The 72,089-nt window shown below is 38.7% G+C and overlaps 1 protein-coding gene across 1 annotated transcript; it reads right to left on the bottom strand.

Moving 5' to 3' along the window:
• Positions 1–32,209: 32,209 nt before the first annotated feature.
• GOLGA5 (golgin A5) lies at positions 32,210–65,254 on the bottom strand. Its single transcript, XM_043980587.1, is given in 18 exon segments — positions 32,210–33,632; positions 35,066–35,129; positions 37,191–37,296; positions 38,178–38,397; positions 40,211–40,272; positions 40,275–40,308; positions 44,466–44,594; positions 52,179–52,349; positions 54,135–54,338; positions 56,770–56,893; positions 57,314–57,533; positions 59,093–59,320; positions 64,500–64,664; positions 64,667–64,717; positions 64,720–64,743; positions 64,746–64,992; positions 64,995–65,062; positions 65,227–65,254. Coding segments are annotated over 18 exon segments (2,226 nt in total). The 3' UTR covers positions 32,210–33,551.
• Between the last annotated feature and the right edge of the window lie 6,835 nt (positions 65,255–72,089).

Below are 72,089 nucleotides of genomic sequence, written 5' to 3'. Positions count from 1 at the left end.
AGGTGGCGCAGTGGATAAAGCACTGGCCTTGGATTCAGGAGGACCTGAGTTCAAATTCAGCCTCAGACACTTGACACTTACTAGCTGTGTGACCCTGGGCAAGTCACTTAACCCTCATTGCCCCTAAAAGATTTGAAAAAAAAAAAAAGGGTTGTATTAGGCAGTCTCTTAGGTCCTGTCCAGCTGCACGTCTCCAATTCTAAGATCTCATGAATTTAGGGTAGTGCAGGATCTGACTAGCACTGTCTCTGTGGTTGTTTACTTCATTCAAGAAAGCAAAACTAGGAGCAGTTGGGTAGGAGTTCAATTTAAGGAAATCTTCCTCGCAGAGTAATCCGAAAGCAGAATGGGCTGACTTGGGAGGAAGTAGTCTCCCCCTCATTTGAGTTCCTTTTTTTTTTCTTAAATTAAATTGATCTGAGTTTAAGTGACTTGCCCAAGGATCACACAGCTAGTAAAAATCTGGGGTCAGATTTGAATTTAGGTCCTCCTGACTCCAGAGCTGGTGCTCTATTCACTGTATCACCTAGGTGCCCCTACTTGAGGTCTTTAAGCAAAGGTTGAGAATCAGAACATCTCAGATTCAAAGCTGGAAGGAACCTTAGAGGTCATCCAGTTCAACCTCCTCATTTTATGAATGAGGAAATTGAGGCTAAACTGAGGTTAAATGACTTACCCAAGGTCGCACAAAGAGTAATTAATTGACAGAGACAGAATTAAAATACAAGTCTTCTTACTCCAGAACCATTAAAGATCAGGATCTTTCCACTTTAACATTATGGTATAGGTGTCAAACTTAAATAAAAACAGGAGGCACTAAACTCCACAGGCTACATATTAATTTGTCTAGAATGTGGCCCATGGGCCAATGTGTCTGATACCTTGTGTAGTGGGAAAACTTTTTCTGGAATAGGTTAGGCTAAGTGGTTTCTGAGATATCTTCCAATTCTGAAATTTATGTAATTCTGAGACAATATTCCAGCATCTATAATATCTTCAGTTCATGAGGAGGAATAGGGACAGGGGAAATACCCTCCCTGAGCATGCCCTCTTTTCACATGGAACAGGTGATGCCACACTCTGCCTTTGGGTGAAGCCAGCCCTGGGTGGAGCTGTATACATATGGGCCACCATATTTGACATTTGACAGGGACCACCTGTCTTTAGTTATGTGGTATAACAGAAAGGACCCTGGACTGGGTTGTCAGATATCCCTAGACAAGGGAAGGGAGGAGTTAGAAGGGACAAATACTGGACCAGAGGGAAAACGCTTAAAAAAAATTAATTAATTAATTAATTAAAGTTTTCAACATTTGTTTAGATAAGATTTCCAATTTCAAATTTTTCTCCTTCCCTCCCCTACCTCCCCCCTCCTCTAGAAATCAGGTAATCTGATATAGGTTATATATATATATATATATATATATATATATATATACACATGTATGTATATATGTATATATATGTGTGTGTGTATATATATATATATGTATAATAACATTAAACGTATTTCTGCATTAGTCATGTTATACAATAAGAATCAGAGCAAAAAGGAAAAACCTCAAAAAAGAAAAACAACAGCACCAAAACCAAAAGAAATAGTATGGTCCAATCAGCGTCCATATTCCACAGTTCCTTTTTTTTTCTTCTGGATTTGGAGAGCCTTTTCCATCATGAGTCCTTTGGAACTTTCTTGCACCATTGGATTGGTGAGAAGAATCTAGTCTATCACAGTTGATCAACACACAATGTTGATGATACTGTGCACAATGTTCTCCTGGTTCTGCTCATCTCACTCCTCATCAGCCCAGGCAAGTCCTTCCTGGTTTCTCTGCACTCCTCCTGCTCATTGTTTCTTATAGCACAATAAAATTCCTTTACATTCATATACCACAACTTGTCCAGCCATTCCCCAATTGATGGGCATCCCATCAACTTCCAATTCCTTGCCACCACAAAAAGAGCAGCTATAAATATTTTTGTACATGTGGGTCCTTTTCCCTTTTCCAAGATCTCTTTGGGGAAAAGACCCAAAAGTGGTATTGCTGGGTCACAAAGGGTATGCACAGCTTTATAGCCCTTTGGGCATAATTCCAAATTGTTCTCCAGAATGGTTGGATCCGTTCACAGTTCCACCAACAATGCATTAGTGTTCCAATTTTTCCACAGCTTCTCCAACATTTATTATTTTCCTTTTTTGTCATTTTAGCCAATCTGATAGGTGTCAGGTGGTACAGAGGGAAAACTCTTAACCAGGGAAAAAGCAGTGGGATTCAACTCATAGTTTAGCAAGCACTAAATGAGAGCCTATGCTGGTCAGGAACCAGAACCCCTCAGAGATGCCAAAACCTGAGAGGCTGAGACAGAGGGGAACCAGGAGCCATTCAATTTTAAGCAGGGAGAGTCTATGTAGAATCAGCTGGCCAAATGGAAGTATTGGTAAAAATGAGATGACTTCTGCAGGGTGCTCTCCTGACTCTGCCTTGTGTTCCTACTAGGCCACAGGAACTTCTTCACCCTGGAAGTTCATTTCACTCCCAGACTCCCCGCTTTGGAAGGACCCTGCCCTCCTGCGGCTCTCCCTTTGATTGACTGTTTCCTCCCAGAATGTTCATTTTCAGGAGGACACCCAGTTCAGCTGCTTCTTCATTCCTCACCAGGCTGCACTCCCCCCCTCTCCAGACTTTCTCTACCAAACTCCCTTTTCAGCTTTCTTCTATATGTGATCCTCTTCTGTGAGTATGTAAGCTCCTTGAAGGCAGGAATTGTTTTTTTCTGCTTATCTTTATATCATGCAGTGTCTGGCAAATAGTAACCCCTTAAATTTAATTCTCATTGCCTTGACTTGACCCTTCCTCCTTGAAGCCCTTTGCTCTGAGGAGCCAGCTGTTGATGGTACCATCAAACATGGGGCAACCCGGGGTGTGGATGGACAGACAGACTTGGAGTCAGGACAGGGCTGAGTTTGAATCATCCCTCAGACTCTTTACAGCATGATCCCAGGCAAGTAAGTGTCTCTGAGACCCAGTTTCCTCTTCTGTAAAATATGTCATAGGGTGGTTGACAGCTACGTAGTGCAATGGATAGAGAGCTGGATTTGGAGTCAGGGCAGTTCCGAGTTCAAATCCTTACTAGCGCTTACTAGCTGTGTGACCTTGGGCAAGTCACTTAGCCACTGCTTGCCTCAGTTTCCTCATCTGGAAAATGAGACTAATAGCACCTTCCAGGATAGTGATAAAGAGATAATATTATACATAATGTTATACATATAATATATTATGCATATAATATTATTATACATATATTATATATTGTGCATATAATAATATTATAATATACATAAAAAGAGATAATATTTGTAAAGCACTTTACAGACCTTAAAACACTGTATAAACATTAGCTATTATTGTTAGGGTCACAGAAGATGGTTATATATATGAAGTTCTTTGCAGACCTCGAAGTAGCTGCATAAATGCTGGTGATGCTATGGGAGTGGACACCATAAATCCCCCCTAATATCCTCTCACCCTTTCTCATCTCCAAACTTAAAGACATGGCTTTAGCAGGATAGGATAGTTAGCAAATCATTCTTGATGGAAAGCCTATGCCAACCGAGGCACGCGCATTGTTTACTGATTTCCATGCCCCTGCCTTGGGCCCATGCCCCTCCCAATCCCCCACACAGTCACCTCTGTAAGCCACATTATCTTCTTTTTTTTTTGTGGGGCAATGGGGATTAAGTGACTTGCCCAGGGTCACACAGCTAGTAAGTATCAAGTGTCTGAGGCCATATTTGAACTCAGGTACTCCTGACTCCAGGGCTGGTGCTTTATCCACTGCGCCACCTAGCCGCCCCCGCCACATTATCTTCTTGTCCCTTCCATGTAAATGCAGTGGGTGAGGGAGGATGGTATGAAGTGAGCTCATTCTAGTAAAGACTGGCAGAAGAAAGAGTGAATTCCTTAGCATATAAGGGTAATGCCAGCTGAAAGGCCACCCAAGGGACCTTTCATCCCCTAAGAGACTCTATTGCTATGGAATTTTCAGAAGGATTGACAAAGGGCTGACACAGGCAGCTGGGTGGCGTAGTGAATAGAGTGCTGGACCTGGAATCAGGAAGACCTGAGTTCAAATTTGACCCCAGACACCGACTAGCTGTGCAGCTCTGGGCAAGTCACTTAACCTCTGTCTACTTCAGTTTCCTCCTTTGTAAGATGAAGAACAGTACCTACCTCCCAGGATTGTCATGAGGATCAAATGAGATAATATTGAAGAGTGCTTAGCACTGTGCAGGGCACATAGTGATCACAATAAATGCCTGTTCCCTTCCCCCCTTTCCTCCCTTGAAATAATGGCCAGAACCTTCTTAGTACACAGCTTTGGCTGATTGTTGGGCATATTGCCGGTACCCTTGACCCACTTCTAAATCCTCCACGTAGTCAGTCATTGGCATTGGAGGCTATAGGGCACAGGGTGAGTACAGGTGGAAAAAAGTGAGGATGGGAGTCATAATTCACATAAGAGGATGTGTTCTGAGTAGATAACTAGACTGATGTAGCCTAAAAAAATTCCACACTATCAAATCCAGCCTCAGACACTTACTAGCTGTGTGACCCTGGGCAAGTCACTTAACCCTTATTGCCCTACAAAACAAAACCAAAAAAATTCCACACTAGTCAATAGAATGACCAAGTTATCTTGATGTTACAAATTTAAGTTAGCCAGGTCTGAGCTTTCAAAGAATACTTTTGTTCTGTTGTGACTGACTCTTCATGACCCCTTGTGGGGTTTCCTTGGCAAAGCTACTGGAGTGGTTTTCCATTGCCTTCTCCAGCTCATTTTACAGATGAGGAAACTGAGGCAGATAGGGTTTAGTGACTTGCCCAGGGTCACACAGCTAGTAAATGTCTGAAGCCTATTTCGAACTTGGGTCTTCCTGACTCTAGAAAGGCTCTATCCTCTGTACCACCTAGTTGCCCTCTTAAATAATTGTTTTGGGGGTGGGGAGAGCACTGGCATATGAAGAGTACAGAGGGGGGCTTGTGTGCATTTAATGCAGTGTTGGTGAACAACAAGGGAGAGGGCTCTGAGGGGTGCTGTTGTTCAGTTGTTTCAGCAGTTTTTATATACCTATAGAATCCCAAACAGCTTCCTCAGCTCAGGCAACTGAAAGATTTTTGGAAAGCTTGCACAAATTTGGGGGTGGGAGGGAGGGTCCAAGTTAGACAAAGGAGAAGATTAGGATGACTTTTTTGCCCCTTGGTTATTCCAATCTGAGTTATTCAAAGGGAGCTGGAGCCTTTTGCTGGAGTCTAGCATAAGCAAACAAACCACAAGTCCCTGGAGTTGACCTAAGTCAGCTAAAACAGAAACACAGAGGTTGGTAGAATTCCTTTGGAAGCAGGGGCTACACTCACAGAAATGCATCCGTCACTTTAGCTATCTCCATCTGCATGTGTCTGGGAGAAAGTCTCTGATGGGACAGCTAGATGGCGCAGTGGATAGAGCACCAGCCCTGGAATCAGGAGGACCTGAGTTCAAATCTGACTCAGACACTTGACACTTACTAGCTGTGTGACCCTGGGCAAGTCACTTGACCCCAATTGCCTTGCAAAAAAAAAAAAGTCTCTGATCTACCTATCTTACATCAGTGAAACATGCCACCAGAAATACCCTCTTAGGATCATGTTCATGCACACTATTTATGCACTGAACTATGGGTAATTAGGTAATTAATATTCCCTGATAAGGTTACCTTCCATCTACTCCTACGTATCATATATGTGCTTATTTATGGGCTCTCTCCCAGTAGAATTCAGTCTTCTCCAGGACAGGGACTGTTTTTGTCTTTCTATTTATCCCAAGAGCTTAGCAAAGTGTCTGGCACATGTAAGGGCTTATTAAATGCTCATTGATTTGTTGATGCCATGGAAAGATGGTAACAGTTTAAGTAAATCCAGAAAAGGAAGCAGGTAGGTAGCACAGTAGAGTGTTGGACTTGGAGTCAGGAAGACATGAATTCAAATACTGCCTCAGACACTTACTTGCTACCTGACCTTAGTTGAGTCATTTAACCTCTGCCTGCCTTTGTTTCTTCATCTGTAAAGTGGGGTAATAATAGCACCAACCTCCCAGAGTTGTTGTCAGGATCAAATCAGACAACATATGTAAAATAGTTTGCAAACCTTAAAGCACTATATAAATGCTAATTATTATTCTGTTATCATTATACCAGAATCCTAGAGGACTCTCAATAGTGCACTTCAGAAATCTGAGATAAATTTGTGACAGCAAAGCAAAGACTAATTGAGAAGAAAGACTATTGGGCCAGAAAATTTCCCTTAGAAATAGACTTTAGGGGCAGCTAGGTGGTGCAGTGGATAAAGCACCGACCCTGGATTCAGGAGGACCTGAGTTCAAATTCGACCTCAGACTCTTGAATGTACTAGCTGTGTGACACTGGACAAGTCACTTAGCCCCAGTTGCCTCACCAAAAAAAAAAAAAAGAAAAGAAAAGCATATTTCTGCATTATTCATGTTGTGAAAGAAGAATCAGAACACAAGGGAAAACCTCAAGAAAGAAAAAAAAAACAACCAAAAAGTAGTAACAGTATGGTTCAATTTACATTCAGAATCCATAGTTCTTTTTTCTGGATGTGGAGAACATTTTCCATCATGAGTTCTTTGGAATTGTCTTGGATCACTGCTAAGAAGAATCAAGTCTATCACAGTTGATCATCACACTATGTTGCTGTTACTGGGTACACTGCTCTTCTGGTTCTTCTCACTTCTTTCAGCATCAGTCCATTTAAGTCTTTCCAGGTTTTTCTGAAATCTACCTGCTCATCATTTCTTACAGCACAATAGTAATTCCATTACATTCATATACCACAACTTGTTCAGCCATTCCCCAATTGATGGGCATTTCCTTGCTTTCCAATTCTTTGCCACTATAAAGAGAGCTGCTATAAATATTTTTTAAGGCAATGGGGGTTAAATGACTTGCCCAGGGTCACACAGCTAGTGTCAAGTGTCTGAGGCCACATTAGAACTCAGGTCTTCCTGAATCCAGGACTGGTGCTTTATCCACTGTGCCACCTAGCTGCCCCCATACATCACCCTTTTCTATGATCTCTTTGGGATACATACCTCGTAGTAGTATTACTAAGTCAAAGGATATGTACAGTCCCATAACCCTGTGGGCATAGTTCCAAATTGCAGTCTTTTTAAAAAAAATTAACTTATTTATTTATTTATTGCAGGGCAATGAGGGTTAAGTGACTTGCCCAAGGTCACACAGCTAGTAAGTGTCAAGTGTCTGAGGCCAGATTTGAACTCAGGTCTTCCTGAATCTAGGGCCGGTGGTTTATCCACTGAGCCACCGAGCTGCCCCTCAAATTGCAGTCTTGAGCAATTGAGAGAAGAAAGTCTTGAACTGAGAAAAATGATACTTCTCTCATATTGATAACCAATTATTAAATTAGGACTAAGGTTTTTCCTCTTTCTATTTCCTCACTCAGAAATGAGATGCTGTAGATTATTCAGGCAGCCTTTGAAGTGCAGAGCTGATAATGAGATGAAATCTTGGGCTAAACTTACCAGCTGGAAAAACTTGGATCCGATCAAAAGGTAAAGAAATTCTAATCTAGGCAAATTGGTGAATTCCCCACCCACTGTGTTTTGGTCAGATAGGTCTGAGCAGAAGTGGATTCTCCCTTTTTTCTAGATTGTCATGGGGTGGGGGTGGGGGTGGGGGTGTCTGGGTAGCCATAAGTCTCTTTGTCCAAAACTGAGTGATCAGAGTCATGGCCCCCAGCCTCTCATTAGAATAAGTCCACCTCTCATTATAATATTCATTCTCTCATCAATTGTTAACCAGTCAAAGTTGATTGCTGCCTGTTGAGGAACACCCACTCTTCCAAGGGCATATGAACTTTGAGAGGCCTGTTATGTTTGATCTTTGGTTTAGGAGAGACTGGCCAAATGACCATCCTTTTATTAATTATTTGCTAGCCATAATTAATTAAATTATTAACCACCCAGAAATTAAATCTCTCAAACTTTCTATATGTCACAGAACAAGCCCCTGTGATTAGGACTGAGCTAGTGAGAGAGCCAGGAGGTACACACATACTGATGTACGAGAAGGTGCATATAGACAAGAGCAGGGGAAGAGGAAACCACCCAAAACTGACCTCTCCTATGGTGAAGGATATCTGGTCAAAGGAAAGGTAACTGGCCCTGAGTATAAATATTTCATGACTGCTACAGGCAATTCCATTCTAGTAGGAACTGTTAAATTTCAGTGTTGCAAAGGTTTATGGGAAGTCTAGGGGGATGACTGATCTCCTCGATACCCTTCAAGTTTTCATGACAGTGCATCTTCCAGAAATATATATATGGATAGTTAAGTTGGAACTATTAAGAAATAATGCTCACTGGAACTGAAAGACTCTTGCATGGATATTAGGACAAGGAGGGAAAGCACTAACTGAAAAATATTTGCAGCAACTATCTCTGATAAGGATTTCAAATCTTGATAGCCAAGATATATGTGTGTGTACATATATATGTATACACACACACAGAGACATATATATATATACACACATATATATATGTACACATTATGTGTATAAGGTCAGTTGTATAAGGTTGAGTCAATCGCCCCACCCCACTTAAATTAACCAACAGAAATCTCTAGCCCTGATACCTTTAACAGACAAGAACAACTCTACTGAATCAATCAATCAATGGCATTAAAATTACATGTGCCCTGTCATCTCTGTGGGTCTTTTATAAATAGCAAACCAGTTCAGAATTCAACATTCAAGTATCAGGCAGCTTAGAGGAGAGAGTAGTTTCAGCCAAGTGCCTGAAAGGTAACTTGAGTAGGGGGCAAGGAGGAGCCTCTGTCTCTTCATTTTCCCTTGACCTTATGAACTTTGGAGCATCCTAATGGCAGCCAAGCAAGAACAGCCAGGTCTTGTGGCAATGTCTTTTTTGGGAGTGGAGGACAAACTGGATACACAAAGGAAAGGTAGCTTCAGAACTCTACAAGGACCCCAGCAGAAAACTATACCATACCCAAGGGGAATGTCTTGATGACTCCAGCAAAGGGACTTTCAGGAGCCTTCTGTCACGTGTGCTTAGGCTTGAGCCCACTTCCCCCTCAAAAACAACAAAAGCTAATTACATCTGGTTGATTAATTGACATCAACCAATAATCAGTGGATGGAGTGAGCACACCAGTTGGGGCTTTTGAACTATATAACTTTAGAAAAACACCAATACCTCTCTCTCTCTCTCACACACACACACACACACACACACACACACAGAGACAGGTGATTAGGATAGCACTCTGAGGCAGAGAGAAACAGCAGTCACTCTGTGGATCCAGTCTGCCATTTTGAATGGGAAGGAGAGGAAGAGAATGAGAATTAAACACCTTCTATGTACTAGATACTGTGCTAGGAACTTTTATCTCCTTTGAGTTGGAAGAGTAAGTCTGGAGCATAAGTCACATATATTACTTAACAAATAACTGGCTAAACAATACAGTTCTCAAACTAAAGAAATACAAACTATTAACAACCATATGAAAGACTGTTCCAAATCACTACCAATAAGAAAAATGCAAATTGAAGCAATTCTGAGGTTTAACCCAAATCCAGCAAATAGGAAAAGGTGCCCAAAGAAAGATAGTTAATAGGGTTGCAGAAAGACAGGTACCCTAAAACACTGTTGGTGAAGTTGTGAGTTGCTCCTACCAATCTAGAGAGCTACCTGGAATTATGCTTTTGTTTTGTTTTGTTTTGTTTGGGGGGCTTTTTTGTGAGGCAATTGGGGTTAAGTGACTTGCCCAGGGTCACACAGATAGTAAGTGTCAAGTGTCTGAGGCCGGATTTGAACTCAGGTCCTCCTGACTCCAGGGCCGGTGCTCTATCCATTGCACCACCTAGCTGCCCCCTGGAATATGCTTTTAAAAATTATTAAAACATCCATACTCTTTGAGATCACAATGCTGGGAATATACCCCAAGGAAGCCAGGACAACCAAAAAGGTCCCAAGTCCACTTTTTTGTTGTGGCAAAGAATTACAAACAAGTCAAAGGACTGTGAAATTTTGGTACATAAATACACTGGAATATTACTGTGCTGTAAGATACAATAGACATAGTGAATAAAGAGAAACATGGAAATATATCATATATATTGCGATCTTGTGGAGGGGGGAGGAAAGGGAGGGAGCGAGGGAGAAAAATTTGGAACTCGAAAACTACCCTTACATGATGATCAACTGGGATAGAATTAGCTCTTCTCAGCAATAAAATGATCCAAAACAATTCCAGGTGGAAAATGCTCTCCACATCCCCAAAATGAACTATGGAGTCTGAATGCAGATCAAAGCATACTATTTTCATTTTTGTTGCTGGTTTTTTGTTTGTTTGTTTCTTCTTTCTCATGTTTTTCCCCTTTTGTTCTGATTCTTCTTTCACAGCATGACTAATGTAAAAATATGTTTAACATTATTGTTAAACAGATTAGAATGTATAACTTATATCATATTACTTGCTGTTTGGGGTGGGGGAAAAGAGAGAGCGATAAAAAATTGGAACTCAAAATCTTATAAAAATGACTGCTCAAAACTATCTTTACATGTAATTGAAAATAATAAAATACTATTAAGAAAAAAAAAGAAAACTACCCTTACATGTAAATGGAAAATAAAATAAATGTTTGTTGCAAAAAAAATAAAATAAAATAAAATGCAGATGTCTATCAGCTAGTTAATAGCCAAGAAAAAAAAGAGAGAAACATGGAAAGACATAAGAACTGATGCAAAGTAAAGCAAACAGAACCTGGAAAACAATATATGTAATTACTATAACAATGCAAATAGAAAGAACCACACAAAATAATCAAAATGGAATGATGCAAAAATCATCTGAAACAAGTTTGGTCTTAAGGAAGATAGGAAAAGAACTCCTATCACTCCATTTGAAAAGCGGGAGACCATGAATGTGGGATACTATATATGACATATGTTATCTTTGATATTTTCTTGAGTTTTGCCGAATTTTTTTCTTCTTTTCTTCATACTTTATTGTAAGGGATGACTCTATGGGAGCAAGTGGGGGGAAGAATAGAGTGGGAAATTTAAGTGATATAAAAACAAAAGATATCAGAAAATTTTCGTAAATACTAATAACAAGAAAAATGCACATCGAAACAACCCAGCAAAATGGCAAAGATGACAAAAGATGGAGATAATGTCAGAGAGAATGCAGAAAAGCAGGCATACAAAATATACTTTGAAGATCTGGGAGATTATGAGTGTGGGATATTGCATATGCTGTCACATATGATTGGTTTGATGATTAGTTTTTTCCTTCTTTTTTATTCTTTGTCCCAAGGGGTAGCTTGCTGGGTAGGGAAGTAAAGATGGATAAATTCAGAAATGAAGATGATGTGAAAATAAGAGATATGGGCGACTAGGTGGCGCTATGGACAGAGTAGCAGGCCTGGAGTCAGGGAGACTTGTGCTCAAATATGACCTCAGATACTTACTAGCTATGTGACTTTGGGCAAGTCACTTGACCTTTGTTTGCTTCAGCCTCTTCACCTATAAAATGAGAATCCTGATAGCACCAAGCTCCCAGGATTGTTGTGAAGCTCAAATGACATAAAAATTATAAAGTGCTTGGCATAGTGCCTGGAACATAGTAATCACTCGATAAATGTTAGTTATCATTGTTATTATTATTATCAAAAAATAACACACACACACAGAGAATGCCTAGTGGATCTAGATCTGACTGAGCTTCCATGTAGTCTGCCAGTACTTTAGGTTCTTGAAAAATGATATGAATGTAAAACAAACCCATATTAATCAGCATTTCTGTATACTACTAAGAAAGCCCAGCAGGCAGAGATAGGTAGAGAAATTCCATATAAAATAAATACAAAATGTATAAAACATCTTGAAATCTACCTATCAAGACACACACAGGAACTGTGAATATAATCACAAAGCATGTTCTATAATAACATAGACTGGGACAGCTAGGTGGCGCAGTGGATAGCACACCAGCCCTGGATTCAGGAGGACCTGAGTTCAAATCTGACCTCAGACACTTGACACTTAGTAGCTGTGTGACCCTGGGCAAGTCACTTAACCCTCATTGCCCCCCCAAAAAATAAACAAATCAATGAATGAATAGATAGATAGGTAGATAGAAAGATAAATAAATAAATAACACAGACCTAAATAACTGGAGAAATGGTAACTGCTTATGAGTAGACTGACCCAGTGTAATAAAAATGATAATATTACATCATTTACTAAATCAATGGCATGCCAATCAATCAACTAAAGGATTACCTTCTAGAACTAGACAAAATTATAACAAAATTCATCTAAAGCAACAAAAAGTTAAGAATTTCAAGGGAAGTAATGAAAAAAAGTGGGAATGAAGGGGCCTAATGATACTGTATTTTAAACAATACTACAAAGCAGTAATCATCAAAATGATTTGGTACCAGTTAACAATAGAGAGGTTGTGGGGAAGCTAGGTGGCAAAGTGGATAAAGCACTGGCCCCAGATTCAGGAGGACCCGAGTTCAAATCTGGCCTCAGACACTTGACACTTAACTAGCTGTGTGACCCTGGGCAAGTCACTTAAAGCCTCATTGCCCTGCAAAAACAAAACAAAAACAAAAACAAAAAAACAATAGAGAGGTTGATCAGTAGAACAGATTAGATATACAACATATAGAAGCAAATGAACTTAGTAGCCTAAAGTTTGGTCAACAAAGATCCCAGCTACTAGGATAAGGACTCACTATATGACAATAACTGCTTGGGAACATTGGGTAGCAATCTGGCAGGAGTTAAATTTAGACCAACAGATCACACCATATTAAGATAAGCTGTAAAAGGTTACATGACAATAAAAAAAAAAAAGGTTACATGACCTAGACATTTATGGATAGGGGAAGCTTTCATTACTGAACAGGGGATAGAGAAAATCATAGAAGGGGAAAAAAAGGATAATTTTGATTGTTTCATAGAAAGTTTTACACAAATCCTATGCCACCAGGATTGGAAGGGAAATGGCTAACGGGAAAAAATCTTTGCAGGAAATTTCTCTGATAAAGGTCTCATTCCAAGATAATTTTATATATGTATATATATACACCTATATGCCTATTTATATCTACATCTCTCTATATAGGTATACACATTATATAAAACACATATATATGGAACTGGTTCAGATGAATAAGAATAAAGGCCTTTCGCCAAGTGATAAATGGTGAGAGGATATGATATGATATCTTCTCAGGAGAAGAGATCCAAACTAACTCTAGCTATATGAACGTAAGCTCCAAATCACAATAATTAGAGAAATGAAAAAGCAGCTCTGAGGTTCCACCTCACATACATCACATTGGCAAAGTCGACAAAAGAGAAAAAGAGAACAAAGTCCAGTGAAGCTACAACCACCCCATTCTTCGAACCATCCTCCTCTTAATGCAGTCCAAGATTGATGAGGGTGTTTTTGGCTGCCATATCCCACTGCTGACTTGTATTGAACGTTCAGTCCATTAAAATCCTCAGATCTTTTTTAGAATAACTACTATTTATGCTTCTCCCATCTCTCAGATCCTTTTCAGAACCACTTCTATTTAACTCTGTCTCCCTTACGCCTGATAGCATTCAGGGTTCTCTAGTTGTAACAGTCATAGTTCTAGGCTCTTAAAAAAAATGACAGGGGCAGCTAGGTGGTGCAGTGGATAGAGCACTAGCCCTGGAGTCAGGAATACCTGAGTTCAAATCCGGCCTTAGACACTTAACACTCACTAGCTGTGTGACCCTGGGCAAGTCACTTAACCCCAATTGCCTCACTAAATAAATTAAAAAAAAAAATTTTTTTAAATGACAGCATAAGCCTGATCTGTGAGGAATCCTCAGACATACACAGGTCCATAAGCGACTCTCACTGGTCTCAGTTACCTCCCCATGAAAGAATATAGGAGGCTCACTGTGCTTCTTTCTGATAGACAATGAGGGTGGCTGTATCCAGTGGCAGGGTCAGCCCTGTGTCCCTTGCAAGGTTGCAAATGCCCCTGGGACTAGATCGTCCTCTTTGATGATCTACTCCAATGTTTTTCTGCTGCTCTCAAGTCTCTACAATCTTGGGGCAGGGAGAGAAGGGAGTGGAGGTGGAAGGTTTCAGGTCAAGAAGCAACTTAGTCAACCTCTGAGCAGCAAGCATGAGGGAAAGGGTTTGAATTGGCAATGGACTCAAAGAAATTTAAAAAAAAAGAATTGGCAATGGACAATACTGTTAGATCCCCTATGAGGTTAATAATCAAGGCAATCACTGAGCCTGAAGGGAAATTCCATCAAGAGGGAGTTGGATGGGGCAGCTAGGTGGCGCAGTGGATAGAGCACCGGCCCTGGAGTCAGGAGTACCTGAGTTCAAATCCGGCCTCAGACACTTAACACTTACTGGCTGTGTGACCCTGGGCAGGTCACTTGACCCCAACTGCCTCACTAAAAAAAAAAAAAAAAAAAAAGGGAGTTGGACAGGATCCAAACTAGGATCCAAGTGTTATTTGTAGTACAGGGAGGAAGAATTCATTCCCAAAAGGGACAAAGATCATTATGGCAACGACAAGGAGACTACTACCATTACTACTACTACTGCTGATGCTGTTGTCCCTGCCGCCTCCACCACCACCACTACTATTTGTGGTTGTTGTTGAGTTGTTTTAGTTATATCTGACTCTGTGACCTCATTGGGGGTTTTCTTGGCAAATATACTGGAGGGGGTTGCCATTTCCTTCTACTGCTCATTTTATAGATGAGAAAGCTGGAGCAAATCGGGTTAAGTGACTTGTCCAGGGTCATACAGCTAATAGGTGTCTGAGGTGAAGTCAGGTCTCCCTGGCTCTAGGCCAGGTGCTCTATCCACTGCACCACCCATCTACCACCACCACCATGACCACTAATAACAATGACTAGCATTTATATAGCATATACTATGTACCAAGTACTATAGTAAACACTTTACAAATATTATTTCATTTGATCCTCAAAACTACCCTGGAGGTAGATGGTATATTATCCCCATTTTACAGATGAAGAAACTGGGGTGGGCAAAGGTTAAGTTACTTGTCCAAGATCAATAGCTAGTAAGCATCTGAGGCTGGATTTGAACTCAGGTTTTCCTGACTTTAGACCCAGTGCTCTATTACCTAGTGTCACCTAGATGCCTCCTTCTTTGTATTTACTTAGACTGTATTCAGTCCTGGAGAGCTTGACCTCTAAAAGAGGGGATCAGATTTTTTCCTGTGCTCTTTAGCTCATTGCCTTTCTCATGGAATTCAAGGGGAAATCTCTCACATAATGCATAGCTATGGCTCCTGTCTAGGATCTCCCCTAAAAGGGATTAAGGACTCCTCTAGAGCAATTTGGAACTATGCCCAAAGGGCTATAAAACTTTGCAGCAATAATACTGCTAGGTCTGTATCCCACAGAGATCATAGAAAAGGGAAAAGTATCCACATGTACAAAGATATTTATAGCTGCTCTTTTTGTGGTGGCAAAGAGTTGGAAATTGAGGGGATGCCCATCAATTGGGGAATGGCTGCACAAATTGTGGTAGATGAATGTGATGATATACTATTGTGCTATAAGAAATGATGAGCAGAGCAGCTAGGTGTTGCAGTGGATAAAGCACCATTCCTGGATTCAAGATCTAGCCTCAGACACTTGACATTTACTAGCTGTGTGACCCTGGGCAAGTCACTTAATCCTCATTGCCCTGCAAAAGAAAGAAAGAAAGAAAGAAAGAAAGAAAGAAAGAAAGAAAGAAAGAAAGAAAGAAAGAAAGAAAGAAAGAAAGAAAGAAAGAAAGAAAGAAAGAAAGAAAGAAATGATGAGCAGTTCCACTTTAAGAAAAAGAACTATGGAGTCTGAATTCAGATTGAAGCATACTATTTTCACCTTTGTTGCAACTTTTTTGTTCTTGTTCTTGTTTATTCTTTCTTCCATTTTTTCCCTTTTGTTCTGATTCTTATCGTACAACAAGACTAATGTGGAAATATGTTTAACATGATTGTAATGTGTAATCTGTATCAAATTGCTTGCTGTCTTCAGGAGGGGGAAGGGAAGGGAGGGTGGGAGAAAAATCTGGAACTCAAAAAAAATCTTTACACGTAATTGAAAAAATAATTAAAATTAATTTTTTAAATAGAAAAAGAAATGATGAGCAGGCAGATTTCAGAAAAAACTTAGAAAGACTTAAATGGACTATGCTGAGTGAAGTGAGCAGAACCAGGAGAACATTATACACAGTAACAGCAACATTATGTGATGATCAACTGTGATAGACTTAGCTCTTCTCAGCAATCCAATGATCCAAGGCAATTACAAAAGACTTACAATGGAAGATGCTCCCCACATCTAGAAAAAGAGCTATGGAGTCTGCATTTAGACAAAAGCATACTATTTTCACTTTATTTTGTTGTTATTTTTTCTCGGGCAGACTATATGTCTTCTGAGGTACATTCTAGGTCTATGATCCTATGTTCCTGCAAGAAGGTGGGGAAGAAGGGATATAGAAGTGTGGGTTTATCTATTTATAGGGTACAGTCTTGTTATATGGCATCCCTCTATAAGGGAGCAAACAACCCTACTCAAGAGCCTTCCCGCCCTCCACTCTCCAGCTGATCTGAAATCTAAAATATTTCCTATCCACTCCTTTGACTACTTTCTGTTTTGGCTTTTCCATTCTTTTCACCAGGAGGCAAGTAATGCTGGGATCACACCATGGAGAGATTGTAGTCTTTAATTGGTAAATCCTCCATCTCTCTCCTAGAAGTCAATGCAATGACACCTCCTGTCTCCTAGGGAAAGCCAGAGAGAATGATTTCTGGTTCATATTCTGCTAACCAAGATGTTCTGTTTACCAATACTTTTGTCCGACTCCAATATAGCTGATGTTTTTCATGAAGAACCTGAGGCAGTTCAAAGAACAGTATGTGCTTTCTGCATTGCCAAAAATGAAGTAAAATCATTTTTCTAGAGCCAAAAGGAGCTTTAGAGCACAGAATGTTAAGGCTGATGTGCCTTAAAATATAGAAGATCTGACCCTAGAACAGTCAATGACAGCTGGGAGAGAACTTAGAAATCATCTCAACCCAAGGTTTATTTCACACAGAAACAGAACCGTAACTAGTAATTCTGGACAAATTCAGTTGGAAAGGAGGAGGGCTGAGAGGAGAGTTATAAGCAAAGACGCTTAAAAGGAAGGAAACAGGGTGGTGTTGTGCATACTAATGCCAGGCAATCATGGGGAGATAATGAGAATGACAAGGAAGAGAAGAGAAGAGGACAGTGTGCCCCAGTGGGATGTAGTTATGCTGAAGAACCTCGAAAGTGTGTGTGGCAGGGGGAGGAATTGCAGAGGACAATCTGCCTGAGTTGGGTGTGCATTCGAGGCAACCCTGGGGAGTAGCTAAGGAGGAGAGGGAGGCAGAATGGGGGAGGGGATAAGCTGAGGACAGCCTGCCCTAGTTAGGTATAATCTTGCCAGGCAGCTTCCAAGGGATGGCATTCATGGTATCCACGGCAAAAGCTGGTAGTAGGAAGGAGTATGAACCACAGCCCACCTTCCACCCAGACAAAGCCCCAGTGACTCTAGCCTAGTTACAACTCAACTCAAAGACTAATATTTGGTAGAATTTGTTTTGTTGGGTATTTTAGATAAGCCACGTGTTATATATGCTAGCCAGAAAATGCCCCATCCTGGGTCATGCTTGACCACCTTTAGTTTCAATGCCTCTTCTACAGGTCAAAGCAGAGAAATATTTGACTTGACTCTCAACATTCTTTGCTTTGGATGTGATAGTTAGGATGCATTTATTTTTAAAATCCACACACAATCCAAAAGAAGCATACATGACTATAGCAAAAAAGTTCAAGTGAAAAATGAGTTTAAAAATAGGCACTTGTCAACAAAACACCCATGCCTACTAACAGGAATTATTTATAGAAACTAAAATTACCCTAGAGACAAAATAACATTTCCTCACAAGTAGAAATGGGCTTCATGTATCCCCAAATGACATCTGCTAAACAATTACCATATGTATAGCTAAGTAATAATAATACAGTAATGGCCAATTTATACTATTATCATTGAGAAAGAAGTCACTCGGGGGCAGCTAGGTGGGTCAGAGGATAGAACACTGACCCTGGATTCAGAAGGACCCGAGTTCAAATCTGACCTCAGACACTTGACACTTACTAGCTGTGTGACCCCCGCCCCCCCCAATTACTATGGAAATGTTATTATTAGGGATAAGGACCTGTGATTTCATTGATACGAATAACTCCCAGATTAGGAAATCCCCTCTTCCAATGCAGGTTTGCATCATCTCTGCAACTCTAGCACTGACAAGTTAAGTGATTTGCCAAGGGTCATACAGCCAGTATGTATCTGAGGCAGAACTTGAACCCTGGTCATTCTGACTTTAAGGCTAAGTCACTAGCAACCACACAAGACCACAGTTGCTTCATTATTTATTAGTAGTAAGAATGAGGGGGGGATAAAAAAATTAAAATTTAATTTAATTTGTTTTAAAAAGAAGAACAGGAGGCAGCTAGGTGGCTCAGTGGATGAAGCACCAGCCCTGGATTCAGGAGGACCTGAGTTCAAATCCGACCTCAGACACTTGACACCATGTGACTGTGGGCACATCACTTAACCCTCATTGCCCTGCCAAAAAAAAAAAAAAAAAAGAACAAATAAGAAGATAAGAAGAGATACTTTACGAAAAATGATTTAAAAAAAGAAAGTTAATTTGGAAAAATAAAATACTTAGATTATCAAGGGAAATGATGTAAAAAAGGTAGGGATAAATGGAGAATAATAGTGCTTCAAGATCTCAAACTGTATTGTAAAGCAGGAATAATAAAAACCACAGGGGACTGATAAAATTAGAATAAATCAACCGAATAGACTAGACAAGAGAGAATCAGAAACAATGAGGCTTAATAATTCAGTATTTGATAAACCAGAAAATATAACTAGGAAAGAACATTCTATTTGCTAAAATGACTAAAATGTCTATACTCTTTAATCTAGAGAACCCACTATTAAGTTTATACCTCAAAGAAGTCATTGATAAGAAGAAAGTACTATTTACTCCAAATATTTATAGCAACACTTTTAAATGATACCAAAGAATTAGAAACAAAGTAAACTACCCATTTACTGAACAAATTGTGGTTTTTGTTATTGTTGTTCAGTCATTTCAGTCCTGTCCAACTCTTTGTGACCCCATTTGTTTTCTTGGCAAAGACACTGGAGTGGTTTGCCATTGCCTTATCCAGCTCATTTGACAGATGAAGAAACCAAGTCAAACAGGGTTAAGTGACTAGTCCAGGATCACCCTGCTAGTAAGTGTCTGAAGCCAGATTTGAACTCAGGAAGAAGAGTCTTTCTAACTCCAGGCCTGGTGTAGACTATCCACTTCGCCACCTAGATGCCCAGAAAAATTGTGGTACATAAATATAATAGAATGTTACTGTGTAGTAGGAAACAATGAATATAAGGAATACAGAGAAGCTTGGAAAGAATTTACATGAAACTCATGAAGTTAATGAAGTATACACAATATACATGATGACTATGACTATATAAATGATAAGAATCACCATAAAACAATCACATACAATGCTGTAAAATTACAAAGAACAAACATGGCTCCAAAGCAGAACTACAAAACAATCCCCACCCTGATTTCACAATGTACTACAATGCAAATATATCGCACATATGTTCAAACTATTCAATGTACCTATCAGTTTTGCTGATTTTTTTTCGTTCCTTTTTTCTTATGTTGAATTTTTTTTTCTTTTTTCTTTTCTTTTCTTTTTTTTTTTGGTGAGACAATTGGGGTTGTGACTTGCCCAGGGTCACACAGCCAGTAAGAGTTAAGTGTCTGAGGTCAGATTTGAACTCAGGTACTCCTGACTCCAGGGCCAGTGCTCTATCCACTGTGCCATCTAGCTGCACCCCCCTCCCCATTCCTTTTTTTCTTAAAAAAATGTAAGGGGTTCCTGTGTGGGGTACTATGTTTTGCCCATTTAAAGTTATATGTGTCCACGTGGGTCTGCCTAAAGATGTGGCTCATAGGGCAGAGAACAACAGATATTTTCTAGCCTCTCCTTCCTCAGTTCTTCTCCAAGGAGGACTGATTCCTGCCAAGAAGGAAACCAGCCTGGAATTAAAGCTGTCCACTCTGCTGTCTTCAGAGAGAAAGAGAGGGTATTGGGCTAGAATCAGACCTGCCCCCCTTAATTATTCTTAGTGGGAAAGGAGGATGCCAAGGTATACATCTAAGACTTGACTTTCTTCCCACCAGATGCCAGTTCTGCAATGAACACACAGAGCTAATAGCAAATAAACTCATTTATCCAAACAGATAGAAAAGTCAGAAGAATTATGCACATGAGACTATATAACTGAAAATACAGAGTGAATGAGTTCTCCTTTAGGGAGTGAGATAACTTAGCTCATTGAAATGAGAGAATTCCAGATCTCACCTAAGGGGAAATTCACTGAAGTTTCTAGTATAGCAAAGCTAGATAGGGACATGTCACATTCTTCCCAGAGTCTTTCTCTTCCTTCAGCAAACTGAAGAGAGGTCATGTAAGGGCTAAAATTCGAGCTAGTCTGTCTAAAATATCTAATGAGTGGTCGCCAATAAATTACAAGCTTTAGCAAGAGTTTAGACTTTTAAGCATTTATTAAGGAGAATAAGAATTTGGTGAAGAGAGAAAGGCCTAGATTCATCTATCTCAGGGAGCTACAGTTCTCCTGCTCTGCTCTCCATGAGTCCTGGTGAAAGAGAGGGAGAGAGTGAGAGCCAGCCTCGCCCCTTCTTCCTCCCACAAGCAAACATCACTTCCTGACACCAAAGAAAAGCCACATGGCTTGCCCTCAGGTACCTTCTCCTCATGGTGGAGCTTTCCTACAGTAGCTCTCCAGCAGGTGGTGTCATTCCAATCGTCACAGTTGGAATGGTATATATCTACTCTCTTAAAGCTGGAAGCCAGAAGGGCCTGGAATTTTCTTCTCTCCAGCTCTCACTAACTCTACTTGCCCTTCACTAATGAGGAGAGAGTGCTATACGATTGGTCCTTTGAACCAAGAATTACAAAAGAAAAATTATTCATCATATGGAATGGTTGAGTGGGGGAAGGGGAAAGATACTGGGAAAAAATTTGGAGATGTCAAAAAGCAAAAGATATCAATAAAAATTTATTTTTAAAAAATAGGCTCTGAGAGCTTGAGGGATTCTCATATGAATAAATTACAGTAGCTTTAGCCTGTGTGCTTTGTGTCAAATACCACGGTTATTCAGGAACTCTTTTTGTTCTTTGCTAGTTCCTAGCTGGATAAAGGTAACTCCAGCTGGAGAATCAGACCTGGATTCTCAGATCTAGATTCTCATTCTTTGTCTTCCATAACTAGCTTCGAAATCTTGAGTTAAGTCACAACCTCTCTTCTGAAAAAATGTGCTATATAGCCTAGATGACTTCTTCCAGTTCTGATGTTTGCCTAGAATTCAGATCTCTCATTTTAAGTGTTTCTCATGCTCACTTCAATAATTCAAAAGATCTGTACATTTATCCATCTAGGTTGTTCTCCTCTGACATAGATTGCAACCTCTCTGTGTATCTCCCCTCCCCTTTGACTGTAGGAATCATTAGGACTCTGTCCCTGGGTTCTGTTCAAGAGCTTTTGCTTCATCTAAGCCAGAACTAGGCCTTAATTCTGAATATAATAAAAATGACAATTCTACCTAAATTAATTTACCTATTCAATGCCATACCAATCAGACTACCTAAAAATTATTTTATGGAGCTAGAAAAAATAATAACAAAATTCATCTGGAAAAACAAAAGGTCAAGAATATCAAGGGAACTAATGAAAAAAAAATGTACCAAATCTGAAGCTCTACTGTAAAGTGGCAGTCATCAAAACTATTTGGTACTGGCTAAGAAATAGAATGGAGGATCAATGGAATAGGTTAGGTACAGGAGACACAGTAGTAAATTACTTTAGTAATATACTGTTTGAAAAAAAAGAAAAGAAAAACAAAGTAATGTACTGTTTGATAAACCCAAAGACTCCGGCTTCTGGGATAGGAACTCAGTATTTGACAAAAACTGTTGGGAAAACTGGAAGATAGTATGGCAGAAACTAGGCATAGACCAACATCTTACACCTTATACAAAATAAGGTCAAGATAGGTACATGATTTAGACATAAAAGGTGATACCATAGGTAAATTAGGAGAGGAAGGAATAATTTACTTTTCAGATCTTTGGAAAGGAGAACAGTTTATGATCAAACAAGAAATAGAGAATATTATGAAATGCAAAATGGATAGTTTTGACTACATTAAATTTTGCACAAACAAAAGCAATGCATCCAAAATTAGAAGAGATACAGAAAGCTGGGAAACAATTTTTATAGCCAGTATTTCTGATAAAGGCCTCATTTCTAAAATATATTGGGAACTAAATCAAATTTATAAGAATCCAAGTCATTCCCCAATTGAGAAATCTCTGAGGTACCACCTGACACCTATCAATATGACAAAAAAGGGAAATAATAAATGTTGGAGAAGTTGTGGAAAAATTGGAACACTAATACATTGTTGGTGGAGCTGTGAACTGATCCAAGCAGTCTGGAGAGCAGTTTGGAACTATGCCCAAAGGGTTATAAAGCTGTGCATACCCTTTGACCCAGAAATACCACTATTAGGTCTTTTTCCCAGGGAAATCATGGAAAAGGGAAAAGGACCCACATGTACAAAAATATTTATTGCTGCTCTTTTTGTGGTGGCAAGGAATTGGAAATTGAGGGGTTGCCCATCAATTGGGGAATGGCTGAACAAGTTGGGGTATATAAATGCAATGGAATACTATTGTGCTGTAAGAAACGATGAGCAGGGGCAGCTAGGTGGCGCAGTGGATAGAGCACTGGCCTTGGAGTCAGGAGTACCTGAGTTCAAATCCGGCCTCAGACACTTAACACACACTTACTTATTAGCTGTGTGACCCTGGGCAAGTCACTTAACCCCAATTGCCTCACTAAAAAACAAACAAACAAACAAACAAAAAAAAGAAACGATGAGCAGGCTGATTTCAGAGAAACCTGGAAGGACTTGCATGAACTGATGAGTGAAATGAGCAGAACCAGGAGAACATTGTACAAAGTATCAACAACATTGTGTGTTGATCAACGGTGATGAACTTGATTCTTCTCAGCAATACAATAGTCCAAGATAGTTCCAAAGGACTCATGATGGAAAATGTTCTCCAAATCCAGAAGAAAACAAAAAAGGAACTGTGAAATCTAGATGCAGATTGAACCATACTATTTCTATTGTTTTTGTTGTTTTTCTTTTTTGAGGTTTTTCCTTTTTGCTCTAATTCTTCTTTCATAACATGACTAATGCAGAAATATGTTTAGTGTGATTGTACATATATAACCTATATCAGATTGCTTGCTGTCTTGGGGAGGGGGGAGAGGGGAAGGAGGGAGAAAATTTTGAAACTAGAAATCTTATGAAAACAAATGTTGAAAACTATCTCTGGAAAAATAATATTTAGATGGAAAAAAAGAACTAGGCCTTCATTTCCAGCTATCTCTAAACTATAGCATCTCTACTCTGGCCACTTGCTTTATCCTCTCCCACAGAAACCCACCTGAACTCTGCCTTTGGGAAACTGATAGGGTGAGCCTTTCTTGCCTTGAATTACCCAGAACTAGGACTCCAAGTCTCTTCCTGGCATTTTCCAGATCATGCCCACGTTCCGAGCGCCTCTCTGCCTTCCTCTATTAGAATGCCCTCCTTGAGGACAGTTTTTCTTGCTTGTCTTTCTATCTCCAATATTTAACATAGGGTCTAACCCATAATCACTTCATAAAGGCTTTTTAAAAAAATCCATTTATTCCCTGCCTTTATAGGTAAATTTATAAATTTCTGTAGCCAAAATAATTCACTTGATGGTCAGCCTTCTATGGTAGTGTTCCTCTATGTACATAACTGGACTGACTGGTCCTCAGTCAGCCTTCTATCAACAGGTCCATTTTCATAGCCTTGCTGGCTTGGTAAGACCTACACATGAGCTTTTGTTCCACAAGCATAGCCTTCAATCACCAAGGAGCACCTTCATGCTGTGGTAAGGCATCAGAAAACTTGAGTGGAGTAAGGAGTCAGAAAGGCAGCTGTGATAGAGTGGCTTGGAGCTAAGTCACTTGGTTTTGGTCCAACAGACAACTCTTTAAAGACTATAAAATGCAAATGAGGTACAGATCTGCCTTGGTGGAGGGAGTTTCTCCAGAGAGCTCTATGCAAATGAAATCACATATCTAATTTTTTAAAAAAGTATTCAGTACTTTCACTTCATGCTGGTTATCCAATTTAACGATTTAAAATGCTCTTATATTCTCTTCATTTGCAAAGCTATCTTTCTTCAAATCTCTCATTTTGGGGTTGAAACTGAAGCTTAACTTGTTTTCACCTTCTGCTAAATCGAGTCAGTTTCCTGCTTGGGTAATTGAGTCTGAGCCCTAAATCACTCAAGAAAAACACATTAGATGCTTATAGTCTAGAAAAGCCTGCTTCCCTCATGTGGACATGCATTCATTTACTGGGATCATAATTCATCTGGATTTCTTCCCCCTCTTCCTCTCCCCAGTGACTAATGAACACTTGAAGGAATATGCAGGGTTTTCTCCAGTGACTAATAGCTACTGGAAAGCTAAGTTTTCCCAGGGAGATGGCAATAATTAAGCTCTTGAAAAGCTTTATTTTAATGCATCAGCTTGTTTCACTGTTCTTGCTGCCAGCCACATTGAAGAACTGCTACCCTGTTATATTACTCACCTGGAATTTACTCCAAAGCAAACAAATCAAAACACATTGTGGCAATCAAGAAAGATAAACTGATTAATTACTGTAACCTTCAGCTTCCAGGTCCACTGCTACAGAAATAGGAAGTGGGGTAGAATAGAAAGACCCCACAACCTAGAGTTACTGATAATATTGTTTCAAGATGCGATTATTAAAAAGTTACACAACTCAGGGCAGCTAGGTGGCACAGTGGATAAAGCACTGGCCTTGGATTCAGGAGGACCTGAGTTCAAATCCGGCCTCAGACACTTAACACTTACTAGCTGTGTGACCCTGGGCAAGTCACTTAACCCCAATTGCCTCACCCCCCCCAAAAAAAAGTTATACAACTTCAACTCTCTAAGACTAGTGGGGAATAAATCATTCTGGGGAGCTGGATTGTACTGATAGTTGAAGGCTTGACCCTTTAAACATCAAAACTTTCATCTTAACTGAGTGGGAAATGTATCCTCTGAGGAAGTTCTCTGCTGATGCCTCATTAAGTTACAGAAGTAGCCCTGACTTCTCCAAGGCTATGTGAGCAGAGGGTAAGCTCTAGTAGGTCCTAGTGAGTGGGAAAGGCTTAGAACATGGATTTAGTGTTGGACTATGTCATCTATCGACCAACACTATGTGGGGACCAATTTTTAATTGGGGAGTGTTAGCTTGGAAGCTTGCCACAATACTGAGGCAAGGAAGGAGACCGGCAGCCTCCCTCAAAACAGAGCAGGATTTATTTAACAAGAATGAACTTAAAAAAAAACAAACCACAAACAGGATCAGTAGGATCAAGGGAAAGGAAATAAAATGGGGAAAGGAAAATGATACAACCTGAATAACACCACCGCCCAGGAACCAACTGAGAATACACAGGAGCGTCCTGTCGCCTTCCAGCTTCCAGCTAGAGTGGCAAATCTCCTCCCTTCTCCCTGCAGACCCCAAACAGCCCCCAGCCAATTGGCTGGCCGCCCTGACAGTCACATGACTGCCCTCACTGGGCTTCCAATCATTATAATTTTGCCAGGCCCAGGCAAATGGTGATGACTTGAGGTACCAGCGCCATGGCGACAGCTACAACCAGTGGGTGGAACACCGTGCTGTTTGTGGAGCCCCAGAGGCCAGTGTGTGTGCCGAGGTTTGTTTTTTTAAAAATTCTAGCCAAAAGATGGGGTCATAAAAACCTCAAATAACAATTCTTTAGCTAACCTAGCTAACCTCCCAGGGGCCTATCAGGAAAAGGATGGCCACAGCAATTCATGAATTCTAAATAAAAAGAAATAGAAGGGGACAGCTAGGTGGCACAGTGGATAGAGCACCAGCCCTGGAGTCAGGAGTACCCGAGTTCAAATCCGACCTCAGATACTTAATGCTTAATAGCTGTGTGACCCTGGGCAAGTCACTTAACCCCAATTGCCTCACTAAAAAAAAAAAAAAAGAAATAGAAGGGCTGACATTTGTACTCAATGATGTAATCCTGGATCTTTAAAATTCTAAAGAGGGTGCAGCTAGGTGGCGCAGTGAATAAAACACCAGTCCTGGATTCAGTAGGCCCTGAGTTCAAATCAGGCCTCTGACACTTGACACTTACTAGCTTAGCTGTGTGACCTTGGGCAAGTCACTTAACCCTCATTGCCCCACACCAAAAAAAGAAAAGAAAAAAAAAACCAAACCCATGATTCCATTCTTCTAAACATATTAAGGCACATATTTTGTTATTCAGACCACATGACAAAGGTTATATTACTTAAGTGAAGGTGAAGTACCTAAGAGGAAACTAAAGGCTTCCAGATTTCTAAGCCTAAGCCAATGGAGTCATAGTAATGTCAGAATCATAGACCATTTCATTGGATTCTGTTCGCTCCAAACATCTCCTCCCTCCAACTTCTGTACTGGTCCAGAAACATAGAACTTGAACATTCCTTGGGATCATGATATCATAGATTATAGTTGGAAAAAGTCTTAGAAATAATCAATTAAACCCCTCCCATTTTCTTTCTTTTTTTTTTTTTGATGGGGCAATGAGAGTTAAGTGACTTGCCCAGGGTCTCACAGTTAATAAGTGTCAAGTGTCTGAGGCCAAATTTGAACTCAAGTCCTCCTGAATCCAAGGCCAGTGCTTTATCCACTGCACCACCTAGCTGCCCCCTAAAACTCTCCCATTTTAAAGATGGGAAAATGAAGCCTAGGGATGTTATGACATCCAAATTTACCTATTAATCAGCAAGCATTTATTAAACACCTACTTGCCAGATTTTATGGTAGGCACTAGGGATACCGAAATAAATATGACATGGTCCCTACACACAAAGAGCCTACATTCTATCAAGGGGAGATGATAGATACACATTTAAGTATGCACAAAATAAACATAAGGTAATTTGAGGAGGGAAGAAGCACCAGCAGCTGAGGGGATGAGGATCGGGAAATACCTCATGCAGTAGGTAGTATTTGAGCTAAACTTGGAAGTAAATTAGAGAAGCTCAGAGGTAGAAGAGAGGAAAAAGTGCCTTCTAGGCATGGAGAACCTGAGCAAAGGTGCATGGGGAATACCAAGGAGGCAAGTCATAAGGCATGCAACTGCCACAAACCTCAAAAGATGGCTCGAAGCTTAGTCTTGAAAGGCTTTAAATGCCAAATGAAGGTTCTGTATTTGATCCTAGAGGTAAAAGGGAGCTACTGGAGGTTGCTGAGAAAAGGAGTGATATGGTCAGACTTTAGGAATACCACTTTGGTCACTGAGTGCAGATTGACTAGAGGAGACAGAGCAGAGGCTATCATAATTATCCAAGGAGAGTTGATAAGGACCTAAACTAAGGTGTGGCTCTGTGAGTGCAATGATAGAAACCAGTCTAAGAGATGGTGGTGAGGTAGAATTGATAAAGCTCAGCAAACTAGATGTGTGTGTGTGTGTGTGTGTGTGTGAAGAAAATTAGGATTGCTTTGTACATACTGAGCTTCAGATGCCTACGAAACATACAATTTCAAATGTTCGATCAGCAAGTTGTCATGACATAAAACTATGGCTGGATATATGGATCTGGGAGACATCTGCATAAAGATGATTAACTGAATCCATGAAAATCGATGAAATTACTATAAAGAATATATAAAAGGAAGAGGAACCAGTACAGAGTTTTGGAAAACACAAATATATGGAAGACTAACTTACAGTGAAGGAAACTGAGGAGTAGGCAGACGGGAATCACATAGGCATGAAAAGCAAAGCTAGCATTTAAAATCAGGTCTTCTCACTCAAAAGCCAGTAATTCTTCCACCGTGCCACCTTGTCTCTCATGATGGTATAACTTATTTGTCACTTACCATAAGACCCCCTGAGGGAGGTCAGTACTAACTCCAAGTCAACTTTGTTCAAGTTCACAGGGACATTAAGCATCACACCCAAATAGTCTCTTGTCCTTTCCTCCTCTTTCTCTCTTAGCCCCACCAAGTTTCCTTCACTAAAGATGTAGATAACCAATCACTGCATACTGCCAAATAGTGTCATCCTCAAGATTAATCTTCATAAAGAGGCAGGGAAACTAGTTACTTAAGAGTACATTTTATCTACTGCCTTTTGCACATATTTTCATGGAAAACTCAAGAATCCGAATTCCTCCTAACCCTATTCCAATACTAAAACCTTCCCGTTAAATGCTTCATCCTATCTCAATACTACAAGCCCAAGAGGTTTTTTTTATTTTCCTTTTTATTTATTTATTTATTTATTTATTTATTTATTTGTTATTTGGGGGGTTTTTGTGGGACAAAGAGTTAAGTGACTTGCCATGGGTCACACAGCTAGTAAGTGTCAAGTGTCTAAGGCCGAATTTGAATACTGAATCCAGGGCCAGTGCTTTTATCTGTGCTGCTCCACCTAGCTGTCCCCTGCTTAATCAGTTTTAAAGTCAACTCCAATTAGAAATGGAACAAAGCATATTTAGGAACCTCACTGAATCTCTCTTCAAGTAGGCTCTGACATTATGTACCACTTTAAAATTTTCATCATGTCAATTCTTAAAATGTTTAATACAAACTATATAAAGAATGAAATGGTGAGAATCTGAGTATCTTTAACACATTCTAAATAAAAGGGCTGTTATGATTAGGGGATTATAGGGACAAGGAAATCCAGTCAGAGACAAGAATGCCAGCAGAATAAAAGGCTCCCCCCACCCACTTCCCCACCCCATTTTGATACCGAGACATTTCTAAATGAAGTTAATTTGTTTATTTCCTGTGGTTTTCAGTAAGAATTTCTTTTGGCCCCTGTTCACTTCCTGGGTACTCTTATGTTGCTTCTTAATTTTTATATATTTTGGGAAGGACAAATAGGTGTTTGTGTTATGTAGCACACCCCAAATAGTGTGGATGAATTGAGAATTCTTTCCCCAGATTCCTCATATTTGGAATAAGGTATTACCCACTACCTGACATCTTGCTAAGAAAAGCTTCTTGCCTCTCAAACTGTGACTACACAGACTATCAGCCAGGTTAACAGTGAATGTCCTACTTCTTTTAAGAGCCATAGCTACCTTCTTTAACCATTAGTTACTCAGGACCAAAACATATAAAGTGATTTGCAAGGCCTAAATACCAATTATTAGTGTTATTCTATTAGGCATAGCTGAGACATTTCCCTTGACTGCAAAGTTGGGTGGAGGCCTACTCAGTCCAGTATGGTATACTCTATTTGTTTTGGGATTTTGGAGGCAATCGAAGTGACTTGCCCTAGGTCACACAGCTAGTAAGTGTCCAAGGCAGGATTTGAACTCAGGTCCTCCTGACTTCAGGGCTGGTACTCTATCCACTATGCCACCTAGCCGCCCCCCAGTATGGTATACTTTAAAGAGTACTGGACTTAGAGTCAGGTGATTTGGGTTCAAATCCTGGCTCTACCACTTATTAAATATGGAAATCATAACCTCTGTGAGCCTGTTACCTCATTTGTAAAATCACACATGATTGTGAGGAAAACGTCATGTAAACTTTAAAACATAAAAGCTTTGAATACGTGAGGTATTATTCAACAGATAGAGGCTGGTTGGCAACAGACATTCTAAAACCATCCTTTGCCAAAATCAAAGACTCTGTCCCTAAAAGGAGGATCACTGTTACCTGGCTAAATATCTGTGTAGTCACAAAGGAATAGCTTAAGTGTCAGGGTACAAGAACACTGAGATTCAATTTCATTTCACAAGCATGTATTAAATGTCTATTATGTGCCAAGCAACATAGTTGGTGTTGGTGACAGAAAAATCAAAAAACAAAAGTCACTGCCATTCAAGGAGCTTACATTCCTTACATTCTGGTGGGAAGACACCTTCACATTTCAATCCATCAAGTACTATTTTAATGAGAAAAACCAATGCTTTTGTGAAAAGTCTGTATTTTGTAATAAGAGAAGCAGTGCATTTTGGGTAAAAGAAAAAAAGCCTAAGGAAATAAGAAAATCCCATTTTTTAACTGATAGGCACAATCACAAAACACCATAATACCATACACATTATATAATGAATCTGATACACAGAAAAGTAAATCATTTTAATAAAGGATTTATGGCCTAACAAGATCCTTTGACAAGATACTATTTTTAAGTTATGTTGGAAAAGTCACAGGTTACTAGAGGTTAAGTGGATGGGAAGGAATTCTAGTTTTAGAATCCAGAGTCAAGAACTTGGAAATGGAGACACAATTAAAGGTTTAAATATATACAGAAATATGATTCAGGAAATGCTCTGTCAAACACTTCCAAAAAGACTTATAGAATTCCCAACAAAAGGCAGGTGGCCATGAGGAAGGAAGGTTTGGCAATATTCAGTGATGACACACATGGTAGTTTTCATTTTAAGTATGCAAGCTGTTTCTAATCATTTTTAAGAAATATCTCTACTTGGAATTTTTTTTTTTAACCAGAAAACCCTTTACAAAAACTCACACGACAAATACTTTTAAATGCTTCTAAACTATTACTTTATGCCACACATGCATCACAACTCAGCATGTGATGGACTATCATACCTGAGGAAGAAACATCTGACAACTTCAGAGGCTAAGCATGGATCGGTTTCCACACCTCCAAATCCTATACACAAGTAACAGCATTTTTTTCTTATAGTGTTAATCTTTTTGTCCAACTTCATCCAAAACTAAGAAAGGTTCACATATACTGGAAAGCCACTTTTAAAAGTTCCTTTCCTAATGATAAATGAGAAGCACAAATGATGCTTCATGTGGTAATTAGCATTCCTACTTATCTTTGGTAATATTGAAGCAGGAACCTCTATTCAAATTATCTGTTTTACACAGAGAACTGAGTCAAATTTGTTAAAATGAGAGCCATTCCCCAATTTATAGATGATCAAAAGACATGAAGTTATTAGATGAAATAATCAAAACCACCTAGAGCCAAATGAAAAAAAAATGCTCTAACTCTTGACTGGAAAGATTCAGGTCAAAACAATTCTGGGTACTATCTCACACCTATTGAATTGAATAATAGGACAGCAGAGGAAAATGACAAATGTTGTGGGGGATATGGGGAAAATGAGACATTAATATACTCTTGGTAAAGCTGTAAACTGATTCAAACATTCTGTAGAATAATTTGGGATTATGGCCAAAGAGCTATAAAACTCTTTGACCTAGCAATCCCACCACTACTAGGTTGGTATCCTAAAGGAGATTAAAAGCAAAAATTGAATTCGAAATTGGGGTGATGCCCATCAATTGGGGACTGGCTGATCAAATTGTGGGATGAGATTAGGATGGAACACTATTGTGCTGTAAGAAATGATGAGCAGGATGCTAAAAGGACTTATGAAAAATGCAACCCATCCACAGAGAAAGAACTGATGGTATCTGAAAAGAGACTGAAGTATAATTTTTTTGTTAGTTCCTTCTTCTAAAGTTGTTTTGTCTGTTTTATTTCACAACCTAATGTGGAAATGTTTTGCATGACTGCATATGGTATAACTTATATTGAATTGCTTGAGTTCTTAAGGGGTGAGGTGGGGAGGGAGGGAGGAAGAGAATTTGGAACACAAAGTTTTAAAAATTGATGTTAAGGGCAGCTAGGTGGGTGGCACAGTGGATAGAGCACCGGCCCTGGAGTCAGGAGTACCTGAGTTCAAATCCGGCCTCAGAAACTTGACACTTACTAGCTGTGTGACCCTGGGCAAGTCACTTAACCCCAATTGCCTCACTTAAAAAAAAATTGATGTTAAAATTTGTTTTTACATGTAACTTGGAGAAAAAGTCTAAATTAATAAAATTAAAAGTTAGAAGAAAATTAACTGTTTTATATATTTCTATTAACCACCAAACAAGGAATTAAAACAGACATATCTTAGCAATATGGCAACTATAAAATGTCCAAGTGTATTATCTTCATCAGTATTCTTAACAGCTGGGGGCAGCTAGGTGGCGCAGTGGATAAAGCACCGGCCCTGGAGTCAGGAGTACCTGAGTTCAAATCAGGCCTCAGACACTTAACACATACTAGCTGTGTGACCCTGGGCAAGTCACTTAACCCCAATTGCCTCACTAAAAAAAAAAAAAAGGGGGAGAGAGTATTCATAACAGCTCAGAAATACAGGTAAGTAGGTAGAAAGTTGCAATGCTCCCTACACTAATCTCTAAAAGAAAAAAAAGTCATTTTTCAAAATAACAATTGGATAAGCCCTTTGTTTGAGCATAAAAATGTGAAGGCACAAGTAGTAGCTAAAACAGGCTTGATTCCCGAGTGTCATTATTGGAGCAAAGCTATGCTCATGGATGCCACAGGATGGCCTAAGGCACAGACAAGGGAGAAGGAAAAAGATAGTAAAAAGGAAGATGATAAAACAAAGGGAAACAGAAAGAGGAAGATAGGGTAGGAAAAACAAAAGAGATACACATAGTGGGAATGTTCTGAAAGCAACTTGTGGCTTCAATACCATTAAGTGTGATAGTTTGCCAATCTTTGCTGAGTATCATATCATTTGGGAAGGTATATTAGATTGAACAACACAAAACTCTTGGGAAAAAAAAGGAGAAAGAAAAAGATGTACATTAGGTTTTATTCCTGTATTTATGAAAAGATATTGTACCAGCCAATCAGGCCTTTACCATGAAGAGAGGGGAAAATTTACAAAGTAAAAAACATGTAAATGTAAGTGCAGAGTAACTAAAACTTTTATTTATATATCTAAATACAATTAGTTTCCCTGATTATATCCCATAATCAGTAATGACCTAAAATACAGTATCTGCTAAACCAAACTGGTCTAGCCTGGTATTTTTATGAAAATTCATTATGTGTATATCACACTAGACCATTAACTTTCTGAAAAGCAAAGGTGAAAGTGAGCTTATATCTTTCTAAGAGACTGTTACCATTTTTTAAAAAAATCAGAGGAGGAAATTGCAGAGCATGATATTTGTTCAATAATTTAAAAATTGAAAGTAGTACTAAAACAGATAATGATATATGTCCTTCTTGAACATTTCAGGCCACAGACTTTTAGCAGTTCCAAAGTCCCAGGGAAAAGACTGATTATTCCAACAATCTGGCTCAGCTCATTTGCCAGTTGGATGGTCATGGTGCATTTCTGGTGTATAAGTAAGTAGAACAATCATGACCCAGAAGTGAAGCAAAGCCTGAAGAAAGAAATGATGTATAGATTAGTCAGCAAGTCATTTAATGAGGACCTACAATGTGCATAACATTGTACCAAGTACTTTACAAAGTACAACTGTGGTGCTTGAGGAACTTGGAAATCTAGTGGAAGCATGTTTGGTATCAAAACCATGTTGTTGTAACACATACAGCTATATAATAAATGATCAAACGAATGCAGTGCTACAGTAATTCATTGTGGGAGTAATTAAACAGAGCCCACAGTGTCACGAAAGAACAAAACAAAAACATGAGGGGGTGGTGACTAGCATGTAGGAAGAAAAACTCCTTAGCATCCATAGTATTCCAAAAACTAGAACGGGCTCTTTAGAAGATAGTGGGTTCCCCTCACCAGAGGTGTTTTAGCAGAGGCTAAATGACCACTAGGAGATAGCATAGAAAGGATTCATGTTTTCAGTGGTGGGCAAAGAAGACCTCACAGTCCCTTCCAACTTAAAGGTTTTACTGCTCTTATGATTCTGTGAAATCTTAGTCAAATATATATCAAACAATGGATTTGATGACTAATGGCAAGATTAGAGTTGGATATTAAATTCTAAGAAAGTAAATGTTTATTGGTTCCTCCCCATAGAAATTCAGTATAAATAATATTATTACAAAGCACCCTGATGGATTCAGTAATGGTGTACATCAAACTATGTCCCCCACACTGCATACTGATATGCATGAATGTGTGTACATGCATGTGTTTATATATAGGCATATATAGTTATGTGTATATGTATGTGTCTATATACACATAGGTATCATCCTCCCTCTTGAACATAGATACCAATTATTCCCTCATTATTAGCAATATAAAATCCATCTTATGTTTTTCCCCCTAAACTCTTTTGAACATATTCTATTTCATTTTCTAAATTTACAGAGCTCTTCCCTCTAGTGGATCACTGAGAAATTTCACTTTCTGTATACACAAGATGACCAGGGAAATTATTAGCCTAGGCAATAAACTTATCATATACATAATTTAACATAATTACTTTTATACTCATCTATATAATTAAGTAGTCTATGTAATTAACACCCACTTAAAACAGATAAAAAAGAGTATCCCAAACTCCTACAACAAACTAGTTAATGAATTTTGAAGGAGGAATCATTTTTAATATAGTGTGGTTCTTTTTAAACAGAGCAAGCTTTAAAAAAAGGGTTATATTAAGTTGCATAGAAATTTAAGTTATCTGAGACCCAGATAAAAACTTCATGTCTATAATGTTGTCATTACTTTACCAATCATCTTATGGTCTACTTTAAATAAAATTTAAGTCATGACCGTCCTAAACTAATTTGACTCTTTTATAAGCAGTTATCAGCCTGTCAGTGAACACTTGGAACTAGAAAAAAAACTGGCCAAGAGATTAAGTACAACTCCCCAATGGAGCTTACTCACCATATATATAATTACAAATACTCGTGCAATGGGATATCTTCGGAGAAAGATTCCTAGACGGATGCTGGGCAGACATAAAAGATAATTAAAACTCAAAGTTTTCTGGTAACACAGTCATATTTTACTCCAGCCATATATATTATTAACATGGCTCACCAGATGCACTACCACCAAAGGACAGTGTCTTTTCTAACTCAAAGTAGACAGTTTAACCTAGAATAACTATTTCAGCAATAATTTACAGTAGTGAGTAAGTACTGGAAAGAATACTGGTTTTGGAGCCAAAAAGTCTCCCATTTACTAGCTGTATGACCTTGACCAAGTCCCTTTACCTCTGAGTCTTGTTCCTCATCAGAAAAAATGCACTGCATTACAGGGTTACTGGGAAGACCAAACAAGATAATATATGTAGAACACTTCAGTAAGGAAAAGTGCAAAGCAGCACATAAATGTAAGCTATCCTTGTCATCTTTAAAAGCAATACTGGCTTAGCTGTCACTTAAAGCTCTATCCCCTGCTACAAAGACAAGACCCCAACTGGAGAAAGCCCAGAACAAGTGAAAGGCAGGTATGCTGGACTTGTGCTCAAGGTCCAATTCTTCCACTTAGTGGTTGTATGACACTGAGCAAGCCACTTTACCTTTCTGGGCTTCAGTTTCTTCACCTGCAAATTGAGGGGGTTGTAAGATGATTTCTAAGATCTTTCCTGTGCCAACAACTGTGTTATCCTTATCAGTTACATCAAGACAAGGCTAGGGTGACTCAAAAGAGACTAACAACACAGATGGGTGGAATGCAACTGAACTCTGTCCAAACTACCATCTGTGACCCTGAACAACAGTGACATGGAGTTTTATGCTAAGAGAATCATCTCTTTTGATTCTCAATAGCCTTGGGAGAGATAAAGCACAAGCAACATTCTTCCCATTTTATGGGTGAAAGAAGAAACTAGAGCCACAAGGCTCAGTATCTTCTTCAAAGTCATGTAGTTACTAAGTGGCAGAACCTAACTTGAACCCACGTTTCCTGACCCCAAAGTCACTATCATAACACTACCATGTGGGGGCAGCTAGGTGGCACAGTGGATAGAGCACTGGCCCTAGATTCAAGAGGACCAGAGTTCAAATCCGGCCTTAGACACTTGACACTTACTAGTTGTGTGACCCTGGGCAAGTCACTTAACCCCCAATGCCTCACCAAAAAAAACCAAAAAAACAAATAACACTACCATGTGTCTTGGAGAGTTGATTAGAATCATCCCCTCACTTTTGGAGGACACAAGAGAACAGAAAGTAAAGAAAAAATGGTACAAGTCAAAGAAAATTCCTCTCCTCCCCCACCTCTCTGTACCATGTTACTCCCCAACAAAAAGAGCAGCTGAGTATACCTGGAGGGGAGGCATGTGAGCTGAGTCTTAAACACGCTGTAGGACTTCAAATTAGCCTTTAATATTGAAATTATGGAGTACTACCATGAAGTCAGATTCCAAGTTAATAGTCCCCAATATTCAACTCTTTAGGTTACATGAAGATTATGTGAAAGCATTTCCCTTTTTTTTTTAAGTGAAGCACTTGGGGTTAAGTGACTTGCCCAGGGTCACACAGCTAGTAAGTGTCAAGTGTCTGAGGCAGGATTTGAACTCAGGTTTCCCTGAATCCAAGGCTGGTGCTTTATCCACTGCGCCATCTAACTGCCCCCAAAGCATTTCCTTTTAATATGAATGTAACTTTGCTTTTATTTATAAAAATACGATAATTTATACTAAAAATGATTACTTATTAAAAATAGTTTCATTTCTTCCATTAATCTAGTAAAATACAGAATAGGGTCTTTTTCTTAATTAAAAAGGTCAAGTGACAATGGTATTTATAGAAAGACAGGAGGATGGACATCTAGGGATAATCATGTTCCATTAAATTTGTTCATGTTTTGGTGACACTATTCTGGAAATACGTCAAGTAAGCCCTAAGACTACTCTTTTAAAAGTAGAATAAATGTCACTTATTGAAATCCTGGTTTTGCAAAATGACGTGCTTTACTCTCCATGACTGGAAAGACATTTCAGAATAGTTTATGGAATCTGACCATAAATTACAAGCATTAATTCTTTGGCATAGCCTCTCACCTAAATTGGTCGATAGTACTGGCAGCTTTGCGTACTCTACCATACATTCCTGCCATGTTGGTTTCTGAATCACTGAAAAGAACAGGAACATTTCGTACACGTGTTCCTAAACAAAAGAACAGTTGATTATTAAACAGTTCTATTTATGACCTTTTTTACTAAAGAGAACTGTCTGTACCTTTATTACTACTCATCTACATAAATATTCTCAAGGTCTAAGCCAAGGATTGATGGCATACTGAATCACTACTTTGCTGCATTTAAATGAGATATTTTGAAAGAAATGTTTGTGCTGTTAATAATTCAACTATCAATTATCTTTGAACTGGGAGATTTATCAGAATTTAAGAGAACAGATCTACTTATAAGAATTTAGTTTAAAAAAATAATTATTTAGTTCAAATGCTCTCCATTATTCATGGGTAGATTATTAAAGCAACTCTTGCCTTTAAGCTTGAATGTTAGTACCTACTGAGCTTAACTATAGTACCCAACTCTCTATTAATAATTCTTCATATTGTAAGACAAACTGTCACTTTTTAGCCTTCCTTTCCCCAGATGAATACTAATTCCTTTAATTTTCTCCTCCTGAAAACATTACCTAATTCATTATCCAGATGACCGATGAAAATATAAGCAGAACTTGACCCAAAACTCAGCCTAGAAAACTCAGCATTAGATGAAAATCTTTAAATGTTAAATTATACTAGCTGTATGACCCTGGGCAAGTCATTTAACTCTCACTGCCCTGCCTTCCAAAAAAAGTTAAATTTTTTAAAATTCTCCTGATTATAAATAAAATAAAAATACAAACTAATCATTAATAACCATCATTCTGTGATTATTACTCAAACTACTTACTTTAGGTTAGACAAAATAAAATACACTTCCTAACATGAAGACTTAAGGTCAGTAAAATACAGCATAGTAATATACAAGCTAGACCCTTTAAACTGTACAACCTTTCAGGATTCTTTTTCCAGTTACCTTCAACACCATCAATTCCAGACATATTAATAGAAGATCCATTATGCCCAGGAACAGACTTTATCTGTTGCTCAAGCCGCTCCAGCTGATAGACAAGAGAATTCTTTTCGGTGCTAAGATTCTCCAGCATGGTTTGCTTCTGTATCAGAGTCTCAGTCAGCTGATGAAGTCTATTTTCTAGCTCTGACTGACTGCTATTGCTTATAGTTTTGTTGGTGAGCTGAAAGTCAAAAGAACTGTCTGAATATTCCAGCCAGTTAACGAGTCACTATTCTACAATATACAAATCATATAATTAAGAGCCTATAAGTCAATTTAAAGTTAATTTTCTAGTTGGATTCTAACATTCTTAGTTTTAAAAATGCACAATGATGACTCACTGCTTACAAAATAAAAATGAAACTCTTGTTGGGCCCTTGAAGCCTTCCACAGTTTAGACCAACCGTAACTACTTAATACTATTTTCTACTACTTCCTACCAAGTATCTTTTGTCAGGCTGGTCATTTTTTTCTTAAATGTTTGTGTTTATATTTTCCCCCAGCTGAGAATACCCTATCCATTTATCTTCTTTACCTATCCAAATCCTACCCACAATTCAGGGCCCAGATCAACTCCTAAATCTTAATGAAGCCTTTTCCACACATGTCTTACTTCTCTAAGTTATGTTCACCTATACCACAAATCTCGGCATTTAACATGTATAAATGATAATCTTTGTTTTATGCAAAAAAATCTTGCCTTCCCAATCTGAAGGTTCCCTCAAAGGTACCTTATATTATTTTTGTGTATCCCACTTCTAGCACAGGAATTACATCTGTTAACACAACAAATGAAAATTTATTTGCTTACAACGGGGTTAGTTTTAAAGATTTTTACAATAATTTCATGACCAATCTATTTTCAGTCAGTCTTTCAAATACTAAATATGACTCAGCCTAATAAGGTTTTCTCCCTCCAAACCTATATTCTTCTCCAGAAGGCAGAGAGTTAGTCAAACAATTGGAATCAGCAACATCTATTTTTCATAAAACTGAAATCATTGATCACTCTAGGTGGGTGATATTTGCAAGGCTTCAATAGACTACATTTTTTGACAGTACTTCCTTCTATAATAAAAACTATATTCTATGCTATTTAAGATTTATAACTTTTACCAGAAATTCTACTATAATTAGCTCTTCATTGTCTAGCATCTAGCAAAAGACACTTTTAATACTTATGTTGAATGAAGAAATTATTCTATTTTTGGTTTACCCATGACCTCTGATTCTCCCTTCTTTCCACCTATCTAGCACCTTTAGAGAATTGACAAGGAAAGGAGAGTCTTTAGCAGAGAAGTTTATGCATTCATTTAATTATGGGCTAAGCAATCATCAACTGTTAACAGCAGTCACCACCATTTAAACCTATTTTGGATACTGGAATAAAGAATTTGTATTCTGAGCATACCTGACCAAATTCGCTTTCAATACAATGCAGACATTTTGAGTGTCTACTTCAGACAAGGCCCCACGACAACAAAACACTCAACAAGCCAGAAAATACAGAATATGAAATCTTGGGCTCTGACTATGTAACTTCAAGTAAGACACAACTTCCCTGGCTTGTTTCCCCACCAGTAAAATGAGGTGACTAATCTAGACCTCTAAAATGCCATTCAACAACATGAATCTGTGGGGAAGCTAGGTGGCACAGTGGATAAAGCACCAGCCCTTGGTTTCAGGAGGACCTAAGTTCAAATCCAGCCTCAGACACTTGACACTTACTAGCTGTGTGACCCTGGGTAAGTCACTTAACCCTCACTGACCCACCAAAAAAAAAATCAATGTCAATTCCATGAATCTATAGTAAGGCCCCAGGCAAGATTGGTAATAACCTCCCTTCACCTTTCCTCTCTTGAAAAAGGAGCTCAAATTAAAATAAAGCACTGTGATTGTTTTATTTTTCCCAAAGAAGCATAGTCTAAAATGGACCACCCTTTCTATATTGTCATCTTTTCCAAAAATTTTGAACACTGCATGATAAATAGCACCTGATTCCTGAGTTTCTGGATTTCATCTTCTCGATCTTTAATTTCTGCTCGTAGTGTATTTTGGTTCGATAAAGCTCTTCTTCTATATAACCAAATTCCTTGAAAAATGAATAATAAACATAATAGGCTTTCCAAAGAATGAAAATAAATCTTTCTTGATGATCAATATTATAGAAATAATTAACAGCTGAATAACTAATATCTTGTTCCAAAGACAGATAACTCAACAAATCAGATGAACTCAATGGCTGTACTACAAAAGAGGTTATCAATAAAGAAGAAAATATTTTGTTCTTAAATGTACTTTAAAGAAATAGCTGGTGGGCAAGTCACTTAACCCCAATTGCCCAGGAAAAAAAAAAAAAGAAAAAAAAAAGGAATAGCTGGGCAGCTAGGTGGTGCGGTGGATAGAGCACCGGCCCCTGGATTCAGGAGGACCTGAGTTCAAATCCAGCCTCAGACACTTAACGCTTACTAGCTGTGTGACCCTGGGCAAGTCACTTAACTCCAATTGCCCCAGAAAAAAAAAGAAAAAAAAGAAATAGCTAAGGGGCAAGAAATAACCACATATGTTAAAACCAATTAAAATATTATTTCAGGGGGCAGCTAGGTGGCGCAGTGGATAGAGCACCAGCCCTGGAGTCAGGAGTACCTGAGTTCAAATCCGACCTCAGAACATTGACACTTACTAGCTGTGTGACCCTGGGCAAGTCACTTAACCCCAATTGCCTCATCCAAAAAAAAAAAAAAAAGAGAGAGAGAGAGAGAAAATATTATTTCAGTCCTTCTAGGACTAGGCCAAGAATCATTTTATAACTTTTCGTATTCTACCTCTACTGACTAAAGCAAAAACAACAATAAAAAACCCAAAACCACCTTGTCTCACTTAGCCAGGTTTACAAGCTTTATTTTTTTCCACAGCTGCTAGCATCACCAAGGACCTTCATTTGACTATAGAACTACTTCATGTTCTTGTAGCCAAAAACACTAAGTTTACTCAAACACTCTAAAATGTATAAGGAGGAATTAAATGTTTCAAAAGTTATGTATTTCAGTTATGTAGGTAATATGAGAAGGGGAATGCTACTAAAGGTTGAGTGGGGGAAATCAGAAAATATGCCAAAAGACAGAGCTAAAAGGGATCACAGACTTTAATATATTCATTTTAGAAAAGAATCAACAGTTTAGAAATGAGAGAAGAAACTAGGAGTAACTTCAGATGGAAAACAGTCTATGTAAATGTTTATTAGTAATCTACCTGATTTTTATAGGCCCTTAGGGAGGTAGATATGTTATGGTTATAACTGTTTAAGTTAAAGGAATACAGAAAGCCTAGAAGGCTATTTGATCCCAATACACTAAAGTGTTTCATGTCCATAAAATGTGCCAAATTAATAAATGGACTAAGGGTACAATCAACTCAACTTTTCTCTTATTACCACCTTTACTTTAAAGGGCATTAGCAACAAGAAATAGTATACCATCTGCTGCAGTTAAAAAGTAAAGATAATCCTTAATCATCAAGAAAATTGAATTTGTGCCTTTTAATTATATGCTAGCTGACCAAGTTAATTAAAATGTCATTTTTGAAAGGACAGATAATTCCATAAACTGAATTGCCTGCTAGAGTTTATGACATACTCTGTAGTTTGCTTGCTTTTATGGTTTTCATTTGCCACTTATGAAATACAGACACTTTTACCTCACTTCCTAAGGGCAAATAGTATGTCTGATAATAGAAACCATTTCAAAAGTAATAACTCCTGGGGAGGCTAGGTGGCGCAGTAGATAAAGCAACGGCCCAGGATTCAGGAAGACCTCTGAGTTCAAATCCTGCCTCAAACACTTGACACTTACTAGCTGTGTGACCCTGAGCAAGTCACTTAACCCCAACTGCCTCACCCAAAAAATTAAATAAATAAATATATCAAAGGCTTTGTCAAGGTAACTAAGACATGCAAAATACCAATTTCTAGGAAACACAAAAAAACCAGAAAAACTATACTGACTCAATACTAAACTTTTGAAAAAGCTACCACTGTTACATTTATACTTGTCATGTTGTATATATGTAACAGTGGTAGCTTTTTCAAAAGTGGCAGGTGTTTTAATCTTGCAACTATCTGGTAGTAAAAAAAAAGTAAAAATTCCAATTTCCTGACTGATCCTCACTGTCTGGGTTCTCTTAGACAAGTCACTTACTCCCTTAGAGTCCCAGTTTGCGCATCTGTAAAATGAGGGGAATACTTCCAATACCAACTTTCCAAGTTTGTTTTGTAGGAAGAATTCTTCAAACCTTAAAGTGATCTATACAGGTGAGTTTTATATAAGCACCTGACTTTCTAGAACAAGTGATTAACATTCTTAAAGCAACTGGAAAAATTTAAATCTTTTTTGCTGAATAATTCTATCCAAAAAATAATGTCTTTTTTCCCTAAAAAAATTATTAAACCATTTTTCTGTTCCTTCATGACTCTACTTAGTAGTTATCCTTAACAACATTGCAGATTAATAAAATGCTAAGATCTGGTATTTTTTGGCTTTGATCAATTCCAACAATTAAATTTCTCTACAAATAAAATGATCGTATCAAAGGAAAATTATACTCTGCATTTTATAAGGGGATCCTCTTTAGCTTTGTGTAGACATGATATAAATAGCTTTTCATAACTATAAATTAGCATGGCTATGTTATAAATAATGTATATTTCATATGTGGAATGTATATGACAAATTAAAAACAGAAATACCGCCAATAACTTAGCCAAAATTCAGTGTATTGCTCTCACTGGTTTCACATTTACAATAATGTTCTACATAAAGCAAAGCTTCAAGTTAACAGAGGCTTTTGATCCCTAAGCCTCTATCAGTTTACATTAATAAAGTACTGGGGTGGCTAGGTGGCACAGTGGATAAAGCACTGAGGACCTGAATTCAAATCCAGCCTCAGACACTTGACACTTACTAGCTATGTGACCCTGGGCAAGTCACTAAACCCTCATTGCCCTGCTCAAAAAACAAAACAAAACAAAATTTAAAAAAAATTATATTAATAAACTACTTAATGATAATAAAGTACTTTACATTCTACCAAATAGACCATGTAGGTGTAATGATTGGAATGATGCCACCTACTGGAGACTTGCTGTGGGAAAGCTCCGCCATGAGGAAAATGCCTCAGAGGCATTGTGGCTTTTCCTTGGCGTCAGGAAATGACATTTGCTCATGGGTGCTGTCTATCAAGGCTACCAGCCAATCAACTTGAGGAGCCTCCTATTTTCTTGGAGGAGACAGGAAGGAGGAAAGAGAGCCTGCGCAGAGAGCGCTTGGGCTTTTGGGTTCCTGACTTGATGGTGGTGGTGGCGGCAGAGGACTTCACAGGAAATTTGAGGAAAGATAGGAATGCCAGGCTGTTGGAATTCTGTTCTCAATCTTTTTCTTTCTATTTTCCAATAAACCCTTAAAAACCTAAACTCATTTTATCAGTGATTTTAGTCAGTTTCCCCCAAAACTGGGGGAACAGATTAGAGTCCACATTTAGAATCTTAAATTACACACAGGTCTATAATTTGCAGATGAGGAGATTGAGTAAAGAATGCAAAAATCAATACTGAAACTATTTTTATCTACCCAGTTTCAATAAGTGTGAGTTTTCTCTGTCTCCTGATATGCTTCTCTTAGAACATTCTTGATTCTAAAAGGCATTTTAATGTTCTAACCAAAATATTTTGCTCTTCAAACAAAAGCAGAAGTAGGCTAAAATAGTGACAGATTCAGGATTACAGAGTGAGAGTTGAAAGGGGCCTCAGACACCACCTCTATTAAGATACATGATATTTCACAGCCAGCCACAACCTGACCCCAGTATCTTTCTTTCTCTCCAACCCTATTTCATAGGATCATAGATTTCTAGCTAAAAAACCACAAGAGATCCAACCCCCTTCACTTTACAGATGAGAAAACTAAAGCTAAGCAATTTGCCCAAGGTCACAAAGATAGCAAGCAGTCAGGATTGGAACCCAGGTCCTCTAACTTCAAATCCAGTACTCTTTCCACATCAAACAACCAGACCAATGAAATGTAATGTTTGATAGCCTCCTACACCTACAGATTCAGTCATGACCAATACTTTAAAAATCAATGTTGTCTTAGAGCCTGAAATAAACACGCCTTTAATAAAGGGCTTCATGTGATGGTATCCCATACCCACTAGATGGCAGATTTCCTTCTACAATCTTGACAAGACAATGCTCACCTGCTTCTGGCGTTCTAGCTCAGCTTCTACTTCCTGTCTAGCTGCTCTCTGTTCAGCCATTTGCTCTTGGAGGTCTTGCAGCTGTTCCCTTGAAGATTCAGCTTCACTTACCTGCTGACTTTCCATGTCCTAAAAAAAAAAAAGTCACTGTATTAAATTTTTTTTATTCTTTTTTTTTTTAAGTGAGGCAATTGGGGTTAAGTGACTTGCCCAGGGTCACACAGCTAGTAAGTGATAAGTGTCTGAGGCCAGATTTGAACTCAGGTACTCCTGACTCCAGGGCTGGTGCTCTATCCACTGCGCCACCTAGCTGCCCTGTATTAAATTAATAACAATAGTTTATATTTACCAAATTAGTCAGAATATGTCATACATCCCTGACCCCAGGGGGCTTTTATAAAACCTGAGTGTGATTTAGAATGAGTGCATGCTTTTTTGACACAATTTGGGTGAAAGACTTCTCGTCAGACTAAGAATACTTTCTATCTTACCTTGTACACCAACCTTTGTGTCCGAGGTTCTTGGAGTGTCTTCCAAAACAGCACAAATGCTAGCAGGAAGCCTCCAAGCACCAACCTAACACTAACCTATACATCTATTGTCTGAAGACCACCTAGCTAAATGTGGAAACATCACCAAGTTGGCTGCAGGGTCCTAATTTTTTATGATGACAGAAATCCTCAAATATCATTGACTAAAGTTTTATCTGGATAAGTGGAGGGAGCACCTACACTAAAGGAATCAGAGATCATTGAAGTAGAACCTCTAGAACCAAATACAAATATATTCATTTGGCACTTAACCCTTCCACGGACTACTCCAATCTACTTTCCCAGACTTATTGGGCATTACTCTGATTCCACAATATAGCCAAACTGGCCTTCATGCTGTCCCCTTGTACGTAACACTCCACTGTCCCTTCTCTGTAGCTCTACACAAGTTGTGCCCCATGGTGGAATGCCTCCTCACTTCCACCTCCAAAAACATGTTTCTTTCAAAGCTCAGGTCAATGATGCCCTGTCTGATCCTTCCCGCTGCTAATGCAAACCCAATCCGACTAAAGTACCTTGTGTTTATTTTGTACATTTATACATGTATATCTCCCCCTTAATAGAATGTAAACTCCACATTTTAGGCAAGACATGTTTTGCTTTTGTCTCTGGATTCCTGATGCCCAGCACAGTGGCTGAAGTAGATGCCTGATAAATCTTCGTGGATTAATTTGATATTCACGGTAAAGCTGTGAGGCTATCAGGTACATATGATTTCCATTTTATATATTAGGAATGAATGTGTATTTGCCTAGTCACAATAATTAAATTTCAATTAAAAAATATTTATCCCAACAGATGGAAAAGACATTCAAACTCAGGGCCTTCTAAGTCCTGTGCTATTTTCACTCTACCATACTGCCTCCTTGAGGGTAATAGGCATAAGGTGAAGATATTTAGAAAGCACTTGGTAAAGGTGTCAGGTAAAACACCACAACCAAACCACCCTCCACTGCAAGCAAATACATAAACTGATTTTAAAATATATAGAAAAAGAGTGGGTAGATAATACAAAAGTGAGAAGTACAGAAAGGTTGATTACTAAATTCTCTAGCAACAACAGTTCCCATGTATATGATGCCTTAAATTGACAAAATGCTGTCTTCATAAGAGGTAGGGTGGTGCAGTAGATAAGATAGCCTTTGAAACAAGAAGACCAAGAACATCTCTGTCTCTGACACTGGTGGTCTGAACCTAGAAAGTCACTTAATTTCTCAGTGCTTCAGGCAACTCTAAGATTCTAAGGTGCAGGGGCCGGCTAGGTGGTGAAGTGGATACAGCACCGGCCCTGGATTCAGGAGTACCTGAGTTCAAATCCGCCCTCAGACACTTGACACTTACTAGCTGTGTGACCCTGGGCAAGTCACTTAACTCTCATTGCCCCACAAAACAAAAAGATTCTAAGGTGCAGAGAAGAGGCTCTCACTGGGAGAATACATTTCCTCACTTGGAGTTCCTACACCAAGGAAGTCATGGAAATCTTTTACATCTGTCCCCTTCTCTTTGTTTCATAACCAAGACCCTAGTTTGGGGCCTCTTTGCTGTTTTTCCATTATCTTGCATCTTCCCCCTCTTTTTGACTCCAGTCTGTTTCTTTCCTAATTTTTATTCCACAATGCTGCCAGAGCTTAGCTTTTATCAGGTAGTATTAATGTTCCTTGAGGACAAAAACATTTTTTAAACTGAACATTTCATGCCTAATCTAGTACTTTGCCATTGTGGTAAAAAAATATGAAAGTTTTTTAACAGTCGGTTAGGATAACTGAAAGACGCCAGTTTTCTTTAAGGACCACCCTTTTGGGGAGGAGACCAATGGCATGAGCTATGCATGCCAGTGCGCCTGCTGCGCACGTCAGACTGCCTGCTGAGCACTTGACTTCCGGGGTGCGAGCTGAAAAGGCAAGGAGAGAACGGAAGTGGAGCTTTTTCCTGCTCGGCTGGTCTCCTGACTGCGCTGCACAGATGGTCTCTCTCTCTCCAAAGGTGGCCTTCGGTTTTGGTGAGTTTTTATAAGGAATATAGACTAAGCTTAGACTTAAGACGATTTGTATTGTGTTTCTACTTTCCTATCCTTCTAATCAACATCACCTTGTGACTACCATAACAATAAAAGGTCTATCGAGAAAACCAAAAGCTTCTTCCATTTACTAGTCTGGGAGATAAATTAAGGGAAAGGTTAAGTAGGGGAGATTTATGATCTAATATCCAATTTTAAATCTCACACCATGTAAGTGCTTACTACAATAAGCATTTACAACTGCTGAACCAAATTATGTCACTCTTAAAAAAACCTTTAGCGAATCCCCCATAACCTACTAATAAAAGTACAGGTACCTGGCATTCAAGGATGTCCACAGTTTGGCTCCAATTTTAACTCAACTCTTATTTCACACAATCTCAGAATCTGAGCTACTTATCCACATCATTTTACAAGAGAGGGAATAGGATCCAAGAGGGTGAGTTACACAGTACCAGAGGCAACATTTGAACTTGGGTCCTTTGATTTCAAATCCAGTGCTATTTGCACAATATCCTTCTCTGCCTCTTAATAGCACCACTCCCCTTTATACATACCACACTCCTGACCTTTCTCTGCATGTACATTTCTTGCTTTGATGCCTCTCCTCATACTAGTATCTCCACATACGTAATCATTCTTTTTCCAGCTAACCCTGTCCAAACTCCTATCCTTTCAAGCCACAGTTCAAATGTTAATTCATCCAAGAAGCCTTTTGCAACCTTCCTTGGTGGTGACTTCTTCCTCTGGATTTTATAGCCTTTATTCCACTTTCATATTAAACCTTAAGAGTTGTTCCTAGAGGGGCGGAGCCAAGATGGCAGAGGAAGGACATTAAAAGCACAGAGCTCCTGATAAAATAACCCCCAAAACAGCAATAAAAGAACCCCTGGAGCAGAAAAACACACAAAAATATGGGCTAAAATTATTCTCCAGCTATAGATAGATTTCAGGGGGCCGTATTGGACCACAAGTAAAGTCTAACTCCACGATCAAGCTGACAGACACACCAGACATGCCAGAGGAATTTACCCCGGAGCCTCTGAATTGGCTATAGCGCTGGCGTCTTCTGGAGCTGAGCTTATGGTCGGGTAAGAAGGCTGATCGGCTGGACAGGGCGGACAGAAACTGAAGGGATACCAGCAGGGGACAGGGAAGAATCCAGCTGTTCCACCCCAACAGGGAACCAGGAAGAAATCCTGAGTGGCAGTAGGTTCAGGTGGGGGAGGTGCACAGGCTCGTCAGAAGCTAGGAACCACACCACAGAAAGCTTTGCTGGTTGGTTGGTTGTTTAGTAAGTAGGCCTGAGGTTATCTCCGGACCTGAGAACAGGCCAGGCAAGAGAAAAACTGACCCTCCCTCAAACCGAAACACCTGGGACCCTTTGAAGCTGGGAACAGGAGTGTAGCCAAGAAGCAGCCACCCCCCACCCCCCACCCCCCACCGCCCACCGCCCCAGTGGAGAGTTTAAAATCAATTAAAAGATGAGCAAAGAAAGTTCAAAACTATAGAAAGCTATTTCAGCAACAAGGAAAATCAAGGTGCAGTCTCAGATTAGGAAATCAACCACAGGGCCCCTACATCCAAAACTTCCAAGAAAAATATGAACTTGGTCTCAGGCCGTAGAAGCTCTCAAAAGGGACTTTGAAGAAAAAATAGGAGAGAAAAAAAGGAAGACAGAGAGAGAGAGAGAGAGAGAGGAAAGAATGGAAAGAGGAAATGAGAGCGATGTAGCAGAGTCAGAGAAAAAAGTCAACAACCTTGAAAAACCAAATGAAAAAGGAGATTAAATAACTGTCTGATGAAAAATAATTGCCTAAGAATTAGGATTGAACAAATGGAAGCCAGTGACCTTAAGAGAAACCAAGACACAGTAAAGCAATCCAATTGAATGAAAAAAATAGAGGGCAATATGAAATATCTCCTTGGAAAAAAACAGCTGACCTGGAAAATAAAGCCAGGAGGGGTAATTTGAAAATCATTGGACTACCTGAAAACCATGACCAAAACAAGAGCTTAGACACCATCCTCCAAGAGACTGTGAGGGAAAATTGCCCTGATATTCTAGAAGCAGAAGCTAAAATAGAAACTGAAAGAATCCACCTAGCACCTCCTGAAAGAGATCCCAAAAGGAAAATCTCCAGGAATATTATAGTCAAATTCCAGAACCCCCATGGGTCAAGGAGAAAATAATGCAAGCAGCTAGAAAAAAAGGAATTCAAATACTGTGGAGTTGCAATAAGGATAAAGCAAGATCTAGCAGTTTCTACATTAAAGGACTGGAGGGCATGGAATATGATATTCCAGAGGGCAAAGGAACTGGGACTACAGCCAAAAATCACGTACCCAGCAAAACTTTGCATAATTTTTCAGGGGAAAAAAATGGAATTTCAATGATAAAGACGACTTTCAAGCATTTGTGAAAATGACCTGAACCAAATAGAAAATCTGACTTTCAAATACAAGACCTTGGAGAATAATAAAAAGGTAAACAGAAAAAAGAAATCACGAGGGACATTAAAAGATTAAACTGTGTCCAGTCATACATGAGAAAATAATACTTCCAACTCATAAGACCTTTTTCAGCAAGGAATACACAGAGGACACAGGTCTGAAATGAAAGAAGGGATGGTATTTTGTAAAGCATTTATTTTTTGTATATCCTTGTTCTTTATGGAGCAAACAAGATGGGTTGTCTGGTGTCTGAGGCCATATTTGGACTCTGGGCCTCCTGGGTCCAGGGCTGGTGCTTTGCCCACTATGCCACCTAGCTAACCCATGATGACATCTTTAAAATAAGGGAGAGGCACAGGAGGAATAGACTGGAGGAGGGGGGAGGGGAGAGGAGGAATGGGGAGAAGTAGCTCATAGGAAGGAAACAAGAAAAAAGCCTATGGAGGGGAGAGGAAGAGGGGGAGTGAATGAACTTCACTATTATCAGAATTAGCTCAAAGAGTGAATAGCATACATACTCAAGTGGGTATAGTAATATATTTTTGCCCTGAGGGAAAGTGGGTGGAGAAGGAGGGGGGCATGGGGGAGAAGAGGGGAAGGAGAAAGGGGAAGTTTTGGGGAGGGAGCTGTAAAAAGCAAAACACTTTAGAGGAAGGTGAAGATGTTCTGCATAACACCACTTAAATTGCTTGATTCCATAGGGAGAGTTAAGGAGGGAGGGAGGAAAAAAATTTAGAAAACAGAATTAGCTCAAAGACCATAACCTCATCAGAGCAGGCTCAAGTAGGGAATAACACACACATCCAATAGGGAAGAGTAATCCATTTAACCCTTCAGGAAAGCAGGAAGGGAAGAAGATAAAGGGTGAAGGGTGAATGAAGGGAGGGAAGGGTGAATGAAGGGAGGGAAGGGTGAATGAAGGGAGGGAAGGGTGAATGAAGGGAGGGAAGGGTGAATGAAGGGAGGGAAGGGCGGGGGAGGGGGGCACTCAGGAGCAAAACACTTATAAGGAGGATTAGGACAAATGGTATAAATATCATTGGAAGGGAATGGGATGGAGGGAAATATTTATGTTGATTGACTACAATGTCAATATGTATGGTACCTACTCTGCTGGGCTATTGTGAAGAATTAAAATTCTATGTCAAGTTCAAGGTACTATATAGAAATTGTGATGAACAGGATGCTATCAGAAAAACCTGGAAAGATGCACATGAACTGAAGCAGAGAGAAATGTACTGTATACAAAATAACAGCTTTAGTGTAAGACAATCTGCTGGGAAGGACATGGTTATTTTCAGCAAGGCAATGATCCAATATAACACTGAAGAACCTAGGAAAATTGTAGTACATCTACAGAGAAAGAACTGATGGTATCTGAAAACAGATGGAGACAATTTTTTTTTTGACAATTCCTTAATTGGAAGTTTTGTTTTTATCTGTTTCCACTCACAACCTAGATAAGGTAGAATTGTTTGTCATGATAACTCATGTATAATTTATGTTGAATTGTCTGAGTTCTTGGGGTGGGAGTGGGAGGGGAGGGAGGAAGAGAAGATGGAACACAAAATTAAAAAAAAAAATTGATGTCAAAATTTGCTTTTACATGTAATTTGGAAAATAAAAGTAAAAAATAAAAAAATAATAAAAAGAGTTGTTCCAAACATTTCATCTCCTCTACTAGACCATAAGATCCAGTGAGAGCATGGATCAATCTTTTTATTCCTGTTTTTTCTGCAGAGTAGCTCTCAAGCAGCAAATGTTCTATCAAAACAACGCTGAAGGTAGACTTAAGTTCCCAATACATGTACAAATACTTAAAAAATAAGCTACAGGGGGCAGCTAGGTGGCGCAATAGATAGAGTACCGGCCCTGATTCAGGAGGACCTGAGTTCAAATCCAGCCTCAGACACTTGACACTAGCTGTGTGACCCCTGGGCAAGTCACTTAACCCTCATTGCCCTACCAAATTAAAAAAAAAAAAAACACAAAAACCCCCCAAAAAACTATTGTGACGGGGGCAGCTAGATGGCACAGTGGATAGAGCACCGGCCCTGGAGTCAGGAGTACCTGAGTTCAAATCCGGCCTCAGACACTTAACACTTACTAGCTGTGTGACCCTAGGCAAGTCACTTAACCCCAATTGCCTCACTAAAAAACCAAAAAAAACCAAAAAAACAAAAAACCTATTGTGCTCTGCTCTTTTTAGAACAGCCACAAATTTCAGACTAGAATAGTAATTCCAAATGTAATTTCTTTAAAAAAATTTTTTTTGAGCTTCTGCCGACATGTCAACATCTAAAGGACTTAGTAAAAAATCAGATTTTATTAAGAAGAGCAGTTCTATGCAAATGAAAAAACATGATCATCTCATACCCTAAAATCATTCTGAAGACTACCTCAAATGGCATAAAGATTTCCAGTTTTACAGTCACTTCCCCCCTCCACCCAAAAAGTGCTAACTAAAAATATCTGTATTTTTAAAGCACAAAATTTTGTTGTTTGCTTTATTAATCTAATCAGCTAGTGAACACAAAATGTGCTACACTGGATTAATTCTGCACAGAAACCCCCCTATGTGACCATGAATGTTAGAGATTAGTTACAAATGTCTTTTTACCAGGCCTGTATGTCATTATTCACAAACATTATACTAGTTTAATCACAGGAGCAGGTGGCTATACAGTTTACCTGTAACTCAGTTCGAAGCTGCTGTAACTGGCCCATCAATTTTTGTATTTCTTCTCTTTGCATCTCTTTCTCATGCCGAAGGTCTTCTAATTCCATAGTACTTGCAGTATGACTATCCAGTCCTTCAAAACCAGAGCCTTCTTTCAAGCTACTAATCAATTTTTCTTTAGACTAAAAAAGGAAAAGAGATAATGATTAAATGTGCAAAAAAGATTTATTATTAACAAAATCAAAGTGATAAAAATGAAAGATTTTTATATTGCATATGAATCATATCCAAAGTTCTTTATCAAGGAAAGTTTATAATTTATAGCAATAAAAATAGTGGAAACTTGAGATAGCACAATCATTGGAGTCATGCCAAGGACTCATAACTGCCGAGGAAACATATAAACTGAAGAAAAATGGAGGCTTCTTATTGTTCTGGTACTTCTAGTAATAAATTCCTAAGATGATTTTTATTAATTTTCACAATAAAATGAATCATGCTACACAGCAAAGCTCTAGAAGACCACATAAATATAAACTATGTATAAAGCACACATTATTATTTTTAGAATTTTATTTTCCAAATTACATGTAAAAGCAAATTTTGACAACAATTTTTTTAAAACTTTGTTATCCAACTTCTCTTCCTCCCTCCCATCCCACCCCCAACCCCAAGAACTCAAGCAATTCAATATAAATTATATATGAGTAGTCATGGAAAACATCTCTACATAGCTAGGTTGTGAGAGGGAAAAAACGATAAAACAAAACTTCAGATTAAGGAATTGTCAAAAAAAAAGTGTTTCAGTCTATTTTCAGATACCATCAGTTCTTTCTCTGTAGATGGATTGCAATTTTCATAGGTTCTTCAGAGTTATATTAGATCATTGCCTTGCTGAAAATAACCATGTGCTCCCCAGCAGATCATCTTACACTAATGCTGTTATTTTGCATACAGTACATTTCTCTCTGCTTCACTTCATGTGGGCCTGGCCTTTCCAGGTTTTTCTGATAGCATCCAGTACATCACAGCTTTTATACAGTACCTTAAACCTGACAAAGAATTTTCTTCACAATAGCCCAGCAAAGTTGGTACCATAGGTTTTGACATTGTATGGCAAGCATTATAACTATTTCCCTCCATTCTATTCCCTTCTCGTGATATTTACTCTTATTTTCTATCTTATTTTGCCCTATTCCTTTTCAAAAGTGTTTTGCTACTGACTGCCCCCTCCCCCGCTCTACCCTCCCTTCATTTCTTCCCCTCCTACTTTCCTGTAGGGTTAAATAGATTATTCCTCCCAATTGGGGGTGTGTATTATTCCATCCTTGAGCCCACTTTGATGAGGTTAAGGTCTTTGAGCTAATTCTGTTTGCTAAATTTTTCTTCCTCACTCTCTCCTCAACTCTCCCTATGAAATCAAGCAATTCAATGTATGTCATACATGTTCTGTTATGCAGAACATCTTCACCTTCCTTGAAGGTGTTTTGCTTTTTACAGCTCCCTCCCCCAAACTTCCCTTCCCCTCTATCTCTGCCCCCATCTCCTTCCCCTCCCACTTTTCCTCAGGGCAAAAATATATTACTATACCCACTTGAGTACCCACATTATTTTTTAATATGATATAGTAATAACTAGTATTTATGTAATACTTTAAAGATGGCAAAAATGTTTGCTCTATATTATCTTACTTCATTCTCATAAAAAAACCTGTGAAGTGATCACTACAGATATTAACCCTGTTTTACAGAAGAGGAAACTGAGGCTAAAAGAAGATAGGTAACTAAGGGATTACATAGTTGGTATAAAGGCAGGATTTGAACCAAAGGCTTCTAGACTCCAATTCTAACACTTCTAGTAAACTTCAAAACAAAATCCACCACTGCCTCAGTAAGTAATATTACACAAATGAACCGAGTTAATTTTCTAAAATATGTTGACAGCAAAAATATAAATCCTATGCTCACTTGGAGTATGCGAGAAGCTTTTTGTTTGTAATCAGTCAGTTCTTGTTTAAGGGATTCAACATTGGTCTTGGATATTTTGACCTGCTGCTGCAATTCATCAGCTCTCCTTTTTTCTTCCACATATTTTCTTTCTGCTGTGGTGACTGCTTCTGCCAAATTCTGATGCTCCATTTCTGCTTTACTGAGGCGAGTAGAGAACTCACTCTGAAAGAAATGTTCAAACAATCATTATTCTATCATTTTGGCTTTGATTTTGCAGCCACATATTTAATAATCTATATACATTTTCTAGTTCAGTACTTAGTACAACAGACAAAGCATAAAAATAGGGAAACAGTTGCTCCTTAAAAGACCAATTATGGATTGGAGAATATATAGTTTATAGTATTCCACAATGCTGAACATAAGAATAATGTTATATTTATGAAGGGAAAAGTCTTTTTCTTATATTATGGATGACTTTAAAAAATTTAATCCTATTTAGTAAGATATTTTGAAATAATCTTTATGTATAAGGAACACTTTAAAAAAATCACACTTTAGGGGAAGCTAGGTGGCGCAGTGGATAAAGCACCAGCCCTGGATTCAGGAGTACCTGAGTTCAAATCTGGCCTCAGACACTTAACACTTACTGTGTGACCTTGGGCAAGTCACTTAACCCCAACTGCCTCACCCCCCCCAAAAATAATAATAATAATCACACTTTAAAATTGCCTAGCAGGATGCTAACACATTTATCACTTTAAAAAAAAATTGGCAATTATGAATGCAAAATCACTCACTACACACACAAGAGCAAATAAGATTTTGGTACATAAAACTTGAGAAAAATTGCTTTGTCAAAGCATGTGAAACCAAGAGGTAACATTAAATTCATAGAAAGGCAGAAGCAAATTTAGAAATTCTAAACCTGATACCAAAGCTAAGCATTTGATTAAACGGGAAAAGGAATGTTTTATAAGTCTATCAATTACCAATGCAGTTAACATTAGAAGAGAAGCAGATAAATGGGGAAAATTCTTTACAAATTTCTCTCAAAAAGGGTCTCATTTCTAAGATATATTAATTTGTGGCCTTCTAAGGCAATGTGTAGTTGCAGAGATCTATTTCTATTTGACACCAATGAGCAAAACTGGAAAAAATGGAAGATATCAAGTGCTGGAGACACTGTGGTAAAACAGACACTGTTGGTGGAGCTATAAAATGTGAACTAGTCACTATATCCCAAAAGTTATTAAACTGTGCATGCCCTTTAACCCAGCAGTACCACAGCAGTACCACTACTACTACTTCCCAAAAGATAAAACAAAAAGGAAAAGTACACATACATACAAAAATATTTATAGTAGCCCTTTTTGTGGTGACAAAGAACTACAAACTAAGGAGATACCTATCAGTTAGTCCAGGGATAGTTGAACAAATTATGGAATATTAATATGCTGTAATATTAAGCTATAAAAAAATCAAGAAAGGGACAGTTTCAGAGAAACCTGGGAAAACTTGTATGAACTGATGCAGAATGAAGTGAGCAGAATCAGGGTATTATACAATAACATTGTAAAGACAAATGACTTTGAAAGACTTAAGAACTTGGAACAATACAACGACCAACCACAATTCCCAAGGACTCACTACCCACCTACTGAAAGGACCGAGAGAAACTCAGAAAACAGATTAAGACATAATTTTTTGAAAAAGCAAAAAAAACCAGTTTTTGGATATGGCCAATGAGATTTATTTTGCTTGACTATGTATATTTATTACGAGAGTTTTGTTTTGTCTTTCATTCTTTTTCAAGCAGGAGAGGTAGGTGGGAGGAAGAGATTTTTTCATAATTGAAAAAGATTCAATTTAAAAACAACAGTCCAAGGCAGCTAGGTGGCACTGAGGATAGAGCACCGGCCTGATTCAGGAGGACCTGAGTTCAAATCCGGCCTAGACATTTGACACTTACTAGCTGTGTGACCCTGGGCAAGTCACTTAACCCCAATTGCCTCACCAAAAAAAAATATATATATAGATATATATCATACATACACACATACATATATATAAAAACAACAGTCCAAGAAATACACAATTTATCAAATCTGAAAAAAATCAGAAGAATTCTCTGAAAACATGAATTCTAATAACTTCAGAATCAAGCTAAATTTTATAATTCTAAAGTTACCAACAATAACAAATTTAAAAATTAACAGAATTAGCAGCGAATGTTTATGAAACTGTGAACGTTCACTATTTCTATATTATATATACATCATACATGTATATGTCACTTACTTTATAATAACTTTAACAAAATTTAACAAGATAACTGTAACAAGATTTGTCATACTAAAAAATGTTTCTCTGGTTTATCCGCCTAAAGAAACCATGTATTTCTTGAAATGCTGCATAGTTCTTTTAGAAAAGATATAGGGGGCAGCTAGGTGGCACAGTGGATAAAGCAACAGCCCTGGATTCAGGAGGACCTGAGTTCAAATATGGCCTCAGACACTTAACACTTATTAGCTGTGTGACCCTGGGCAAGCCACTTAACCCTTACTGCCCTGAAAAAAAAAAAGATATACATATAGACAGAATAAAATGATATTGGAAAAAGAATTCCCATTATAGAGTTTGCCATTCTAACCTGCATCTGCTTGTAACTATCCTGCTCCCGCTTCAAGGCAGACTCAGCATCATGTAGTCTTTCTTGTAGAGTTTGCAAAGCTTTATTTTGCATACTGTTTCCTTCACTGTGATCTTGCAGTAATCTAAAAGAAAGTATCTTTTTATTCATTCAAACACTTACTAAGTATTTGTGTGCAAAGCCTATTACGTTACATAAATAAAATATTAAATATTTTCATTTAAAATACCAAAATACTGAATTAAAAGTGGTTAAGTAAACCAATTTTAAAAGTGTCTCCTTGCACTTCGACCCATGACAAAAAGACAGACTAGATTTTGACTAGATTTTATGTTGAAGTATCTTCCTTCTGTTGGGAGCTAACACTGACATAACCAAACACTTCCAGGTTCAAAACCTGCTTATTGTAGTAAATATGTATTTTCAACATTTAGGAAAAAATTTCCTTCTCTGGGACATTCATAAGTTATAACTAAAATGGAAGCTTTCTGGCACATGTTTACATCATCCTTTGATCTCTCATCTAGAGCAAATGAAAAGCTACCGTGATTTTTCGCTCTGTAGTGCTTCCAAGGCTTCAGTTCGAGTATTCAGCAGTTGATCAGCTTCCTGCAATCTCACTTTCAGCACAGCCAGCTGCGAATCCTTTGCACCTATTGCTTCAGTCAGATCATCAACTTGAGCTCGAAGTTCTCGAACTACCTGATCATTCTTAGAATGGTCTACATTCCATTTCTCCACCCTTGCTCTTGCCTTGCTTAATTCTATGAAAGAAAAAATTTCAACCTGATAAATCACATTCTAATAGTGCATACTCATTGTCATTTGAATAACCTGTCATTTCCAGCAATCTGAGAACTGTGAGGCAAGTAGTAAAATTTATCCCCCTTTTATAAATGGGGAAATTGAGGCTCAGAGGTAATCCTGGATCCTAGCCCAGACCTTGTCATGTTAACCAGCAATTCTCTTCCAGTATAACTTTTCTTCTAAAATACATTATGTAGGGGCAGCTAGGTGGCGCAGTGAATAGAGCACCAGCCCGGGAGTCAGGAATACCTGAGTTCAAATCTGGCCTCAAACACTTAACACTTACTAGCTGTGTGACCCAGGGCAAGTCACTTAACCCCAATTGCCTCACTAAAAAAAATAATAATAATAAATAAATAAAATAAAATACATTATGTAGAGAAAAGGAATCTGAATTTCTCTACTGTTCATTTAACCAAAATCAGTTTGTTAAGATTTTTAAATTAGTTGCCCTAATTTTTATTCTTCAGAACCATTTTCTTAGCTTTACCAATCAAAGCCAAAATGATGTCAACTCAACCCAACCCAACCCAACCCAACCCAACCCAAGGTTATAAGGAATCTTGGATGGAAATATATCCTTTTGTCTAGATAGCCCAAGGCTTATTAACAAGATTAAACCACATCTAGAGGGAAACTATTTTGCTCTGATCAGCTTGAGTGGGGGGTCTTAGACTCTTTTCTCTGATGTCATCCCTGGACTTCATTTTAATATAACCCACCTCCAATCATGTCAACTAATTAGATTTGATTGCTGTGTGATGGACTGAGAACCAACCTCAAGGAGGGGGTCTTTGGTCTGAGAGATGCCATAGACCTTCTTTTATTATATCCTGCTAGCCATATTAATAAAATTGATTATCCAGAAACTATGTTTCTCATATTTTTAATCATCACACTCACAAGGAGTGATAAGGCTCACTGTTCAGTCACACAGGGTGGCAGGTATTGTGTTGGGAGCAAGCGATAACAGAGCAGCAGCCTGAATATGCACAGGTACCCCAGAAATCTTAAAAGACCTCTAATAAAGGCCTATAAGAAATTGAACTGATTCTCTACAGAGAATTTATGGAAAGACATGCACAAAATTACATAGGACAAGGTGGCAGTGAGGCATTGCAGCTAGGCCAAGGAGAAAGTACCCACATTTTTGAGCAATAATATTAATCTTGAGATACTGGTGTGGCATGGCTGATCTTCTGTTTTATATTTAATCACATTTTTTGCATTATAGTACACTTACTCTAAGATTTTTAAATGAACTAGCTTTAAAATTCAATTATTCTGTATTTGGACATTGCCAGATAAGCCAGAGTGCAGTAGTTATAAGGAGAAATTAAAATTTTTTTCCGACCAGTCTCATCCACTCTCACAGGGAAACATGCTCCATTTTACAAATAATGTTTAAATTTTAGCTGTAGAATCATTTTTGATATATGTAATTGTAGACAGAAACCAAAGTAATTTTCTGATTTAGAGTGCACAACTTATTTTTTTTAACCATGAAATTCTCTACCTTCTTGTGTTTCCTTGGATCTCTGAATTAATGACGCCATTTCTTGATTTAAAGATTGCACTTCATTCCTTAGTAGTTGATTCTCCAATCGAAGATTTGACAATTCCTGTGACCTGCCATCATTATTAGCAGAAAGGCTTTCATCACTAGATCTAGCACTCAGGGATGTAGTTTCCTTTGCAGCATCCACTTGAGCTCCTACTCCAGAATCTGAACTGTCAGAGGTTTCTGTGAAAAGGGGGGAAAAGTACTTATTACTTCAGCATATGCATTAAAAACTACATGTTGTCATGAGATGTCTTTCACACTATTACAAGCATTATTTATTTATTTATTTATTTTGGTGAGGCAATTGGGGTTAAGTGACTTGCCCAGGGTCACACAGCCGTTAAGTGTCTGAGGCTGGATTTGAACTCAGGTCTTCCTGACTCCAGGGCCGGTACTCTATCCACTTCGCCATTTAGCTGCCCCTGTTACAGGTATTATGAAAAGAAATCTTGAAATTTCTCAAAAAAATTTCACTTTGAAGGATACTTTTACTTCCACAGACGGGATTTAGGGAGCTTTCAATGGTTTAAGGACCAGATTACACTGAATACATGCTGATAGGGAACAGAAAAAAGATCATGAATTTGGAAGTCAAAGAAGCAGGAAATCTTAGGGCTTATCATTAAGCATGGAAGATCATTAGCCTTGGAGTCAGATCAGTTTTGATTCCTAGCTCTACCAACTGCAGGCTATATAACCTTTGGGAAATCACTCACTTGGTGCTTTTGTTTTCTGACTTTGGTTTGAATCTCAGTTTTCCTTCTTCTCTACTTGTTTTCTTGGACAAATCACTTAATGTCTCCAGGGCTCAGTTCCCTCAACCACAAAATAGGCAGGTTCTATCAGATGCTTGCTAAGGTCTCTTTCAATTTTAACATCTATGGTCTTACAATCTACTGAACAGAAGAAACTACCACAGGATGAGAATCAAATAACTACCATATACATAAAGAAAGAGCTTTGTAATCTATGACATACCATAATATCTGAGACACTTTTATTATGGAAATAGTCTAAGAACTTGAAATTACTATGACTTAAAAACAGCCATGAAGGTGCAGTGGATAGAGCACCAGCCCCGGATTCAGGAGGACCTGAGATCAAATCCGGCCTCAAACACTTGACACTTATTAGCTGTGTGACCCTGAGCAAGTCACTTAACCCCAATGCACTCACAAAAAAAAAAAATGGCATGAAGTCCAAGAAAAGGAAGTCCTTCCTCTCCCCTATACCACCAACTTAAATAAAACACACATCCTAACAGAAAGTTCACGTTTGAAATGGGGTCAGTAAAAACCTATTCAGACAATCAAACTAAGTCCTTGAAAAATAAGATAACTTTACTTAGAAAGAATGAAAAGTAAGACTGACTCAGAAAATTTGATTTTCATTTGTTCAAAGACAATGTTAAATCTGCCAATGGACCCAGTACTGAACTTATTTTTTTTTTTAGGTGAGGCAATTAGGGTTAAGTGACTTGCCCAGGGTCACACTGCTAGTAAGTGTAAGTGTCTGAGCCAGATTTGAACTCAGGTCCTCCTGAAATCCGGGGCTGGTACTCTATCCACTGCGCCACTTAGCTGCCCCTACAGCACTGAACTTAACAGAAAGGAAAACCCAAAATTAAATCCTACCTCAGACACTTTAATAACCTATGGACCAAGTCACTTAACCTCTCAGCTTCAGTCTCCTCAACTGTTAAAAGGAGAAGATAGAAGGGACCTACTACATAGGGTTAAGACGAAACAAGAATATATGTAAAGCACTTTGCAAAAAGTGTTATTCTATATTAAACTGCTATATGTGAGCTACTTATTATATTATTATAGCTTTTAGTTCATGGGCCATATCTAGCCTAATCTCATTTTTACAGATTAAAAAAAACTGAGGCAGATCCAGGTCTAGAAGTTAGTTCTTCTGTTCATAGTAATGTTTCAATTATACTACAATGCATTTAATTTAATGTAAAATAGTTTCATATTTATCATATTAAAAAAAGAAACCATGCTTTTGGGACAAAGGAATATTTTTAATGGCCTTTAAACTGATTAAAACACTAAGATGGACAGTCTAAATCAGTATCTTCAAGTAAGAGCAAACTGCAATTGAGTTTTTCAAAGTGTCAGTCATTAAATATGATTTATGTGACAGTCACGTGAGGAATATTAAGTAGATAGCTGGTAGCCCGTGAATAGAAATTTGGGCCAGTAGTCAAGAAGTACTGAGTTCAAACAACCCTCAGAATCTTATTGTGTGAACCTTGGCAAATCACTTAACCTGTCTCGTTTCTTCAAATGTAAAACAGGCCTTATAGTAGCACCTACCTCCCAAGGTTGTTGTGAAGATCAGGTATTTGTAAAAGCACTTAGCACAGTATCCAGCACCTAGAAATCATTATATAAGATCTTGTTCACTTCACTTCCCTTATAGCCTTTTTTCCCCATGGGACAGTGAGGGTTAAGTGACTAGTCCAGGGTTCACACAGCTAGTAAGTGTCAAGTGTCTGAGGCAGGATTTGAACTCAGGCTCCTCCTGAATCCAGGGCCGGTGCTTTATCCACTACACCACCTAGATGCCCCCGATTATAACCTTTTAAAATATACTTAAGTATAAAGCTTTAAAAGATTACAGGAGCGGGGCAGCCTAGACTGGCGCAACGGATAGAGCACTGGCCCTGGAGTCAGTAGTACCTGAGTTCAAATCCGGCCTCAGACACTTAACACTTACATATCTGGTGACCCTGGGCAAGTCACTTAACCCCAATGCCTCACTTAAAAAAAAAAATTACAGGAGCTGAAAAAAACTTTCAGATATAATACAGACAAATGCCAAAGGCTTAACATTAGAAACCTGGCACTGTGCTATGGTATTTATCATAAAAAACACAGTATTTAAAATTTTTCTCAATTACTTTATGTAAACACTTCAAATAAGGACATACATTTTTGTTTTATCACCCACACACTCTAGAAAAGGTTTTTCTAGTCTTGATGAATGGCTAACACCATGCCATAACAGAGATATTTGGGCAGAAAATCACAGTAAAAATTCTCATCAACATTTTTTATAACCTGACCTGTGATTTTACCTGGGGGCTTGCCCAGTGAGAAAACCCCCTTTACCAATGCACATTAGCAATTGCTCTACAATTTATACTCTTAAGAGTTGCCTGAGGCATTTCCAAATTAACTGGCTTGACAAGGGCCACTTTGCTTGGTTAGTATATCTCTGAATCAGGAAACTAATCCAGGGATTTCAAACTCTAAGGCCAACCCTATTCCCCTGTCTCACAATTAGGTAAACAGATTAAAAACCCCAAATCAGATATCCTTTCAACTCCTTAGTCATATAAAAACTTCCCCAAATTTCAAGACTGAATCTTAGGTCAAAAACTTCTGTTGCAGCCAAACTCTTACTCAAATAAAAATAATCAGTCTCAATTGAGATCTACCTTTAGAGCAATACCAAACAGAAATTTTGTCAGGAGAAAACAATGGTGATGCCTTATAGAAATGTTTATAATAAGATATAACTTAGAAAAGAAATGCTGATAAAAATGAGATAAAGAAAAACTTTCATTACCATTTCCATAGAGCTATTTATACAAACCTATAAGATGCTAAAGTTTCCATTACTGTTATTTCAAAGGAAAAACTGAAAACCATACATCATATATATATATATGTATATATATAGTATATAAGCACTGCAATAAACTTCCATGAATAAATTCTTAAACTATACAAAGTGTTTATGTTGAATACCAGTGAGTTGTCCACAATTATTATTTGTTGATATCTGAATATGTTAAATCTACACTGAGAAAACCTGCTCACTTCAAATTGCAACTTTAGACATGCTACATAGATGTTTTATACTATTACTGAGGATGGGACCATGTCTTCCATTTTTAAATTTCCATCCTAGTAGAAGTACAGTGCTCAGCACCCAAATCAAAAGAAGTTGGCTACCACACAATCCACATTTTACCTGAATAATATGGCTTATCACAAGTATCTTGCACACTGTGGATTACTTTCCTTATGATGGGTCTTTTGTTCCTCTTTGAAGAAATAAATTTGAATTAAACTGCTCTGAACTCCATGTACAACTAAATACCAAGAACAAAATAAAGCTTATATGGCAGAATTTAGTAACTGCATCTACAAATATGATCATACATACTACTGTGTGTTCAAGATTAAAACTTCTTAAAACTTACATCACTAAAGTAATTTTCAGAGTACTGCTCTTAAAATCCCTTCTCTATTAAATCATATAGGTCAAATATTAATTAAAGTCTTAATTGGATACCTCATTGTAGCAAGGTGATGACTCTGGATCTCAAAGGCAATGCCAGTGGCATGGAAGCTCTGGTGAGTACTACCAAAAACTGGGAAAGTTTGAATACAGGAATAGAGGCAGACTGTATATTATCCAAGACTAGGCCAGTTAAAGTTTAGAGATGTTCATCTCTAAATTGGCTACAAGTGATTAATTTTTTTTGGTCAGAGCAATAGACTGTCAGGTCAAGAAGTCATAGGGGTATTATCTCCACTGGTCAAAGGTCCAAATTATGGACCATTGAAATATGTCACAGATGGATCAGACTGTGCTCAATGATGAGAACAAAGGTGGTAAAATTTAAGGGAAAAAACCCAACCTCTACTAACTTTATAAAAATGGCTGTGATGGGCATCATCAACTGCCAGGAGGAATCACTGAAAACTCAAACTACACTTTTCACTACTGAAATGTACAAACAGCTGCTTCCATTCGCTAGCCCCTCCATAGTCTTCAGTTTTGCTGATGGAGCAATGCAAACAGAGGTACTAGTCTCACAGATTGAGAAATCAAAGCTTTTGTTTAACTACCTTCAAATCCTTCCATCTGACTTGGATCAGAGTTTTCATATATCTTTTTGCTTTTATTGGGTAACAAAAACAAAAATAAGATGTTGACAAAGCATTCTTAATACAATCTTAAAATTCCAGACAACAGCATTCTTAAATCTCATAAAATGTCCTTATTTTGGTGTCCTAATATTTTGGTAGATCAATTTATGAGTTAAGTTCTAAGATTCTGGCTGAATAAATGATTACCTTACACGTAACATTTCAAGGCCCTTTGCTGTGAAAACTCTAAAAGAATATCGGTGTTCATTGGTGTTACTATAAGCACACGCTGCTGTTCGACTCTGGGCAATTATCTCTGGCCAGGTATCCCTTGGACTAGGAATAGACTAGAGGAAGGTGGGTCAAAAATATCACGAACTTCTTTATGCCATGGCTTCATATCCAATTTAAACTATTGCTTTCAACACTGTAATTCAAAATGACAGATAGGACTAATTAGCTACCATGGCCTTGACTCCTGGTGGAGTTTTCTTCAGTAGTTTTGATGCTGGGTGTACCGGTAGACACAGAACTAATGCTTGATGTCCGAGAATGACTTTGAATAGCTGCCTTGCCCCTTTCTTTTTTAGTTTCAACCCTTCCATTAGGTTCCTTCTCTGAACTATTGAGAAATCAAATAGCTGTTCATCATCAGGTTCAGACTTTTTTCTTCTAACAAATGGGAAGAAGGCCTAGGAGCAGATGTATTTCACTCAGGTGGGAAGACTCCACTGATGTCCTAGATCCCACTTTCACATTTGCAGTCCCTGCTAAAATGGTAGCCTTCTGATGTCTAATGTGATCTGCTGCAGAAGAAATGTAATTAGCTTTAGATACAGTCTGATATGTCAAGTCTGTATTTTGTTGGTGTAGTTCAGAATATTCAGGGTCTGTGTTATATATGATGTTACTGAGTTTTCTTTTTACTAAGAGCTGTTGCAGCCCCCCTTGGTCAACCTCCTGTTCAGAAGGTCCTCAGCTTTACCAGCAAGATCCGCAAACAAGACATGATGGAAATTGTAGACTCCTATAGAATTGAAAATGCCAAATTAGTAACGTAACAATGATTTTACCAATACTGTCGCTACAACAAAAAATATACACATACAAAAAGGCAGCAAACCTTAGTAGATAGTTATTTCAGGCAGTAATTGATAATAAAATCCTCAGTTAATTTTTAATAATACTGACGATTCAGCAAATATTGAGTGTCCACCATGCCAAAGCACTGTGGTACATGATATAAAAGGTACAAAGAAGAAACTGTGAATCCTGACCCCTGTGCAATTCAGTCTTTTTAGAGTTTGTTTTAAGGATTCTGATAAATAATGAAGTAAAGGAAACATAAAGTCTCCTAAAACAGACTAAGAATAATGCAATTACAACAATGCAGAAACAGCACTAGAGTTAGTACAAAAGTTAGAATACCACTTTCAACAACTGTGTGACCAAAGGCAAGACATTTAACCTCTGTCAACTTCAATTCCTTCATCTGTAAAAAGTGGGATACAATACCTATAGTAACTACCTTACAGTGTTGTTGTAAAAGCACTCTACAAACTTTAGAGCTATATAAATATCCATTATTATCATTACCTTCGTGTTAAAGTGCAGAATTATATCATAGTTACATTTAAATTGGAGACAGGGAAATTCATATTTGTGACTTATTTAAGTTTGACAATGATGTTTTTTAGTAAAACCCTAATTTTATAATTAAACCAATTAAGAATGAAGTTGATGCTAGATCATACATTTATGAACGGAAACAGGAGTAAACCCGAACTACCTTAAATCCAGCCCTAGCGACTCTCTCTTATCTCCTTGCCTAGCGGAGTAAAATTAAATAATTATGCTCCTGACTCAAAGCCTTTGTCCTAAAGCTGATTGCTCATTAAACACTACAAGCCTAATTAATACAACAGCACTTTGGGCATGTGCCCTATAAAAAGCGACAACCGAGAAGAGGTTCTCAAGCTTGCTCCATTTCTTTCAGAGTGTAGCTCTTACAAAATACAAAAACTAATCGAGATGATTTCTCAAGCAGGGGCTTCAGAGATGGGGGAAAAAAAAAAAAGGTCGGGCAGTTGGCCGGGAGCCCCCGTGCCTAACCGAGGCCATAACCAAAAGCCAAATTTTTAAGTTCATGACCCTGAGGACACTCGTTATAGATTAGAGGGAGGCCCTAATGCGGGATTTTTTAACCTGAGGTTCATGGACCAAGGGGTCGTGAATAGAAGGGGGGGGGCGGGAGGGTCAACTTGGAAGACTAAAAACATTGCCTCTTGATTTCAATATAAGTGGCATCTTTTGTAATCCTATGTATTTAACTTTATACATTTTAGAATATTATTATGAGAAGGGGGTTCATAGGCATCACCAGATTGCCAAACAGGTCCACGACTCACAAAAAGGTTGACACCACCTCCCCCCGCCCCGACCTTTTAAAGAGGGCGAGAAGACCAGTGGTGGGGGGTGGAAGTAAGGATGGTTTGGCGAAGGAAAGGAAGAGCAGGGTGGACGGGCCCCACTTTTGCTCCTGGCTAAGGAAAGAAGGGGGTCCGTCCTCAGCCGTTAACCGCCGACCCGGGCAGAGGCCTCAGGCCGCGCCTCCGCCTCACCTGAATGCGTCAATCCCCGGCCCCAGAGCGAAGGGATGGATGCCTGCCTTCCTCCTCCTTTTCTCCTTATTTTTTTCCCCTCCTCCTCCTCCTCTTCCTTCTCCTTCCTCCGGAGTTGGAGGAAGGAGGGAGGTGGGGGGACACTCACGCAACTCCCCGATACCAGCCAGCCCCCTTATCCCCGCTGTCTCTTCCGGGAGACGTGGAAGGGCGGCGTGAGGACCTCAAAACAGAGTGCCCGCTGCACTGCCGGAGCCACGGTTCTAATCACCGAGCGGCGAAGGCGACTAGAGCAGCGGGGTCCTAGCTTAAGGCAACGCCCTCCTTTCTCTGGCTGGACCAACCGATGGAGGGGCGGGACTAGACGTGCACGTGACGTGTGCAGCCTACCACGACCCCTTTCCCGCCCACAGCTTGCAGGTGCTGCTGCTGGTGGTGACGGTAGCAAAAACGCCAGGTCACACCCACTTGGGGAGGGGCCAAATGGTCCTACGGGGTGAGTGACAGGTCATGGACCCTGTTAGGAAGAATCCTACAGCTCCGCCTCCTCTATGTAACTCCCACCAACTGAGTTTATCTTCTTTAACTCTACCCAATTATCTCCTGTTCTCTGAAGTAGAGAGGAGGCCTGCGGGACTTCGTTTTGTAAGCTGCTGGAAGCTGGAAGCTGAACCTCCCCAAATGCAATTTCAGGGACCCAAGTTTTGGCTCTGCTTCTGGAAGAGTAGAAGCCAATCAATCAACAAACTTTTATCTAGCCTACTATGTGCCAGGCGCTGTACCAAGTGCTGGGGGGTACAAAGACAAAATTAAACAATCCCTGCCCTCAAGGAATTTACATTCCAAAGTGGGAGACAACATGTGGTAACCTAGATTATCTCCAATATATATGAATCAAATACAAAGGAACTTCGAAGGGGACGGCACTAGCAGTTTGAGAAACAAGGAAAGGCCTGACCTTAGACTTGAAGGAAAACCAACGATTCCACGATATACAGGTATGGAGGGAGAGGCAGTTTGAAGGACCTCCCCTCGCTGAGGTGAGCTCAGTCTCTTTCCAGTGTCAGTCTTTTCCAGTCGGGTGAGCTGGCGGGAGTGGACAAGAAAGAGAGGTTTTTCCTGGCAGTTTCTCCACTGGACCCTAGCTGCATAGCTGTTTTCCCATTGAAGCCATGGGCCCCAGGTGGTGAGTTAAGCCTGGCTCTTTGACATTAGCTGAGCTGAAAGCAAGTTTGGGGATTGTATAGGCTTTTTGTTATAGTTAGGGGGATTATCCATTTTTCTTTTTCCCTATTCCCTTATCTTTGATTTATTAATTTCAACTTTGCTCTGTATTTTATTCCCATTAATAAAACCTGATTTGTTTGTGGAAAAGAGGCTGTTAAGCTCCACATTTGATTATTCTCTGTTAATGTTGTTAGGGAAGTTGGCCAAAGTCATAATTTTACAGATAAGGAAACTGAAGGGAGTTGCTTAAGATCATAGTTATTTAGTATCAGAACTAGGACAAGAACACAAGTTCCCGGATAATAGGCACTCAATAAATATTGAATGAGCCCAAAGCAGGGCATAGAATGGGAAGAATGTTTGGGAGTCTAGGCTTTGCTAACAAACAGCTACTGGACCCCAGACAAATTTCTTAACTTCAACTTGTAGTTAATATCTCTGTGAAAAGGAATTAATAATATCTGCCTTATCTGTGACTTTCAAGGGGCTTTGTGAGAATAAAATGAGAAACTTACAATGTACTATACAATGATCCTATGTGTAAATGCAAGATAGTATTATAAACTGGGGGCTCCTAGTATCATATAGTTGTAACTGAAGCTTTTACAAAGGAATATATTTACTTCATAATCACAAATATACAAACTTATTCCTCCTAAAGCATGGAAGGCATAAACTTCCTCCCATTGCATCACTTCAATCTTTGGGGAGGAGAAGACAGATTAAGTTTATGTATTAGTTCATTTCATGTAGAGCACAGTCCCAATTCCAACTGCAAAGGCCAGCCCACACCCCAGAGGTCCCAAGTACCCCAACTTCTCCTGACCAGTTGTACCATCCTACCTTCCATCCTAGCCCTAAGATCACCATGGCCCATGGGGAACATTTTGGGCACCTGAAACTGAAAAAGACAAACAACACAGAACAAAAACAAACAACCCCCAGGCCCATTTCTCAAGCTGGGGTGAAAGAGAAAAACAGGGAAAGAGCCCTTCCCCTTTCACTGGTTCAGTTCATGGTGTCCACACTGGGTAAAGTAGATTAGGAATAGCCTACAAGAGTATGGCTGAAAAGATAATGGAAAGAGAGGGAGTTGCTTATCTCACCTATTGGGGGGTGGGGGGGCAACGAGGGTTAAGTGACTTACCCAGGGTCACGCAGATAGTAAGTGTCAAGTGTCTGAGGCTGGATTTGAACTCAGGTCCTCCTGAATCCAGGGCTGGTGCTTTATCCACTACGCCACCTGGCTGACCCCTTATCTTACCTATTTTAAAGATACAGGCAGCCAATCAAGGAAACTACCCTAACCAATGTGGTAGAGGAAGCCAAAGTGAGTATGCTCAAAAGACCAGCCTTGAGTTACATACTATTAGACTTGAGATAATTTAGTATAAGCTTCCTAAGGGGCAGGACCATTTTTTTTTTTTGCGTTTACTTTGTATCCCCAATGTTTAGCACAGTGGCTGGCACATAGTCAGCACTTAATGTTTGCTATCTGATTGAACTAACTCATTACACAGATAAGAGGATCCAGACCTGAAAGGGCCCTCAGAGGTCACCTAGCCTAACCTCTCATTTATAGAAAGTAAGCTGGACCTCAAAAAAGGTAAAGGACTTGCTCCCTAAGGGTGTGCTGAAGCCAGCTATTGTCCAGATCTGAGACCTGACTTTTTAATTTCAGCGTGAGCATTACTCTTCAGAGGCTGGAAAATAGCTACAAACCAGGGCTTAATTTTTTTTTGGGGGGGGGAAGTGAGGCAATTGGGGTTAAGTAACTTGCCCAGGGTCACACAGCTAGTAAGTGTTAAGTGTCTGAGACCGGATTTGAACTCAGGTCCTCCTTACTCCAGGGCCAGTGCTCTATCCACTGCACCACCTAGCTGCCCCAGCTTAATTTATTATTGACTATCTAGACACAAGAAAGTGATGAAGAAATGTTAATAATGCAGATGAAACTTAAAGTGTGTCAGGTATACTTTTTTTCCTTTCCAGAGAGCCAGTTGTTAAACATTTACCAACACACCCCTACTACATGTATCTTTATTGAATAAGAAGAGTAAAAAGAATTGTTCCAAAATGATATGTTTGAAATTATTATTGAATTGAATGAAATAAAATATAAATATAGGAGTAGTGGTACTCCAGTGTGTCTCTCTTCTTTGGCTTAATCAGTTAACCTTCCTCTCTGGACCTCCAGTTTCTCCTTTAAAAAATAAGAGAATTGAAGTAGGTGATAACTAAAATCTGTCTAAATTTGCAAGTTCAAACTTCTGGCCAAAATAGCTCCCTGAAGAGGTAATGCCCAGCTCCCAAATAGCTACCAGACAAACCCTGAAGTCTACACTAAACTGAATGATGATGAAGAAATCAAATTAAAATGTATATAGTGACTTCTTCTACCCTAGAACTGCACAAAACATCAATAGCAAAGGAAGTTACTAGCAAAGCCAGTGCCAACGCTTCCCAGAATAACCAGAGTGGGGACAAGGACACATGTAGCCTACAAGACTGTGTACAGAGGCAGCAAGAGTGGAGGGCTTACCTGAGAAATCTCCAAAGTGGTCAAAAAATACCAAGATTGGAAGCTTGAAAACCACCCAGAGCTTGTATTAGAAGTGTCCAATTTGGTGCCTTAGCAATCAGATTTGGATATCCGAGGCCTAGGGTTTCCAAGGTTCTTACCACTGTATCCTGAGACAGCAGAGAGGGCCTTGAAGATCCAGTGCTCTGAACCTCAACATAAAGATCAGTTTGTGAACCTAGGTAATCCAGATCAGCACTATGCAGGGCTAACTGCCCCATCCAAAAGCATAGCAGCAGGTGGTGCTTGGACATGCCACAAAGCCCCAATTCAGAAACTACATTTAATAGATTAGTAAATCAAAGAAAATTCCTGCCAGTATCAAAAATGATTGAAAATCCAAATGCTCCTCCCAAAAAGATACCGCAATTCCATAACAACTACAAATAGAAACTCAAAGGGAAAAAATAGACTTTATACAAATACTACATGAATACTTGAAGAAAAGAAGACAAAAAATGAAATAAAAACTCTTGAGGCATGAATTAGAACAAATAGCTTAGAACAGAAAGTAGTAAAGCTTACCTAAGCAACAGACTCATTGAAACCTAAAATATGACAGAAATCAATGACTATGACAGCAAGAAATATTAAACCAAAGTAAAAAGATTGAAAAAATAGAAGAAAATGTAAGATATTGGATATTAAAAAGAATTGACCAGGGCAGCTAGGTGGTGCAGTGGATAGAGCACCAGCCCTGGAGTCAGGAGTACCTGAGTTCAAATCTGGCCTCAGACACTTGACACTTACTAGCTGTGTGACCCTGGAAAAGTCACTTAACCCTCATTACCCTGCAAAAAAACCCTAAAAAACCAAAACAAAACAAAAAAAGAACTGACCTGCAAAACAGGTCCAGGAAAAATTACTAAAGAATTATTAGACTCCATGAAAACCATGATTTTATTTAAAAGTCTGAACATTTGGGGCAGCTAGGTGGCACAGTGCATAAAGTACCAGTCCTGGATTCAGGAGTACCTGAGTTCAAATCTAGCCTCAGACACTTGACACTTACTAGCTGTGTGACCTTGGGCAAGTCACTTAGCCCCATTGCCCTGCCAAAAAAAAAAAAAGTCTGACCATTTTATTTCAAGAAATCATAAATCAAGACTGTCTAGATCTATTTAGAATCAGCGGGCAAGGTAGAGATATAAATAATTGACTGATCACCTCCTGAAAGAGCCTCACAAAAAGAAAAATCCCAGGAATGGAATACCTCAGAGAACTCCTTAGGTCTTGGAAATACTATAATCATCCTACAAAAAATATTAAAACATCCAGAAAGAGGCAGTTTAAGTACCAAGGGACCACAGTCAAGGCCACACAGGACCTGGCTGCTTCTACTATAACTAAAATATATGAAATTGAGATGAGATTATGAAGTGAGATTATGAAATGCAATACTCTTAAAGGTAAAAAAATAGAATTATAACCAAGAATAATTTACTCTGCAAAGCTGAATATAATACTACAAAAGGAAATAAGTGAACCTTTAAGGAATAGAAGACTTTCAGGTATTTTTTATGAAACGCCCAGACCTGAGTAGGAACTTTGAAATACAAATACAATAATACAGAACCTAGTGTGATGGGGGTTTTTTTGTTTGTTTTTGGTGAGGCAATTGGGGT

The sequence above is a fragment of the Dromiciops gliroides genome, chromosome 2 (assembly GCF_019393635.1).
Source record: "Dromiciops gliroides isolate mDroGli1 chromosome 2, mDroGli1.pri, whole genome shotgun sequence".
Classification (NCBI taxonomy): domain Eukaryota; kingdom Metazoa; phylum Chordata; class Mammalia; order Microbiotheria; family Microbiotheriidae; genus Dromiciops; species Dromiciops gliroides.
This window is presented reverse-complemented; position numbering and strand designations above follow the sequence as displayed.